Genomic DNA, 72,089 nt, shown 5'->3' on the forward strand with positions numbered 1-72,089 from the left:
AATCTTCAATAGGATGATTGTAGATGGAGGATTTAACCAGACAGAGGAGAGTTTATCAGAGGCATTTCACAGGACTCTGTTCGTCTGTTGTTTTTCATTTAACATTAATATTTGGAAAAAATACAAATATGCGTTTCTATGCAGATGATACGTGCATTTATTACTGCGTTGGAAAGGAAGTTATACAACTCATACTTGATACTTTAGTTGGTTTAAAATGTTGAAAAAATACAAAAAATAATTTTACAGCACCGTCACAAGACTTGAACAACTTTTAATTATCTGGGTTTAATACAATTAATAGAAATTAGCAACACTTTTTGTAACAATAATCAGAACACAAACTTCCCAGCAGCTTGCATAACATTTGTCCTTTGTTACTGTCAAATGTCCTGCAGGGTTTTTCAAAGTTGACTTCCAAAACAGCATCTTATTTTTGTGATTATTATACACAGATTAACAGAATACTTTTCTTTTTTTTCTGAATGTTGCACTTTTAATGAAAAGCCATAAATGAAGAATCAACAACGTCCTCCATCGCAACTTACTCAACTGCTGATCTAAAAACTGGATGTGAAATGGAAAGAACTAAAATAAACCACACATGAAGCCGATGACGGAGGGTAAGATCAGTATGCTTTAATAATAAGATATCAGTGCAGAAACACAAACTTCTTATTGGGTTAAATTCCCCATATAGTAATAACAATGATAACAATATATGATAATAATAAGATCAATATGAATTTTTTAGCATAATAATAATAATAAAAAAATGCAGATTCAGCTAATATAACTGTACTGTATGACATTGACACGAACTGAATACGAGTAGCAGAACATGGATCCCATAAGGAAAAAAAAGAAAAACCCTGTTTACTACAAGAAACACGATGATGATGTTTGTCTTCGAAGACGAAGTGCGACGAATGAAAACATGTGGAAACCCTTCAAGCGGCACAGTTTGTTGAGCGCTAGGACTGGCGATACGTCTTCTAAGGTCTAAATAACTGAAGCCCCGCCCATTTTTGGGTTAGCATCTGTGCTACTAGCATGTGCTAGCAAGAGATGTCTTTCTGAAAAGCTGACAATGGTGATATTTTCTCATTTTAGCAAAGTAAAAACAATGAAAGAACACAAAACCACACCTGGTATGAAGCTTTAAGTCTCACCCAGGTATAGCTCTTGAATGCCAAATGAAATAGTAGCTGTTTTTATCTTGGTTAAAATGACTAAATGTATATATCTGGACAAAGCTAGTGGAGCAGATGCTGTTGTAAAACAAGGGCAGGACTTCCCCTCTGCCTAGATTTATATTTTTAAAATCGACTTCCATCAGGCCAACTCTTTCCACATACATTTACACAATTTAGTTCAAAATCTCAACACTTAACCTGGAACATAATTCAACCCGACTTAAGATTTCATAAGCAGAACACGTCACATTATAGGCTAGCTCAATTTGCAGGATAAAAATTTGAGTTATTGAGTCTTTAAGTGAAGCGAGAATAAAAACCGAGCAGTGATGTGTTGAGCGACGGCGCTGAGAGATCTGCATCAGTGGGCAGGCTGAGCAGGGTGTAGTATCTCTCGTCATCTGTCTCTCCACACATTACTTCTTCTCATATCTACTCTCAATGTTATATTTAGCCTGTTTAACAGGTCAAAATGCATTTAATTCACAACCTGGATGTAAGATTCTTAAACTTGGACCTCATTATAGGCGGTTATAAGAAGATTTCAGCCACCAATTTCGCTGCGAAGACACAGCGACACCGTCAAAGCTTATTAACATGATCACTGATAAACAAATTTGCTTTGCAGTTGGAAGTTAAAGTCTCTTAACGTGTGCGTGAAGCGAATCTGCAAAAACGATGCACTAACGTTGTCGGACACTATGCTATCCGCTCTGACTTGTAGCCCTCCTAGGAAAACTTTTACTTTTGTTCACCAAAATACCCCAAAAAACAACAACCCTTCATCACCAAACAGACTGTCAGGTCGTTTGATGAGTTGGGAGAATCCATTTCCTTTAAAACCTTTTATATTTTGACTCGTCATCACCAGGGGAGCTACGGTACACCGGGTTCTAACAGGGTCGGATCTAGAAAGGGTTCTATTGTGTGAAGGTTATGAGGGAAGCTGCTGACTACAAAAAAGATGGGGGGTAATTATGAAAATCATTCCAACTTTGACAGAGTATTTTCTAAAATCAGACATATATTCATGACGTCATCTGACTGCAAACACTTGGAGAAACGTGTCAGTGTGACGTCAGGATTTGAATCTGTTTTTCCACACGTCATGTTGGGATTTTAGTCGATAATTTCCTCCCCCAAAAAATTGCAGGAAGTCATCTACAGGTTGCAGGGAACAAACTGTGCTGTTGAAGGGCGAACTCGGTATTTGTTGAGACAGACGTTAAAGTCACGATAAGGCACATCATGTGGGTTAAAATGAACTTGTACAGAAAATTTCAGCACGGCATGAAGCAGAGAACACCAAAATATAGTGTTAGTGGATCCAACAGATGTAATAAAAGCTCTAAAAATAACAGACGGTCAATGAAGCACCACTGCTTTTATATACGCAACTGTGATTAATTATGTGGCAAGTTCACCTTCTTAAGAATATTCAAAATGCTACATATCTGAGAAGTGAAACTTAGAAAACTGATCTTTAAATCTGAACTTTTTAATCTTTTTTTTGTTTTGTTTTTTTTATCTTCTTTAAGCAAAGAACATAAACAGAACTGCCCAGCCAACAGATTCAATAGATATTTGAAGATATAAGATACGAAGCATTTTTTTTTTTAAAGGATAAATCTCTGGAAAAAACAAAAAAACGAAAAAAAAAAACACCACAAAGCACGAGAGGAAAACAGCACTGCGAGGGATCTGATCCATCTGCATCTACAGGGGTAGATAAGGACAAAGTACCAGGACACATAAACACTAAAAACACTATCTCCGACATTAGTTATGTCTTTTTTTTCTTTTTTTTTTAAAATACGTAACGTATATGTGTACAAAGCTCTATAACTGATACTCAAAGTGGTCACCACACAAAGACAATGATCTAAAAAAAAAAAAAAGAAAAAAAAGTAGAGTGAGATTAGAAAAAAAATACTTTGAGAGCTCAGGAAAGGAAAAAACAGAGAGAGAAAGAAAAACCTACTGATGATATCGGCTGACACAATTTGGGTGAAATATGTCGAGTTTGAATAATAGAAATTCCGACTTTGCTCTCAGTCAAAGCTTTTCTGATATTTGCAGCCACTCCGTCTTGTTAATTATAAGAAAACACTGGCCTTGTCCTATTCCTAAAGAATAATACATACACTCCACTTTCAAGTCACTTCACAGGCTGTTGTGCTGCACTGAAACCGAGGCTGCTGCTATGTACATACATAAAGTCTGATTAATGTAGTTTGCTGCTGTATCTCATAACTATCTAGTTTGTGCATTGGTGTGCAAAGAGGGTAAAGGAAAGCAACCTCCACTGTCCTTCTTGATCTAATAGCTTACGTAATTTTGTTTCCCCCCCTTCTAATCAGTCAAAAGTGCCCTTGTCATCGCTCCGATTAGCCTCCTGTGATTGGCTCAAATGTCCTTCAAACATCCTCCAGGTAGCTGAGAGGGAGTCACCAGTGATCCTGCAGGTTTTTAGCCCATTTACTACCAAATCTGAAGATACTTTTATGTGGCGGATAATGTCGTTGCTCTGATTCATATGTTTTGTTTTGTTTTTTTTTTCTTTTTTCTCCACACTGTTCCAGACATTCATTGATTTCCATTCATTTCTGCGCTTATGTGAAACTGAATGACAATGCTCTGTTACATTTTAGATAGGAGACAGAAAAAAAAAGAATAAATAAAAATATTATTTCTGAGTTGTTTGTAGCTTTAATCTAAGTGTGAAGCTGAAAAAACACTGACAATAACACAAAGGACTTTTGGAATAAAAGCAAGTTTGTGAATTGTTCCACTACTTTCTTACATTTTACAGGCAATGCAACATTTATCCTGAAAATAATCAACAGCACCAATCAGGTAAAAAGCTGTAACGCTCTTAACTACCGTCTAGTTTCACTTTTGCACGTGAAGTTAGCAACAATTTGTGAAATACAAGGTCCGGTTAGACTTTCAAAATAAAGTGTGCTGACAAACAGTCCACACGTTATAATATATTATGATTGGCTGCAATTTGGTTAAATTTATGCATCAAAACTACTTAATTACATTTCAGAAAATATCAAACTTGAGGTAAAAATAATAACATTCAGTCTTGTAACATAAAGATTTTTTTTTTTTTGTAATTAAATTTACCAAAAAAAGAGACAAAACACACATTTTCACAAAGTTGAATTTGATTTAGAGCATTAAAAAAATAAAATAAATCATCTACACAGAATTGTGACGATATTGTTATTGTGAATTCATTTGTACAATAACTGCGCAGTGAAAATCAGATATCGCGACACTCCTGCGTTAAACTTGTGTGTATTCCACAACTGACACCTCGTAAATGTTCCGACCGATTTTCCTACCGCACAAAAAAAATGAATGGAAATCAACGGTTGCCTGTAACAGCCCATAAAACACATAACAAATCTGTCTGCGCTCGACAGCCTATAACATTCAACGTGTTCGCATTAAGGGCATAAAAATATAAATCGTCAATCTTTAGACAGTAGTTGCACACCACTGATTTTATCCTCTAGTCACGTTAAAAGTGTGTGTGAGCGTAAAATATGTAATCACATGAACTCTTACAGTGTGTCTAAAGTCAGATCCTCTGTACAAGCGGTCAGTAAGGCTAGCTTTTGTTGCTGACTAAACTTTAGCTCCATGAAATAATAATTGCACAATAAGAAAAAAAATAAAAAATAAACCCTGTAGTCACACGAGCTACTTACATGGCTGAGAGAGAGAGAGAGAGGAGCGTGACAGGAAGAGACAAATCAAAGACAGATTCAACGAAAAAGAAAAGAAAAAAAAAAAACAGATAAAAACTTAACATTATTCAACTTACAGTAGAGTACATGTGCTGTAATATATGTGTATTAGTGTGTCCGTGAGTTAGACACAAATAACACAATAATAGAACCTGGTAGGTGGAGTAAGAACGTAAAAAAAATAAAAATAAAATAAATGAGAGAGGAGAAACGAAGCAGTATTGATATGTTAAAGTGTCCCGTTCGATTTGGATTAAACAAAGTGGGGAGGTTTGATAAAAAGCTTAAAGTGTCTCCAATTCAATAACAAGAAAAAAAAAGACTGATTATAAGAAGTCAAATAATGATATAATAGATATGTCTTTAAAACCTGATGAACAGATGTAATGCTACCGTGACTCCTGAAAGACAGAGCAGCACTACTGAAGAAGAAAAAGGCAGCGCGTTTTGAAAAGGCTTGAGCAGAGTTGGGCATCATTTTTTGACTCAGATTATTAAATATATTGAAAATATGATGAAAGAAAAAGGAAAAAAAATCGTAGCTTAGCTACGAATTTACCACTTTTGTAGACAAAAGTAGGTTTTTTTCTGATGATTTTGTCTAATTTTTGCTCGTTTGTGCCTCTAACAACATGACATAATCTAAAAGGTTCATAGGGGAAAATCACCAGTTCATGCAGGTGAACTTTAGTAAAATTTGACTGTCAAAAAACACAAATCGACATTAACGATGTAACGTTAGCTAGTGAGTTAGCTCCCGCGACATTCGCACACTAACTGTTTTACGCTTGTCATAAATAATGCGACTATAACACGTTAATACTTTACCCGATCCCTCTTTAACCCAACAACAATCGGGCGACCCTACCACTTGGCGTGATTGCAAAAGTCATATTTTTTGGGGAGGCAAGTAGAATCAAAGAGTATGTTTTGTAAAAGAGTTCTTGTTTCTTACAGACTTTATTCAGAACCAGCTCATGATACCCAACTCTTACCTCCGGCTTTGACTTAAACAAAAATAAAAATAAAAGAAAAAGTTGTCTAGATCTAACTGCTGGTCAGATACATCAACAGAAAGAGTCTCTGTTAACATGTAGGTAGTATAATATCTTCTCCTCTGAGCTAAATGATGCTAATGCTAATACAGGCAAAGTAGGGCTGGGAGGTGAGCTGCATAGAGTTCATATCAGGGTCTGTGTGACGGAGACCACGCCACCACCTCGCTAAGCCGAAGCAGGAAACAGCTGGTGGTCAGGGTGTATGGCTGTAGGTGTTTGGGCAGAGCTGGCCTTTAAGGAAGGTTGTGTGTTTGAATCCCACGTCACTTATACCACTTTTAACACCACCAGAGACCCGGTTCTGTGTTTCCAACAAACACCGACCTGCGAGAGACGTTTACACCAAACCGGCGACAGATCCCAGTGTCAAGACTTTTTCGGGATGCAGGTCAGACAGACTGCCGCATCATTTTGTACTCTTTGTTAGATAAACTGTCCCGTGTTGACCTTTACTCACCAAGTGACCCGTGTTACTGTATATGTGTGGGTCGTCTATGTGGGTGGGGGGTCAACCTGCATCTGATATGAGTCTGGAGCTCGGGGGTGGGGGTGGGGTGGGGGGGGTGTAAAGTGGCTTGACCCTGATATCGTAGCTTGTTTAGATGGTCTGGATACGAAGCTATATGGGGACAGGGAACAGTGGGTCTGAGCCAAATAAGCTAAATAAGACAGGATGTGGTTATGAATACCATTCCCTATAAGTAGCTTAGCCTCAGGGCTCTTAGAAAGGCCCCGAGGTACGCAGGTAAAGAGGCTGTAAGTCCCGGGCTGGAAGGAAGTCTGGGTCTGTGGCGAGGGGTTTGAATCTGGGGCTCTAGGTGGCCTGGTCCAGGGCTCTCAGCAGGTCACAGCCCTGGAGGAGGTGCAGGGTTCCCTGCAGCGGCACGTTGACCTCACAGTCGTAACGGGTCAGCTCCGGCAGACAGGAGGCCTCAAACGACGGGCCCAGCAGACGACTCGCTATACCTGGAAAAAAAGGCAGAAATTGAGTTAAAATCTATAAAATGATTAAATTAAAGCAGACGAGCAGACAGATGCTGACGCTAGTAATTCTGCTACGGCATCATGAAATAGTCCAGTCGAGTTTCTCGGCAGCTTCACGGTTTAAATCAGCTCCGCTCACCCTCAGTTTTGTTAGATGGCATCAGGTTATACTGTGTGTAGTTGCAGCTCTTTTGGGAAAAGGGCTTCTCACTCGCACCACCTATCCCGTTTCCTGGATACTGAGACTTCCTGTGTTGCTGCAGAGAGCTGAAACATGAAGACATGCTGCCTGGTATTATCCTCCCCATCCCTGGCTCTGAAAACAGAGAGAGATCACAGGTACGGTTCGCTGGCAGGGAGAGAAGAAGATAATGTGAGATATTTTACATACACAAACAAAGAGCTCATACCTGCCAGTGATCCCGCGCTGAGGGAGCGATCCATGACGGCACAGCTGTCGTCCCTCATCTTCTTCCAGAGGATCTCTGACGGCTTATTTTCACTCTGAAACACAACAACACGGTTACCTTACTGGTGCTATGAGCATGTTTAAATCTCTGCCCTATAACTAAACCAAAAGGTTTTTAAATCAGTCGAAACAGGCTGCAACGAGCAGCTGCACAGGTCTCCTAAAAGTGCACAAGTGGACACTTAAACTAGATAATCTGCCGTATTTTCATGCTGTCATCAATGTCAGGTGTAGGAATGAAACTCACCACAGCCATCTGATTGAAGGAGCGCTTGATTCCGTTGGCCATGGCCACTCTGGCCGGACTCATGTCTCTGTAGGCTTGTACGAAGTTGTCCATGGACCTGCGCACACACACAGAGCAACATTCAGATTTGATGACACTTTAATTACATTCCCTCGTCAAACACTGCATCTAAAACGTCTCTTTGTTTTGCATTGATTGTTTCGTCTCGGTCTGAAATGCGATTTGTTGCATCACCTCTGTTTCTGCATCAGCTGTGGCACGCTCTGCTGGCAGGACAGGCGCTCCTCTCCTGACAAAGTGTCCATCAGGTAGGACTTGGTGGCTCGTGGTCGTTGTTGGTATGTTAACAGAGGGTCCGGCGGCCACTGAAGGTTCTGCCTGCCGCCCATGGAGGACAGAGGGGTGCTGGCTGGAGCTCGGTACGGAGGATTCTGCATGTGGCCCATCATGCACGACCCTGTGTGGTCTACGGTCACCTGGCTGGAGCCCCTCTTCTCCCTCGCAGCCCAGGATGCAGCAGCAGCAGACTGGTGCTGGTAGGCGCCTTGGGCCTGAGGAGGGGAGGATAGCGGTTGGAAGAGGCTGGCTATGTTGCTGAAGCTCTGGGGTTTTTGGCCGAGGCTGCTGTTGCTCCCCATGGATCCTGCTTGAATCCTGTCCAGGGGCTCTGACTCTGGGATGATGGGGTTCAGCTGGAAGTCCTCGCCATCCATCGGGATGTAGGGAGCCAAAGTCTCCAGGTCTAAGTCACTCAAGTCCCTCTGGGAAAAGTTGACAGACGACAAGAAGTTTAGCCAAAACAGAAACAGAATAGAAAGTAAAACAGAGCGGCGGTGAAAGTTTGGAGTCGGCGTCTCATAAGAATGGTATTTGCAGAGTTGGGAGAGAGGAATGTTTAGAATAAAAACTGTAGATAAAAACTGATTAATATCTACGAAATGTCCTTCAAGTTGGGAAAATTCCATGCCATGCTAAATTGCCTTTCTAAAATTAGCTTTGCCAAAAAAGGAAGAGCGACAGGGAGAAGCCAAGTTTTTTAATCCGATTCAGTAAACACGGCCTCAAAAGTCAAATCAATGAATGAAAAACAGAGATGGGGGAAAGTTGAAGTGTTCACCTCAGTCTCTATAGGACTGTCTCTTCCATCTGTGTCCAGAGCGAACAGCTTCTCCGTCAGCTCCACCTTCAGGTCGCTCTCCACCGAGCTGTAGTAATCACCTGGGCTGCTGGGCTGCAGGGGTGACAGCCAGAGGAAAGATGGAGGAAAGGAGGAAATAAGAGTAATGGAAGCGGTGGGGGGGGGGGGGATAACGAAGAGGCACATGACGACATGTACAGAGACAAAGGGGACAAAATGCAAGAGAACGAAACAAAGAGCAATGAGTTTTGACAAAGGCACTATTCACTGCCTGCTCCTTCCAAATATCCACCCCCGTTATTCTCACACACTCTGCCCACAGTTAGCGACCTTTAACCCCCCCGGCCTCACTGAACACAGGACGAACAGACCATGAAACAATCACATCCAACAAACTAATTACTCCTTTCAATCTAACATTCGCTCTCTCCGGCCCGTGCTCACCGTGGAGCAGCTGCTGAGGCTCGGAGTGGCGCTGCCCGTCGGCGGATTCTGCTGCACGGTGAATGGGGCCGCCATCTTAGCCGCGGTTTGACCCGACGCCGGAGGGGCAGGCTTGTGGCTCTCGCTGGCCCAGGACGGAGGTCCCGGAGGGGCCATAGCTGTGCCGGACACCTGGCTGTATCCTGCTGGCTGCTGGGGCTCCTCGAACTGAGGGCAACCTGCAAGAAGAAGGAAACAGAGATTACAGTTAAAAAGAGATAAATAAAATATGAAAGGAAAAAGATCAATACAGCTTTTATATCATCAAACAGAGGCCGTAATGTGGGAGTATAAAGGTAATGTACAAGGACTGTGTTAATTGACTAAATGAAGTCAATACAGACCGAAGTCGAGGGTGATGATGGTGTCTCCGGGTGTTGGAGCGAGCTGGGCGAGGTCCTCCGGCTCCTCCTTCAGTTTGGTGAAGAGGGAGTCTCCCGGCTCTCCGGTTGCGCCTGTTCCTCCAGAAGTGAAGAAGCTGCTCATGTGGTGAGGCTTGAACAGGGACTCTGTCTGCTCCAAGGAGAAAATCATCGACTTCTCCTCAATGTCGCTGCGAGATCGAGGGGGAGAAGGAGGAGACACATGAGAACACGTGAACAGCGATTTAAGATTCGACCTGCGTTCACTCGGACGTCAGTGCTCACCTGAGGACGTAGTTGATGCACACGATGCACTGCGGCTGAGAGTTGCGGCTGTTATAAATCACAGTTCCCTGCGTTTCTACCCAGACGTAGCCTCCGTTCTTGGCCAGCATGCGGTACTGACTGCTCACTGCCTGACCCTTGGTACACACTGCAGAGACGGACCAGAGGAAGACAGATTATCTTACGAGCTGTTGTATTCGTGATCCTACTCAGGTTGATGATGGTTTTATGGTTGGTACGAAGGTTCGCGGTATTGAACACCGAACTGGTCACATTCACACAGGATCCTTTTTCTTGAAAACTGAACTGATCTACTATGTACTACTAAATAATCTTCTCAGAAGGAAACTGAGCCCTGATGAGAAAGTCTCTCGAGATCAGAAAGCTATCGTACTTTGGCTCGCTTCAGTCTGATGCAACTCCCAAGTCAAATATTGCATGTGCTGTGTTTTATGTGCCCTAATTTGTATATATATTTTTGTTGTTAAAATGTTTAATTGTTAAATTATTTGTCGAACATCCTTTCATTTATTTTGGGAGGCTGAGAAATCAAGCAAACGTTGGTTAACAGGAGAAAGTGGGATGTTTTGACTTTGAGCTGAGAAGAAGATGAACTGGCCACAGTCCAAAGTTCAGCACTGGCGTGGGAAAGGAGCAGGACTGTGGTCAGAGAGTGTACAGAAGGCCAACGAGTGTGTGTGTGTGTGTGTGTGTGTGTGTGTGTGTGTGTGTGTGTGTGTGTGTGTGTGTGCAGGAAGCTCAGGGCGACATAACATGTAGCAGAGGACGCTGTTAGCATGTGCTGATCGACAGGCCGGTCACGTTGTCCGTGAGAGCTGCTCATCGGCGTGTGTGTGTGTGTGTGGGTGTGTGTGTGTGTGTGTGTGTGTGTGTGTGTGTGTGTATGACACAGAGAGAGACAGATAGAGAGTCCTTTATCTCAGCATCTTTATAAAGATGTATTTTCATTAAAAGGCATCAAAGTCTTATTTCTCTCTTATTTCTCATGCTGATCTGTTTAATCGTACGTGTGTGTGATTGCTGCCTTGTTGTGTTTGTCGTCTTTGTCGAACTTTGTTCTGTGCTGTGCAATTAAACTAAGACACACACACACACACGCACACACACACACACACACAGTCACCATGTTGCAGGGTGGCTTTAAGGAACTAAATTACCACTTTTCCTCTTGTTCTGTTCAGAGCCTCTAATGACATCAGTGGAGAGAAAAGCCATGACACTTCAGAGCCACACACACACACACACACACACACACACACACACACACACACACACACACACACACACACACACACACACACACACACACACACACACACAGAGTGCCATTAGAATGTAATAGAGGCCACCTGGTCTCCTGTCTACTGTGTTTGTGGCAGCAGATGAGAAAAAACCTCATCAGGCCATCAGAGACTACACTTGATTCAATAAAGGAAAGACATCTTAATACCATGCCCCTGCTCTGTACACACACACACACACACACACACACACACACACACACACACACACACACACACACACACAGATATAACACCACACAGGAACCAAACAAATGAAAAGAAACTGCAGGAGAAGAAGAAATTCTCCCTGATGTTAAACATCTTCTTTTCTTACGTGTTCAGCTGTTAATTAACCTACTGTGTGTTCACAAGTGTTGATTAATATGAAGTTAATGAGTGTGTGTCCATGTGAGTTGTGCACGCTTACAGTTGTGGTGGATCTTGGTGACGCTGTCCGAGTCCAGGGCGTGGTAGAAGTCGTAGACCGAACGACCCAGGAGGTCGTCAGGAGTGTAACCCATCAACTCTGTAACCCTGTAACACACACACACACACACACACACACAACACACACAACACACACACATTTAATGATACACTAGATTGGACGTTATTAATTTCCATTCCTACACGCGATGCTCAGAAGACAAATCCTGCAACTCGTACCGAACGTCTGAACTTCAAAAGGCTTCACGGACGATTTGGAAATCGAACAGAGAGGTGAGCAGTCTTCCAAAAATAAGAATAATTCACATTCTCTGTCTCTGATGTGTTTCTGGGAACAGCTAATCTCTTTCCACGGCTTCACTTTGTTAATAAGGATTTTGTTGATGGCTTTGAATTAAAAAAATCCCCCTTTTTTTAAAATTTCCTTTTATTTCCCTCCAGCTCTCTTTTCCCCAGTGACGACCTTCATGTGGCAGACATGCAGGTGCATTAAGTTACGTGAACCTGAATCCAGCTCGTCGTCTCATTTTCCATACACTACATGTCCCAGAATGCAACCTGCGTTTGTCATTTCCACACTGAAGTCAGTAACTTTACAATAACAGCTCACATAGCTGTTTGCAGCAGTGACACTCCAAGCCAACGCGAAATGTCCAACGAAATGAAAAGTGGACGCAGAGGAGAAGCAGTTGGTGTTTAATGGAGACGAGTCGGGATGTCCTCTGTGTAATGAGGCAGCGCCAGAGGAAGAGGAAGAGGATTTATGGTGACGCCAAACCTAAAGCCAAGAATCTGACTTGCAGCGTTGGCGTTGTTCCTAAAACATCATAATCATCGTTGCTGCAGGACTTTTACTTCCACCGAAGAAACATGGACGAAACCATGACCGTGTGCAGGGTTTTTGCCAAATTTGTGATCATTTTAAACCAAAGCCTGATGTTTTCCTGAACCTAACTAAGTAGTTTTAACTCCTTAAACTCACCAAGTAGCTGTTGGTGTCTGAACCAAACCAAACTGAGGCCGTCGCCCAGCGTTAACAACAGTCCAAATGTCGGAATATGTGAACTGACTGTCAGCAGACTGTAGTTTTGAAAGTCCAACCCGACTCTGTGAGTAGTTTTTGTGTCTAACTTGACTTCACAGTCCTCCACATGCAAAACTGATGCTAGACGGGCGTGTTGGGCGTGAGAACGAGTTAGTTTGAGAGATTATATGTGAACAAGTTTGCCCTGACCACAAACAGGCTTTTAACAATGTCCGCTTGTCAGGAAACACAACAGCCGTCAGAGTCAGGGAGCTTATTTAGATACGCTCACAGTATTTAGTCTTTACCGGGATGAAACTGAGTTTGACACCCCTGCTGCAGACGATTAACACTCAGACTCGGTTGTAGGCAGCGTCCAAACATCCTTGAAGTGGTTTACGCTCTTGGTTTTGGTTTGATGGAGTCTCATCTGAGCAAACAGTGCTGTGAGAACATGATCCAAACAGGAAATGACCCCCAAACACAAGGTTTTATGGGTATAAGAAGACCAGAGGGGGTGAACTGGGGATGAAGTATGCGGACGATTCAAAGCCGTTGGTGAGAATGTGACTGTAACGTATGAGACAGACGCAGTTTAGGAGATAAAATCATAACGATCATATTTATTTTCTGTGATTAAAAACATTTTTAACGTCCTGGAGCTCTCACAGCCTTCATGACAAACATGGATATCTGCGAGCTTCCCGGTTATCTCCGTCATCTATCAAACACTGTCGACTTCACCTTCCCAGATCAGAGAATCGAGGGATTACTGTAAATCTGAGAGGATAAATTATCAATAATCCCGTCACAGCAGGATGAAGACTGACGATGTGTGAATGATGATGTGTTGGGTGGATTTGTTGTGAGAACGACACCGGCGGCGTCATCGGAGGAGGAGGAGCGAGGGCAGCGAAAATGAAAGCGAGGCGATCGGACAAGTGGGTGAAACGAGTGAAAAAGGAGACGCAAAAGGAGAGAAAGTGAAGTAAGGAAAGGAGAAAAAGGGGGCAAGATGGAAAAACACGAGGGAGAAAGGAAAGAAAACAAAATCATATCCAAGAGTGGTCACATCTGAAATAGCATCAAATTATAATAATGATGATAATAACGATGATTGCTCTCTCTATAACGACTCGCTCTCACTCCTTCTGTCCTTTCTCTCTTCTTCTCTTGATAATAATCCTTCATCAGGTGATAAACTGAGGATCTGTGACTGAGACTGTAACAGACGGCAGACAGATATTCACATCACATTTCACTTTTTAGGACTTGTGTGAACCTACTGGGCTGGACTTTCTGTGTTTTTGCCATTAATTGATCCATTAAATGTGATATAAATTTATATTAATTGATATAATTTTAAATGATTTAACCTTTGATTAATTCTCTAATTAATTCTTTAATTTAAAATGGAAAATAATACAGTAATAAATTATTTAAATTTAATAAATTAATAAATAAAATAAAAAGGGGAATTAATACAGTGGTAAAATGACACAGAAATATTTCTTTTTGTCACATTTTATAAATTAGTTAGTGTCTCCAACTGTTTTTAATATACTTTTGGGTGCTTCCACATTTGATCAGTCATATATTTATTGTTTTATTTATGTGCCCTGGGACTTGACAGATTAATTATGCACATTGATAATGGAATAACATATAAAAACATGTAAAATCAGACACATTTATATCCATTTATGAATGAGAGGAAATCACTGAAACAGTGGAATTTGTACATCATGTTTCATATGTTGGATTTATTCAACTTGTTGTGCTTTTTGTGGCTGTGACCTTGTAAAAGAGATAAAATAAAGGTGAATTTAATGAATAAAAAATGTAAATATTGGAGTTTGAGTTATACGCTGCCGCACATTGAGAAGTTGGTTTCATTCTCTCTTACTAAGCCTCCCTCCCTCCTTCCTCCCTCCTTCCTCCCTCCTCCCTCCCTCCTTCCTCCCTCCTCCCTCCTTCCTCCCTCCTCCCTCCTTCCTCCCTCCTCCCTCCCTCCTTCCTCCCTCCCTCCCTCCTTCCTCCCTCCTTCCTCCCTCCTTCCCTGCTCGCTCTCTTTGTCACGAGCTAAAGAAACTCCGTGTCCCGTCGCTCTAATGAGTCTAAGTCCCCGCTGAGCCAGGAGGGGTGACGCACCGACAACAAACTCATTTGCGTAATTGGAAGAGAAGATTTGGGCAGCTATTAAATTGCAACCCAAAAAAGAGGGAGGAAATAGACAGAAAGAAAGAAAAAAAGAAAATGGGTCCTTGTTCGCGGCGCCGTCACGCACAGACGTGTGCACGCAAACACACACACACACTGTTCCTGCGAAAGAAACCTTTGTCCTGCATGAGCAACTTGATAAGATTACAGGTCTGAGAGCGTGGGCTTGTGTAACACGAATCACTGTGTGTGTGTGTGTCTGTGTGTGTGTGTGTCTGTGTGTGTGTGTGTGTCGTCACCTCCTGCTGCTAGTTGGAGGGAAATATTTGGGTGCAGATTTCTGGTTTGACGGCTGCTGAGTTCAGGGGAGAATTTACCTGATTTGCACAGAAATATGAACGTTGGATGAAGTTGGTTCATAATTCAGTTTTCATTGTGTTGTTTTGTTAGAGTAAAAAGCTTTTTGCAGCTTTTTATGGCTTCTATAACTTAAAAACACTGTAAAAACATCAATTTTGGTTACAATTTTAGGAATAACAATGACTTTGTATGACATCTGATCAAAAACCTGTCTGCAATGAAACTGGAACGTTTGGTGTCTCTCCATGGAGATTTCTTGCTCCGATTATGAAAATGTTTTGTAAAATTCTGTTTTAAACATAAAATGGTGAATAGAAATAGAAATATAGCCCACAGATTCTAACATGACACTTCCCAAGTTGATTAATTGCAATGAGATGATTATTTTTTGTCGTTCCTCAGCTTGAATGAATGTAAAACAGAAGGCTTTGTCAAGCTTCGGTGCTCGAAGTGTAAATCGTCTCTGTGCTTGTTAAAAAAAATCTGATTTCTAAGAGTTTAATTCGTGACATCACAGACAGTTTGGAGGCCGATCCCGGTGCAACATTCACTCCAAGACTTCTGGTGCACAAACACCGACGATCGAACATCACAGTGAAGTCAGACACGTCTTGTGACCAGCAGCTGAACACATTCACTTTTTCATTAAAGTCTGAAGGAATACGTGACTTTTTAAACATGTTAGTGTCGTACAGATTCTTCCTTTCCGGCAAAACCCACGTCGGACGCACATCACAGAATCTTAAGCTCCGCCTCACACATGTGGACCTTTAAATATGCAAATGAGGCTCATCATAATGTTATGATAGCAAACTGGACCGATATATCAAATACACGCAACTTCCATTTCCATAGTGTCATAATGCTGCTTTTCAGACACATATTAACGATTGTGATACAATCAATGATTAGCGGGAAAGATCATTTTTGCATCACAGTTTTTAAAATCTAAACATTTTCTCTGGTCTGTTTGCACATGAGCTCTGTCGGCTGCGGTCACAAATTAGGCCACGTTGTGATAATATTTTGATTGTTCACGCAGCCCCGAGCAGCAGCAGCAGTGTGTGTGTGTGTGTGTGTGTGTGTGTGTGTGTGTGTGTGTGTGTGTGTGTGTGTGTGTGTTGCGGGCTTGTCTACGCGTGTATCAGCGATCGGGAACACTTTCCACAGTCTGACGGTGTCGTGACAGCATCGTATTAAAGTATTAACGTTTCATCTGCGGATTTAATTTCCCACTGACGTCGCCGCCAAATCAAACTGGTTCAGTCGACACACTGCGATCAGTCAGAAAACACGTCCTTGTGTTGGACTGGACGGATTGTGTTTTAACTGGCGGCGCTCCACAGCGTGACGAAGCGGCTCTATTGAACCCAACTGAGGATCTTTAAAAGGCTTTATTGTTTTCCTTTTTAAGTTTTTGTAGATTTTCTGGTTCCTCGATTGGAGGATTTGTTTTTCCCCCTCTGTTCCGTTGCGCTGCTCTGGTTTCACACGGCTGTAACCCGAGCGCTTCATTTTGTTTTGTTTTCATTTGTCGGAAGAAATAACAAACTTTACGACATAATTTCAGGCTGTTAACTTCTGATTTGTTACACTGCTTGACATTTTAAAGAACTGATTACAGATTCGAGATATTATCTAATAAAGAAAACACTTGCATGAAAGTAAAACAAAGATAATTTCGTCTCATTATTTGCCTTCCTTGGCTTTAGTTCCCTCGCTGGCTTCGCGTCCTCATCGGTTACAAACATCAGCTCTTTTTCCTGCTTGGCTCTCCGTGACGTAACGCCTCCCGTGTCGGTGCCTACCTCTCGTCGCAGTAGGTGAACTTCATGTCCATGCTGTGTCTGCTCAGGAAGGTCTTGCTGTCCATCGGCGTGTCGATGTTGGACGGGTGTGGGATGGGTTCGCACATCAGGACAGCGCAGGTGAGCGGAGGCTCTTTGAAACCACACAGCCCTCGCGGAGGGCAGCTGTTGTACATCTTCAGCTGTCCGGTGCAGTGCAGCACCTGGAGGGAGGAAACGGCAATATATTGTGAAATTGATCCCTGCTACATATTTCAAACAAATGATTGTATGAAGGATGTAACCGTGCGGGTTCGGTAACACTGAACACTTATCGGAAGACATCACAGACATTTCAGGGGCTCTGTGATTACAAACAGGGCAGGAAAGCAGGAAAATACTTCTGCAACATAAAAAACATCAGGCCTATTTCTCAGACTTCGGTGTGATCACTGCCCGGTCTTGTAAATTACTGGATATCTGTATCTCCTCAGGCGTCCACCAGTAAATCAAGTCCGTGTCAGACTCAGACTCTTTCGACTGTGTTCACGTTGTCTTCACATGTTCGACCTCTGACGATGCAGCTGCAAACTGATTCACTGCCTCACAAACAGTTTAAAAAAAACCTGATGATTTATCGTTCTGTCAACAGTGTCTGTGTGGGCGTGCGTGGGGTGTGTTTCCCTCATTTTCATCAACCGAAGACCTGCACGCATGCGATGTGCAGATGTTGCAGATGTTGCAGATGTTGCAGATGTGTTGGCTCGCGGCTGCTGCAGCTCTCTCTCTGTCTCTCACCTTCCAGCTGGCTGACTTGAGGTTGACGGTGCGTCCTCTGTTGGTCACTGTGCATTTCATCCTCATGAAGAAATCTCGCTCGGTGCTCAGCTCTTTGCCTTTTTTACCGAAGCCGCTGCCTGAAACACAGACGATCACAGAAAAGGGGAAATGAAGCACTTCTTGGATTATGTTGTATTTTATTGCAAAATGGAACAATGATATTAATTTGACTTTATTGACTGACTTCTTGCTCAAAGTGCCCGTCTGGCCACCGTACTCGAATAATGAAACATATTAACATGATATTCTATCAGCTCAACCACATAAAACAAAACATTTCTCCCAAAATTGCAGCTGGAAAATCTTTTATATTATTAATCTAAATTCTTATTCCGTCTGGTCTTTAAGTGCATATATTTACTTGAAACTGTGATCACAGGAACTTGTGTTTCCACCAGTGGTTTTGTGAGAAAGCTATAAAAAAAGCAACCCCTGATTGCATGAAATCAAAATTTTTGATTTTGTAACGTGTAGCCACGTGTCTCGGTAGTTTCCACAGTAAATTTTGTGTTTCTGTCTCCAGCAGGAAAATACCTGTGGGGCTTTTCCTTAAACTACTAAACAAAGTCGTGAGTCATGAACTATTACTCAAGTATGCGTGCTTTTATAACACAGTTAACCTTCAGTAAAACCTTTTGTCCTCTAAAATCAGAGCGAGGTCACACCTGCGCTGCGTGAAGAGATAATAAACATATTTCTGATTATTTCCAAGCAGAAAAATGACCAACAACACAAACGGGTTGTTAAATTTTGTCCCGAATCCGCCTTGTTTTTTCCCTTATGTCACTGGGAAAACGGTCAAGGTTTGTACTGCGTGAGAACACACTCACACTCACACACACACTCACACACACACACACACACACGCGCGCGGTCAGAGGACGTGTAAACGAGCCAAGCTGTTACATCACGAGGTCAGAGTTCAGACCTGGCGCTGCAGCCTGCAGAGAGAAGTGGTGGATTGTGCACTTCTGTCAGCCGCCAGGCTCACAAGTGCGTCTTTGAATAGTTGCACTTCACCAAAAAACAAACATACTTTACACTTTTCTCCTCTCGCACTGGAGAAAAATAAGGAAGTCGTGCAGGTTATATGTGTTGGTGCGTTAAAGGGAAACGGGAGCTATAAAAAAATCCAGCGTTGCTCCAGTTGTGTGTTTTGTGGCCGCTGCTGATAAGAGTTATCAACCACAGCTTAGTGAGTGTGATTGTGTCATTATTTTCCCACACAAACCTTCATCAGTTACACACTTATAATTTTCCAGTTGTTACAAAGTTGTCCTGATGTTTCTCCTCAGGAAACATGTTGTATATGTGTGTGTGTGTGTGTGTGTGTGTGTGTTTCTGCTGAGTCTCTATCAGAGACAGATAGCTCCCGGTTCCTCTCTCCGTCTCTCTCTGTGTTTTTTTTCCTCGTCTTGTCGTCCTCACAGCTCTTATCGTTGCCTTTCCCTCGTCTCTGCAAACACCAGCTCCCACACACACACACACACACACACACACACACACACACACACACACACACTCCTCGGCTGTATCTGTCTTTACGTTCCTCTCTATATGGTCCCTGACCTTCTGTTCTCGTGTTTGTTCTGGATACTCGTTCGTGAGATAGACGATGTTATGTAACGCCGTGCATTTACGTCTTTTCTGTCTCGTGTTTCCTCGGATTAATTAATGTCGCGTCAACACGACTCTGTGTACGATTATTCAGGAGCTTCAAAGCTGTACATAGACACTGACCATGTTGATGTTTGTGGTGTGAGAGCCAAGAACTGCAAGAACTTCTCTAGAGAACGTTCTCACCCTCCTGGGTCAAATACAGCAGCCTGGTAAGAAGACTTCACCTCTGAGGTTTGACACAAGACGCTTTTGGACACACAAGACGGCACATCTGCAGCAAGGTAAAGGCTGCAATGTGCCGCCTTGTCTATCTGAAACGGTGGTGTAATATTCCTTCTTCTCCAAAAAGCCGCCACTGGGGTAGTTGTGACGTGATGTGAAGCATGAAGTTGGGCGTGACAGACGGACAAATTGACGGCCACTGAGGGGAGTCGAGTCGCGGGCACCTGGACTGACTTTACCTCCAGAGACGACAATATTTTACCCAAAGTGTGATCTGATTCTAAACCTAACCAAGGAGTTTTGTGACCTAAATGTAACCAAACCATGACTGTGTGTGTGCTCACCGGCTGCCTTCAGGCTGAGATTTTCTCTGATCTCTTCGTGGTCACATGGATGAGTGAAGTCAAAGATGCTGTGACCGGTGAGGTCCACCTGGAAAATACATAACAATTAAAAACACATTATTGGAACATTTTCATACAAACACACACTGGTCCTGTTACTGTCTTTGGTTGTTTTGTTAAATCACATCTTCTTATTTGTGTTCGTGTTAGATTTGTTGTGTTTCTCGTCCCTGGCAGCAGGAACACGAGAGGCAGAACGTGGCGCTGAGCGTGAGTAACGACGGCTAACAGGATCGAAACAAATTACAGAAATCGCTTCGACACAAAACAAACAGAAAAACGTCGGCACGGATCAGCAAATCGACCCAAAACTGAGCCAGCTTCACCTCCTCTGTGATTTTGTTTTTTTAATTTCAGAGCAAGCGGATGAAAAAAAAAAAAAAAGCTGAGTTTGTTTAGAGTTGAACCTCGGTGTCTGGCTGAACTCACACTGCTGGTGCGAGAGGTATTTCACACAAACACAACAGGCTCGTCTGACTGACACTTCACATCCACGTCTCTCGACTCTCACGTCTCGCTGCCGCTCTGGGTTCATGTCTTCCTGTTCGCTCTCTCCCATTTCCAGTTTAAAATAGCAGAAATACATACTAATAACTTTTAAACCAGGCCTCTTCAGCCTTTTTTTTTTCAGGCCAAGGACCTCCGAGCTAATAGAGCGACGCAGCACAGACCCGCAGCTACACATGTTAGATATAAAATTCCGTTGAATATTAAACCGGGCCGACGACGTGGAAACAAGCCAGCAGCTGGTGCAGCACGGAAGAGTTTGTCAGAGTCTCACACTGGATAACTTGCAAGAATGAATCAATACTGTTTGTTCACTGGGGATAATTATACAGATATTATAGAGATAACTGCTCAATATATCTTTGATACTAATACGTTGGATTCATGGTAACTGACATTTTCAGACAACAAGAACAGTGTTGAATGAAAACTATTCACCAGTTAGTAAGAAAGTGATGACGATGAAAAGAAGACTTTTTTATTTGATCGTTTAGGATTCTTTGCTTGATGACATTTTATTTGTCTTGTCATTATTATCTCTTGGAGCCATGAAGGTTCTTTAAAAGTTTTTTTTCCACTTGTTCACAAATCCATCTTAAACCCACTGGGATCGGGCTTTTGTGTGCTACGTGAATGCGATTTAAAACTAACAACGCCTGAGGTTCATCTTCTCGTCTCACTTTTATAAATACGGGACGCTGCGAGTGTGTTTCACATCCTGAGCCCTCACAGCTCCGTCGGCGTGGGACATTAAGAGGCTTGTGTGTGTGTTTCACTGTTTGTTCTTTAACGGTCACGTACCTGCGTGAGCCCCATGAATTTGCTGATGTTCTCGGACAGGAATATCATGTCGCCGTCGGACGTTACCACGGTGATGAAGCCCTCCAGAGACTTCAGGTACAGACTGTCCATCTGTCTGTCCTCATCGCCGTCACCGTCGCTGCTGCAGCCTGCAGGGACGGACAGAAAACAAGGTGGGTAACACAAACCGCTCCTCTCATTCCCTGCTGATTATAAATGGATATCATCTTAAATGTGTGTGTGATTTCTTTGAGTGTGTGTGTGTGTGTGTGTGTGTGTGTGTGTGTGTGTGTGTGTGTGTGTGTGTCAGGCTTGTTTTCCCTCTTTGCAGCTTTGGCTCGGGGCCAAAACAAACCAGTGCAGCTTCTTCCTGCGTCTCAGGCCACTCCTGATCCCTGAGCCCTGACAAATTACACCCGAAACCACACGAGCTTTCATAACAGCGGCCCTGCTTCTCAGAACATAACTCACACACGTTATGTTCAAATATGTGCAGCGCGGCATCCAAACATTTGTACGCAGAGACTCCAGTTGTGTCCGCAATGTCTCGTTTAGGAGCTAACTGATACAAAACAAAGAGACTGGATCCAGATCAAGAGGTAGTATGTGTGTGTGTGTGTGTGTGTGTGTGTGTGTGTGTGGACGGTGGCTTCACACCGAACAAAGCCCAGTAGCCGACGGGGGTGGAGGTGCTTGCAATTCCTCCAGTGTGCTTCCCTGAGATAAGAGAGGCCAGTTCTCAAGGCTCCCGGCGAGGCTCGGGGCTCGAGCTTGGAGCCGGGCCCAGATAGCGTTAACCCCAGCGGGGGGAGCCCGGAGCTTTTCTCATGGGCCCCGGGGAGCTGGGGAGACTCTCGGGTCCCAGTCCAAAGACCAGCGACCACCTTTGGCCTAAATACTGAGCTGTGATTACCAGTCATTTGGACGGAGCTGCACTTTTCTCCTCTGTGTTGTTCTTTGGTTGCGTAACTGCCCTTGTTTTAAAATAATGGAGCGCAGAGGGACAGCTGCTGCTCTGACAATCATTTCTCTGGCTGTCTTGACATTTTTATCTGCTGCACTGGACAGAATGAAGTGACAGGTCGTACGAGGGTTCACCGAGTCACGCTGGGATTCCTTCTTCCTCTTCCACCGCTGTCACAGTTATCCCGGTGCCTGCTCTCTCAGAGCTGTTTCAGACTGAGGACTTGAGAGAGACGAACTTCAGGGCGTGTAGCGCCGAACGAACCCCGTCAGAGGAAACCGTGTTAACGTCATCCGCTCTCTGAAGTGCTCCTCGGTTATTAAAGACTCACATTTCAGGTTTTCTATCTGAGAATTTCACCTCCTTTATCCTCCAGAAAGTTAAAGCTCCACCAACTTGCTAAAGCAGAGGGTTAAAAACTGTGTCGACTCTGGATATTTCAACAGATTGAGGTCATTAAAACACATTATCACATGTATCACACGTACTGTTTTAGCTTCATTACCTGGAGTGCAGTTAAAAGGACAACTGTGTGGTTTTTGAATCATAACAAGTTAATAATACAAACGTAAAACAAGCCATTCTCAGAGAAAAATAAGATCCCAGAACACAGTTTAAAGCTGGAAAAGGTGGCAGGGTCCGCCACATATAAAACAAAGTAGAACAGTATGAAATTGTCCTTTATTCAGCCAGCGAAGATCTTTCTCTTCTCATTAACTAAACAGTGCTTAAAGTGGTGATGTAACAGTGACGTAACACTGAACACACCTGAAACTTTTCCCTCCCTAAAATCACAGCATTGTGTTTTAACCTGGTTTCACTGAACGAGATTAAATCTGTCAATATCCAACATCTTGAGTTTGTCTAGGCTAGAGCTGCATTTCTCTAGTTTCGAGGACACAGATTCAACTGATTTCTCCCTTAAAAATGAGAATAATCGATGTTGTGTGTGAGTCAAGTCAAACTTTGCACCCACCAACCAGAGGAGGGGAGAAAAAAACCACTGGACACATTCCAAATCAGCTTTACTTCCCCATCAGAACATCTCGTTCCTTCTTATGTAACATGACGGGTTTGCATATGTGCCTGCTCGGTGCCTATACAGTACGCTCGTGTCTGTAGGAGTGTGTGTTTGCGAGCGCGCATGCAAACATGTTTGGCGCCACGGCAGACGGGTGTTATGGCTAGCGAGGGGTAAAGCCAGCAGCAGCCCAACGATGGGCAGAGCTCCTCGCTTCCTCTGCAATCTCACGCTGCCATCACAGAGCAATCAGACCCGACTGATAACGCTGGATATCTGCCGCTGGATCTCGTGGATCTCCCTGTCCTCGCCTCCCCTCTCACCACTCGCCTTCCTACCCTCATTACCTCCACTGCTCCTCCCTCCCTCTCCCTCTTGTATCACCCTCCTCCTCCTCCTCCTCCTCCTCACCTCTTTCTCTCTCATTTCCCTCTTCTGTCGTCCTTCCCACTATTTTTATCACTCTAAAATTTCTAGGAAGGGTGAGCTAACCCAGATCACAAACACTGTGGATTATTATTATTATTATAATCATGATTATTACAACCACAACAATAATCTACCTTCACTCTGTGAGGACGACAGCTGAGGCTTATATCTCAAAATGTTGGAACATGAAACTGAAACTATCTGCGTAACAGTTTTTTTGGAATTTGACCCCTTAACTGAAGAAAAAACTTGTGTAATCACATACAGGTGTTCATTTTAAGTTTAAAGTGCAATTTATATGCAATTTTTGTTAATATAAAACAAAATAAACTTTAGGAAAAAAGTTAATAAAAGTCAAATATATGTTCAGGTGAGGTAGAATACCCAAAAATAATAACTCAACATACATATTAATAAGTCAAAAACATTCAGTTACTACAAAAACTTTCTGACAGTTATGTTGAGTCTCATTCTGTTTGTAGACAAAAATAAACAATCAATTAATAAGTACGAGTTTATATGACATAAATTTACTCCTCCATATTTTGATACAGTCCTCCAGATGTGTGTTGGTCGTTAAAGGTTTTTAATTTGTCCGAGAGTTACAAATAAGGAACTTTTATAAACTAAAGAAGAGCGGAGAGGCCGCAGCTCACGACTCATCTGCTCACGTCACTAAATTAATCAATCAACTCATTTATTTGTCGTGAGTTGATCTTCTGCGAGGGAAAAGGAAACGATCCAGCCGTCTTTGCATCCTTGCTTCTTCATTTTACAGTAAATATGAATTTCTATATTGTGTAGCGACACTTTACAACATTCCACATTTCTAATTCTTTGCATCTGTGATTCCTACCAGGCGATTAAGATCTTTCACACATATTATGTAATTTGACAACGTAAGAATGTAAGTAGCTCTGAGGCGCAGACGTTGGCAGGCGAGGTCCTCTGATGTGTTACCTGTAAGGTGTCGCAGCTCCATTAAAACAACAGATTTCTCACTGTTGGAAACAATCGAGATAATTTAAGTTCACGGCTCGACAGACTCTATAAATAAAGTCGGACCGTCGACCTTAACGCGAGCGCTATAAATATAAAGGAGTTATTAAAAGTGATGAATTCTTTTTATGATTGATGACACAGAAATAGGAAGCGGCAGTCGCCACTGTTTAAGGAAGCTTTGGTTGTATACATCACCGCTTCCCCATCAGACAATGCAAAGCAGTTTATAAAAACAGGATAAGTAGGGCCGTTAATAAAAGAATAAAGATTTAGATTTATGGATAAGGTTAAGGTCTCGTATTAGTCACAACGTGCGCCGACTCCGACACAATGGCTTTGTTGTGCGGCTGATTACTGTTCAGCGCCACCGAACCTGATTTTTTTTAAATGTTACGAAAACATTTCCAGTGTTTCTTCACGTTACATGAGGATGAAGTCACACGGACGTATGAGAACAAGTCATAATGTTGTTATAATTGTTTTGCTTTTCATTGTTGTTGGTGTGGAGCCACTTTTTGTGAGAAGCATTAATTCCTGTGACGTTTAAACGTTTCTATCTCAAGATTTTTCAAACCGATTTTATAAAAACCTGAATTGTGACGAGTTTTTGTTGTTGCTGTTCATAATTCTGTAAATAATTAGAATAAAAGAGCTGCAGAGCTGGTTAACCAGTTACAGTTTTGGTTGAACTATGTGTTGATAAAATAAAGTACTTTGAATGAACCGTGACAAAGTTTTCCTTCGTGTAAAATAAATCTACAAACGGTTTCTTTACTCCCTACGTACACACGACTCTCTGCATTTGAAACTCTCCTTTCATGACTGGTTGAGTCCGTCTCTGATCTCACAGCGAGACACAGCGAAGGAATTCCAGAACAATAGGTCTGTCTTTTTTCTTTTTTTTTTTTTGGGTTGTTTTTTTTGTCAAGCTTCCTTCGGGGCTTCTAATTTTAAATCAGACGAAAGGAAGGAGTGAACAGAACCGATCCAACAAATACCTTCCTACTTAACTGGACGATTAGTCACAGGCCTACCTGCCAACACACAAACACACACACAAACACAAACGCACACACATCATGGATCCATCGAGACAACATCTCAGGTGTCCTCCTCACCTGTGGCGAGCAGCTTGCGTGTGCGCAGGAAGCTGATGGCCAGCCTCATGATGGAGGCCTTGTCCAGGTGAGAGCTGACGCTGTGGGGTAACGGCAGCTGGTGGGCGAGGTCGTAGAAGACCTCCGTCTCTTTGCTGCGCCGGCAGCGAGCCGCATCCCGAGACTTCTCCTTCCGACGCTCTGAGCTGCTCCTGCACAGAAACACACCGACAGCAGGACGGTCACACCTTCACCTTCACCAGCTGATTGTTTAATGAGTCATTTCACTTTATGCCTTTATAGGTTGATGTTTTCACTGGAAATCAGTTTTTTAATGTTTCCTGATAAACTCGCTGTCGGTTCACTGGCAGCAGCTGTGTTGATCGTTACACTTCAGATTTCTCCGTTTGTTGTTCGACATTTGTACAAACTGCTGCCGGCAAACTGCAGCGTTCAGATCTCAAGATCATAAATCTTCATGTGACTGTTCGGTTTCACGGGAAGTTCACTCACAAGTCAGAACACAATATGCTTTTTCAGAATAAAGACACAGAAGTCGCTGTTAATTAAGATACTAACTTCAGCGAGACATTTGCCAAATATTCCTGAGAAATATCACATGAAGCACACTCGTATATTCTCGGTCACTAATCTTGAAACATATCTGAGCCTGTTGGCGATATGGAGGCATTCGTTTTATAACGCTGACAAAGTCAAGACGCTGTGGAATAACAACAACACAACACAATCATAAACTTACTTACACGTCTTTTATTTTTTCTGTTTTGGGAGAACAGACTGAATTTGATGCCTGCAAACTAAGAACCACAGCGTCCTAAACTTGAGTTGTATCGTATCAAACAGTAAAATGTATCGTCATGTTTTCTTTAATTCTCTTGCACTTGACGCCAATTTAATTTCCTTTATTGAAGAATAAACTTAAACAAATCATAATCCTTGAAACCTTTTAAGATGCGTGTCAGACTACAGAAACAGCTGCTTCATGTGGACAAACTGTCCTTCGTCTGTCACATTATACTGACAATAAAAAGAATAGTTTTGTTATTATCTTAAAACAAACCCGACACGGACAAGACAGACAGTGAATCAAAAGTTCTGCACATTTTTCTCACAAATAAAGAAAAACAGAAAAAAAAAATTCAAGTGACGATGAAACACAAAATAAGTTGTAAATAAGTTCGTTTTTTGATTTAATCCATTTACTTCAGCCTGGATACGACGTTCAGCCACGTGTGCTGCTGTTTCAGTGACATCTCTACTGTCCAAGCCCTAAAAACAAACCGCTCTGATATCAACATTATCAACATAAAGCCAAAATACTACTAATACATTTTATTCAGGAAACAAAAACATGCTGTTATCCAAATAAAAGTAATTATATTTCAAGGTAATTTCAAGATTATCCTTACTGTTTTTGTATGTAAGCTTTTTGATTGGGCAAAATATAATTAATTTAGCAAACAGAAGAAGAAGCTGCATGTTTGGAGTCCAGGCATCAATCACAGTGTTTCACAGATGCTTCATATGAGGATAATAATTTCTAACAGATGATGATGAACAAGGTGCCCAAAATCAGCTTTGACCGACAGGACGCCCAAATCCAGAACTGTGCATGATCTTCTGAGAATATAATTTATTTTTCTGGCTCGGTGCAACACAACTTGACTAAGTCAGATGTTGAAGCCAAACATCCAACGGACCGGCGGTCCAGAGGTTCGGCCTCGGGTCCAAGAACGCAGCCCAACAAACCATATTAGGACATCGCACATGGACTTCTGGTTTCTCTGTGTTCTGTCTAACACTCACATTTATACCTTCACACCGCTGCGGCCTCTGTGTGCTGTCTGAGGGGGATTCCCGCATAGCAATATTCAGATTTATATGCAGAGAACAGAGAATTAAAGACACCACAGCCTTTTAATCAGAGCAGCAGCAAACAGTGTTGAAGCTGGAGGTGAGTGAACTAGTGTTGTGTTGTTGTATCACCACTTACAGCCTGGCCGGTCTGTCACTGTCTTTCGTATTTACTCTGAGACTTTAAGTTTCTTTTAAAGAAGAGAGTGAAGTTCAGGTGAGCTGAGAATAAATGTGGGCATCAGTGAATCGAAGCTGCTTTTGGGATTCGATGTGCAGGTGACCAAGAGCAGAGTGTGTCGAGAGCAAGACAAACAAAAATGTGTTTCTTCATGATGCAAGTTTACATTTCTTTGTGTTTTTGTTTCCTCAGTTTGTCCTGATGCTTGTGTTGTTGCTCTGGTGAGCGGCGACAAACACTTCACCACAAACTCAGCTGGAGAGACGACTTACAGACCAAAACATCACCAACACATCACTCTTTCTTTACCAGGCGTCCCCAAAGATTCAGTTTGTAGGAGCTCCTAAAAGTTGGTTAAAAGTCTTGACAAGATGCAGTTTTGAGTCGGGAACTGGGGAATAAAAGCTACAGCGCTAAATCTTTTATCAGTGCCAGTTAGAACTAATTCAACTTATCCAGAGGGGGTTTTTCACACAATGTGCAAAACAGCAGCAAGATTTATTATCAGTCCCAAGACGGAAACATTTTGAACATTTCTTCTGTTGTCACATTTTGTTTCCAAGGACCTCAGAAGTAACTTAAGGGCCATTTTTCTGTCACGCAGACGTAAAAACCAAGGACGTGTTAACAGATTGCCAGTTAGCTGAGAGAGCAGCTGCAGCCGTCGTAAAGACTTCACGAGTCCCGCGAGGAGGATTAAAGAGTTTGCAACCCGCCTTTAAACGAACGCCGTCCTTCACAGAGCCAAAGCGAGCATGTCGGGGGGGTTTAACACATGCTGAACATATGAAAGAATAAAACCTTATCAGTTTAATGTCAGAAACATCTGAACAAAGAGCTTCTGATCTGTCTGCAGGCTCTATGACAACGATATCTTCCCAGACCACAACAGATGAAGTGTGGCTCTGCTCTGCTGAACTTCAGATGCCTTCCCTCTGCGGTGACACGATACGGTTTTATCACGGCGCAGCAAACCCGCAACATGCAGGTTTGGAGGAGGAAAAATAACAATAGTGCAAGAAAAACACGGAGTATAACGGAAACAATGTGCAGCAACACGACCAAGGTCAAACCTGTGGCTGCGACTTCAAACCACAAAGATAAGAAAAAAGATTTAAACTGAAGAGACACCGAGGAGAGACAAGAAGACAAATCACTGCTTATATTGTAATAAAATTAGAAATTGTTGGAAGTCGAATGCCAGAAAATGTCACTTCAAGTCCAAGTCACTGCCAGGATATCACGTTAGCAGTCAACGTTTCTTTATTTTTCATTCAATCCAACAAAGTCGTCACGATTATCCTGATGTGTTTCTGTAGGTTTCCTCTGAAAACAGTCTGGACTCACCTTTACAGTCCCGTCAACAACATCAGGTCTCATTAAATAACCTTCAAATCACCAATACAAGTAATATTTTACTAAATATTTTAATATTTTATCAAACAAAATGACTTCAATTTCAGTTTCTAAAACCAGGAAAACAATTAATTTAGTTTTGAAAAGGAAACAAGCTGAAATATTCTCACTGCACGGCAATATTTTTACACATTTTCAGATATTTAGATATTCAAGGACTCAGTTACTTCCCAGAATGAATCACTTAAAAAAAAACCAGGAGAATCTGTGTGTTCCTACATGAAGCTGCTCACAACAAGGTCTGGAGTTCATCTTTTAACAAATGTGTTTTTGGCGCTTTGAGACAAACATCTGCACGTCCGATATCTCCAAAACCCTGCAACTCACACAAAAGCAATCAAGAAGAAAAAAAAAATAAAGATGTGTTTTCTGATTTTGTGAACTGTCCCATAAATGCTCCCACACTTTGTGCCCGGAGCGTCTTGATAATGAAACAGGTGAAAATCATCTGCTTCACATCAACAACAGCATCAGAGTTGGATGTTAAAAATGTAAAATCACTTCTTTTCACCTCCCGTCTGGCTGTGATCCAGACCCAGAGACACAGATAAAAAAAAAAAAAGACACAATCAAACATGCAAACACACATTACGGAGAAGATGGGCCACAGTTAACAGGAAAGGCCGAGCACAGAAGCACCATTATCTTATCTCATCTAGTGGATGTCCCATCAGTTTGTCTCCCTGCTCGTCTCTCTGAGGTTTAAACTCATTAACCTCGACTGAAAATCACCCAAAACCCTCATTACTGATGAGCCAGCGGACAGCCGCTCGCTGACTGCTCCCACTCCATCAAGTCAACTGGAACCTCAACCAGCTTCTATATGTGTGTGTGTGTGTCTGTGTCTGTGTGTGTGTGTTTGCAGTGCCACGCTTTCATTGTCTGGACCCATTGTTGCTGCAGGTCCAAGCCGACTAGTTCAGGATATAAAACAATGGCAGTCGCAGCGCCGATGGACTCGCTGACCTCTCAACACGCCGCAGAGTTCAGAGCTCATCGAGTCCATTTAAGGTGTCCGCGCTCTGCTCTTTTACTTTTTACCTACTTCAATATTTGGTTTCTTTTTTTTTTACTCTCACTCTTTCCTTTTCCTCTACTTACTCAGCTAAGGCTAATTTCCACCTCATTCCTGGTAAATCAGGACACAAATCCTGATCCTCAGAGCGACAAATCCTCCATCACAATGTCAAATAAATGCTGCTAAAACCTGTTAAAGCTGCGCTGCTTCTCGTTAGTCTATCAGGGAAACCATTTCAAGATAAAACCACATCAGCAACGTACAAACAACAAACAAACAAGCCAACAAACAAGTGCTGTGCAAAGTTTTAGACCCATTTCAGTAACGTGTTTAGTCCAAAACGCAGTATTTCACGATGTGAGAAAATGGTGAGAAACAAACGGAGATAGTGGAACATTTTTCATGCTTTTATGTGTCACAGCAGACTCCATCATCCCTCCACATCAGAGATCCTGGGATGGCGGCCGTTTGATTGACAGCTCATTTGAGTTGGAAATCAGCTTCTACGTCCGACCTACATCCTACAACAACCACCGACTGACCCACAGCCTCTTCCGTCTCCTCTCTCCTCAGCCACCTCCGGACTGATGCATCACGATTTTAAATCTAGTGATTGATCAACAATACAAAACACGTCAAAACCAGAATCCATGGGACTCTTGTGATCCTTTTCAGAGGTTAACAACCTTCGTCTCTGAGCAGCGACAGGTCACTGAGGACGTTTGTTTGTTTGCTTGTTTGCTGCACGGCTCTCGGCTTGTCGCTCCCGATCTTTTGGAACAAACTGTTACTCGACTTCAGATCTGCGGACGCCCACGGCCTGCCGTACCTGTTCGGACGTGCCTTTTGTTCAGCCTTTTTGCACTCTTCAGCTGTTTTTATTGTCACACAGATTGTTATGTCTCATAGAAAAGTGCTGCGTGAACAAACTTACATGCAGAAGCGTATTCGGGCGCTGCAGCCTGCAGGCGGAGGGCACCGAGTTCATGCAATCAAGCCATGTGGAAAATACAGTAACTATCTGAGTTCAGCCAATTACCTCTTCTGTCAGTCACTCGACTCATCCTGAGAGGAGTTGGATACGTATCAAACATCCCAAAAAAACACTTGAAAGGCTTTTTTGTCGGATTTGTCATGCGTTTGTTTAAACGGGTCATTTAAGGCCGAGCTGAGGGAGGGAGGGAGGCTGGCGAGCGTGTGATGACGTGACGTGAAGTGATTCAGAGAGTCATTATCGTCACCTGGCGAAGGGCGTTTTGATCGGATTACTGCAGCGAGATCACGAAGGGTTTCACCTTTGTGTGTTCAGTATTTAGGTCAGCACGTGTGAGATGATTCAGCAGCATAATGGGAAGTGTAACATCACAGAGGCAGCAGGTTTTTAAATAAATGGTCAAATGTTTGATTAGACGGAATTATAATAAAGTGCTGTAAAGCTGCAGAGACGCTCAGATGTAAGAAAACAGGTACGAGTGACACGGACGCCAACAAATGTCACGTTTTTGATCAATTTTCTCAGCGAGACTGGAAACTGTGATGCTTGTCATGACTGTTTTTGAACGATATTGCGCAGCCCTACAGGATGACAAGGAAAATCAATCAATCAAGTAAAAAGTCATCATCTATTCAGGTGAAGTTCTGTCGTCCACAAAATATTTCCGGAGCTTCACAGTAAAAACAGAAATTACGTCTTCTCAAATCGATTTATAATCATCGGGGCTCACAGAGACGTAGATTATGCTGGGCGAGCTGTATCCAGAATATTTTATAAGCTATCAATCTGTGACTGACCTGTTTTTAATTATTATCAAAAGGCAAAGGAGGTGAAGACGGAGAGCGATAGAAAACTGAGGTGAAACAAGAGTGAACGGACGACAGGTCTGGTCAGGTCGATGTGTTTCCTCTGATAACCAGGACTTCAAAACCGGCTCTCTTTCAACGAGATCAGCAGCTGACGCCATAGTTATAAATTCAACCGGATTAATAATTGCTCTGCCTTTTCATACTGTAGCAACAAGATCAGTGTTTCTGGGTCAAATTTGGATTCTTGTGGTTGTTTTCAGGTTTCAGACAGAGGCGGAGAAAACACAAGTTTAAAAAAAGTCTGATTCTGTAAATTTGAGCGCCAAGCGAAGTTTTCTGTCTGCCAGCCGAGTCAGTAACGTGCCGCACGTTAGCGCTATAAAAGCAACACTCATTCATAAATAGTTTGCCAATAGTGGGATTAAGTTTCTCACGCACACACACACACACACACACACACACACACACACACACACACACACACACACACACACTCCGGCCTCATGACACAACATTTCAACTGCGGCCAATTACAGATGTGTGACCGACGCACACACACAAACACACAAACACTGCCTGTGACAACAGCATCATGTGATGATGGATGAGGTCACACACACACACACACACACACACACACTTTGTCCCTCGTGTTCTCCGCTGCGATTGGCAGAAAATCCTCCTGGATTCATCCTTTTGCCCTCGAGCTTGAAACTGAGACACATGAAGGAAAAACAAACAAGTCAGAGGTGGAACATACCTCGACGGACAGTTTCTGTCACTGCAGCCTGACACGCCGCTCGCCAGCCAACCGTGTCATTAAAACACAAAGACACACACGCACGCGATGTCAACACGACTGAGTAATATAATTAGAATCCACATACTGACCTACGAGAACTGACGGACATCAAACACCGAAGTGAAATGAAAACATCACATGAATCACGGCCCTGCTTTCTGTCCTCGCCAGCAAATGTTGTAAAAAGCAGAGATAACATTCTTTGTTCTGCTCTGATTCGCTGGCAACATCTCGACGCCGCTTTTAGACGCGTCAGAATAGAAACCTGAGCCGCGGCGATGAGGCCCGCCGGCTATTTTCATCGTCCCGCACTCATCACGCACACATTGCACGCGTAGCCCTAAAAAATGCCGAGGCTCGCTCCACTGCTGGAGGCTCAGACTGAGATATTTATAACCGCTGGATGGACGGCGGCGCTGTGAAGTACTCCAGGGCTGGACTTTTGACAATTCTGAGGTATTTTACTCGAGTGTTTATTGATCTGCTACTTCACACTGCTGTTTTTAATCCACGACATCCCAATGAACACTTCAGTTACAGCCGCTTGTGAATTAAACTGCCGACTGCTCGTGTTTCACAGTTCTGCTGAGTAGACAGTTCTCCTCTTAACCTTTTGTAATGGAACAATTATTATAATAACAGAGGGATGACCGTCAGGTTGGCAGCCATAAAGCTTCCTGTTGACCACCGGGGACAATTTAATCGGCTACATTTTACTTTGTGTTTCTCTACATTTACTCCATCTGCAACTTATTAACGTGTTTTGAGAAACTGTTGATCTGCTGCTGAGGAAGTCGCTGTTCTGGGACTCGACTCATGACATCCCTCGACTGGAGACACAGTAGCTGTTTTTATACTGGGCAGCAAGCCGCCAATCTGGCAGCCGGGGAGTTTTAAAACCAGGAAGCAGCTGATCACAGCAGTCAGTCCATCACTTCACCTGCAGACGTCAAGATGAGCAGCTGGACAGCTGCTGAGATCCAGGAGCTGCAGCGTCTCCTCGGTCTCTGTAGCTGTCTTCACTGTCCGCTTGTTGTTGTAGCAGGAAGCTACTAACGGTCGCTACTTTCAAATTAAAAGCCCCCCGCTAAGAACCCAGCTCTAAACTCCAATGGGGTGCAATGTAAAGTTCTTATTTTGAAGACAAATTCGACCTGCTTCACTGTTCACGCCCAACTTCCTGCTTCACGTCACGTCACATGTTTACACCGACCTCAGTGGCGGCTTTTTGGAAAAGAAAATATTACACCTCCTTTTAGAAAGACAAGGTGGCACATTGCACCTTTACCTTGCTGCAAATGTGCCACTCCTTCTATCTAAAAGGGGCTAATGACTGTTTAATACTGACATGAAAAGAAAGGAGATTAAAAGTTATTTGTTTGCATTACATCTATTCAAATGAATATGTAGTATCTGTGATTTGTCTTGCTGTAACTAAGGACTCGAGTCACTAAACTTCTCTCTGACTCGGGACTTGTTTTAGACTTGAGTCAAGTGTCTGTGAAAGGATTTGAGAACTTCATCCAACGTATAGATGCCAAAAAATGCAGCGTGAATGCTGAAGAGCACGTTGCTGGAGATTCAGCCTGCCTTTCACTGCACAACAATCAGGATTCAAATCACGTTCTCGTGGTCGAGTGTATAAACGGGCTCTGACCGCTCAGCCGCTGAGCACAACAGCGATGTGTGTGTGTCATTACGTGTGGCGGTGGTTTCACTGCTGCCTCACAGAAAGAAAGTCCTGTGTTCGAATCCTGTAGCTTCTCCTCCGGGTAACGAAGAGTACGAGTATCACGATGTGGTCCACTGTATGTGATCAAATAAAGATTCTTCGTCTAGTAGTAAAGGCTTGACATGTCTGTCAAACTGTCACAGAGAGAGAGAGAGAGAGAGAGAGGGAGGCCGACACAGTTTCCTTACGCTGCGCCAGCTCTCACGCGAATAACAAAGATTACAATATCTGGAGTGTGAAAATGCTTCAGCTGATAAACAGACGGACAGGCAGAAAACACATACCTGCATTCTGAGAGCTCCGCGATAGAAATAACGATGTCACTCTAAACCACAGACAGTCACAAAGCCAGTTAGCACACATGAGGTAAGAGGCCACACACACACACACGCAAACACAGGCTGACGCACACAGAATGTGCAGCAGTGTTGACACAAAGGTTTTGGGGTTGAAGATGATACTTAGCGCCGCATAATATTGTCACAGTGAGTCTTTGTTCGCAGACAAGATCAGTGAAACGAACCGACACCGTTACTGAAGACGAGTCAAAACAAGGAACTGACTGATTATCAGCAACAAAGGAGACTGAAAACTGATATTCGATCAACATTCAGAACAAGCAGTGTTGTGAAACCAATCAGACGGCGTCGTCGGCCAAACTCTTCTTATCGGCAATCGGAGAAAAAGAAAAAAACAAAACACTGATGTTAGGAAAAATCAAGCAGGCCAACAACCAGAATTTTTATCTAGTGGCCTTGGACTTTGACGGACAGACAACTCAGTCAGTTTATGTTTTATTTATTTTCTTTACTGTAAACTGCATCATGTCGCTTGTTAACAGTCCTAGATTGGCCTTTGTTGAATTTATGGAAATATTGGATTTGACGTACTGCCGATATTTTCCCCTCGTTAGAAGAAAACTCTTTAAGTCATCTTTTAATCATCACCCCAGAAGACTTCACTTACTGTCGCGTCATCTTAGAAGCAGCGCAGTTAAAGCTGGATACACATTAAACACATTTTCACACTGTACATATAATTAAATCACCATTTGCGGTTCCAGTGTGGTGTTTTTGTGACATTCGCTGAAGTCTAATAATAACAATAACCACCCAGATCCAGAACCACGACCATAAATCAAAACGATGGTCCTAAAACAACCGGCTGCTGCAGATCAGAGAGTTTTTCCTCCCTGCAGCGCTCTTCAATTAGCACCTGGGCAGAAACAAACTGACTTTCCTTTTGTCAGTTTCAGAGTGACGACAGCGTGACAGCAGCTTTCCTCCCGCCCTCGTCGCTCATCCACTTTCACACCCTCCAGCTTTTTCAATCACTGCTCTTTCCTCTCCCTGTGATTAACTTGTCAGCCGGTGCATCCAAACTGGAGCCCGAGGGGGGGAAGCGAGGAGCACACGCTCAGCTCCGAGTTCAAATCTTTAAAACGACCAACCAAACAAAAACAATAAAGGGAGGACAGAGCTGCTGCTCTCAGACATATTGTGTCTGTTCCTCTCTCTGCTGGCAGTAATGAGACTGTTAATACAGATTTCCCCCTGCAGCGCTCTCCGTCTGCGCCGCACAGAGCTTCATCTGTTTCCCATCTGCGTACAAACACAGGAGATGCAGTTTGTGTTGCTCGGGATTATTTAAACTATCTTACTCACGCAAGAAAATTGGCCACATGTTAATCTAAGTCTCAGTTTACAACACATGGTTGTACAGTGAAATGCAAGTTGTAGTTTAGAAGCTGTCCTGTAGTTTGGTGATACAGTAGCAGATATGTTAGGTTTCTTTTTCTTTCTTCTGCAGGATGAAGCGACCGTGGCTGGGGAGAGTGTTGAAAGATGCTCAGTAGATATGGCATCTTTCCTGATCTGCTGGTTCTGAATGCAAACTAAACTATTTATTTTATTTAAATGTGTTAAAACCTACAGTATAGTGTGAAGGTTGATGCTACAGAGGAATGTTAAATATGTGTTAGTGAGCATAACATTTTGAAAACATAAAAAATCTGCCTCATTAAAACTTTTTTCCTTAAATGTTTCAGTCTTTTTGGGACGATCTGGAGAAGCGATCCATATTGTTTACTCATCCTGTAACTTGTTGATTAAATTAAATTAATGGGAAATTGTTTTGGAGGAAAATAAACAGAGTGATTTACTCTGCTCATGTTCTACACTGACTGAACTATACTGCTGCGCCGACACATTTTCAAGTCGGTTAAGTCAGCATGTTGACACCTTCAACTAAACAAGTGCAGGTAGCATGAAGTTGGAGGAGACGCGGTCCTCTTTACACACTTTTGTTATTTTGTGTTCTGTTTAGCTCAGCAGTCGTGTTTTTTTTTTTTTTTTCAATTCTTTCCATTTGCAACATGCATGCACACATAAACACACAGACAGACACAGAAACACAGGCCTCCATTAACCCCGGGTGTCTGTGCGACTGTTGTGATAACAAGCCGAGAGGTGCTTATAGGAAACAGACGCTGAAGCCAGAGCAGGTGATTCACAACGACCCCCCGTGGTTCTGCTCAACAACCGCAAATGTTGTTATCAGCTTCTTGTCTCGCTGACGGACAGACGGATTTACAGATTTGAAGCCTGAACATTATGACCAGGACGTCTTTAGCTCAGCTCAGCACAAAAACTGGAAGGTGCCTGCAAGATCTTACTAAAACAAAAAACTACAATATGTAGAATCAGAAAAAGTAGTGAGTGAAGAGTCACTGCAGCTTCTGTCAGATCACACAGTCATTGTGCAAAAACATGCACATTGATCTATTTCTGTAAATAAAAACTCTCACTTAAATCAAGAAAAAAGTTAATTTTCGCAACAAACAACAAAAAACAAAACATTTTAGAAAATTAAACTGGGTCAGAAAAGGCCGAGGAGTCTGCCCACACCCAACACACACACACACACACACACACACACACACACACACACGACCAAGCAGACACATACAAATGCACACAGACACACACACACACACACACACACACACACACACACACACACACACACACACACACACACACACACCTTTCCTTGCTTACAGTGGGCCTTCCTGTAGTTGTGGCGCCTGGCCGAACACAAACACAGAACACAATACAGTACTGGCTAATCTGTGATCCTGAGGAACATAGAGTTCTGGAAACACAGCCAAACACACACACACACACACACACACACACACACACACACACACACACACACACAGCCCGAACAAACAGCTATCCCAGACGGGGGCCCCGACTTCGACTCAATCAGGGGAAGAACGATGCAGGAGATTGCTGATGATTCTAGATAGTCCATGAAAGAGAACTACACACACACACTAACACACAACACACACATTCTGGCACAAACAAACAAACCCGCCCATGCTGCGCTGATGGTCGGGATAGACTCGCTGATTGAAAGAGGCACAGAGGGGCGAGAGCTACAGAGAGAGGGAGAGAGAGGGAGCACAGGTGGTGTGATGGAGGTCAGCTGACCGGACCGGGACCGTCCACCAGAATACCAAACGGGCCACAACACTGCTCAGATTTAAACACGGGACACACGACCATATGATGGTCCATCTCTTTATCCCATCCCAGCGTGACGGAGGACAGCAGAAGTTTGTTTTCGGTGTTTCTCAGAGAACCAGAAAAATTAACAGTTCAACAGTGAAAAGTCGGTTCAGATGTAATCTTCATTAGAAAATTATATCTCAGTGTTACATGATTAAATGAGCAGCTGATAAATAACCACTGACAGTAAGAGAGGAACCCTTAAACATACACAGGAGCAGAAGTGACTGAAGTGTCGAGCAAAGGTGAGGCGAGCTGGAGGCAGGTGACTCACGGGTTTTTTTAGGGTCGGCTAAAGAAAGCACCTGTGGGTTGAGGTTCCGAAGTGTCAGTGTGGGTGTCGTTTGTTCTGTTTATTAACCGGCTGCGATCTGAGGGAAACTTTGGGCCTTTGGTTAACAGGTCGGCCGCTAAATGTCACGACCTTGGAACACCGAACACGTCACAAAAAAAAAAATAGCAGTAGGTTTTAAAAACAAACGTCTCCGGGGGGAAAATGTGCACTCTTGGTTTTGGTTGCAGGAGCACTGAAGCGCCCGTCCCTGCACACAAAAAAACACGGAAGGAAAGATCCAGTTTGCGTGCTTTCTAGCAATAAAAACAGGTTTGTTTTATCTTCTTTGTACAGCGGAACAGAGCTGAAATGATGTGATGACAGATGTGAAAGCGTGGAGGAGGAGAAAGCCGTCTTTCGTCACTTTTCGTGTCCTGAACTGCGAGGTGAAAACAGGAATGAGTACTGTAAGTGTAATCTGTAGAAAAGGATTACAGAGACTTACAGAGAAAGGAATGTAAGTCTGGTACAGATTTCACTTTGCTTCTCACACAGTCCAGTAAAAAAAAAAAAAAGTTTGACAATGTTGAGTAACTGCTGTGCAAATGCATGGAAATAAAAATTAAAGTTGAGGTTCAGTGTTTACTCTGACGGACAAGACGGATCAGAAGTGTTTACAAGTTTCATCTCGAGCTCTGAGACGAGGTTACATGTGTTTTATTTAACTGCGAGTCGGAGTCAACAAGTTCAAATGTCTGAAAAGGTTGAAAATAAGGCTGAGGAGGGGAAGCTGCTAATGCACAGGTCGGACAAACTGAAAGGAAAACTCGTTGGACAAACAAAAGTCAGAACTCTTGCCACAGTGCTCGGGTTTGTCTAAAGTGAGTTTTTCCTGATGCTCTCGTTAGGTTTAGGCACCAAAAGCACTTGGTCAGGTTCAGGAAAACATCATGTTTTGGCTTAAATTATCTGTTTTTGTTACCAAGAACCAAACTGCTGATGGCCTGAAGTCTCAAAGTCGACTTCCCCTGAAGAATATTGTTTTTTTCTTGCCATTAATGTGACTGGAAATTGTCCTGAGACTTTGAGTAAAAGTTTTACTCAAAGTCAGGAGACTATAAGTCGCGCTGTTTTGTCAGTCTACTTTACTTAAACTCATTTTCAGGAAATCAGTTTCCTTGATTTTTAAAGACTTTTATAGAGTGGCTTGTTGACAGGAAGTCAGTCGTACTTCTATCTTGCTGATTTCTCCCGTCACATCTGTTTTTTCCGTAAAAATATTTTTAAAAAAAAGATAATGGTGTAGTATTCCCACGATATTCCCTGAAATGACTAATACACACATTCTTGTATAGTTCGTCAGCGTTGATGTCAGCTCACTGGATTAAAGCTCATGAATGAAAGGGGTTTCGGCTTGGACGGCTTCACATAGAGGAGCGAGGCGTTCGCGGACCTGGAGCTCGGCCAGGTGACGCTCAGCAGACATGGAACCTGGCCATTCTGGTAGCAGAGGAAGAGGAAGAAGGGGAGCTGGCGGACGGGAAATAGGAAATGGCGAGGAGACAGAGTTCTGAAGGAGGGGAGAAAAAAAGAAAAAAAAAAGGGGAGCCGGGGTTAGGACGGGCGAGATGACCTCAAACGTGGAGAGAAAGAAAAGGGGGGAGGACGACAACGACAACGACAACAACAACAACAACAACAACAACAACAACAACAACAACAAAGCGAGCGGTTAGAGAAGCAAACAGCACAGCTGGCAGCCGAGGACGAACGTGAGAGAAATAATATGAGCGAAGAGAAAAGATGGAAAGCACGAGGGGGAAGACAGGAGGAGGAGGAGGAGGAGGAGGAGGAGGAGGAGGAGGAGGAGGAGGAGTGGGTCGGTGAGAACGAATGAGATAAAAATAACAATGGAAAGATGCAGGAGAGGTTTTCCCAGACCACCTCCTCTCCTCCCCCACCCAGCAGGGGGGCGACGGGGGCCGAATGAGCAGCTGACCGAGGCCTCCGGACGCCACGGGGGCCGCAGGTTTACCAGCAGGTGGTTTAATATCTGCTGCTGTGCACATGAGAGGTCATGTTAGATCTGGGCGGTCAATACCACATTATATCTTTATTGTTATATGAGATTAAACGTAATCTTAGATTTTGTTATGTCACGATGCGTCAGAGGTGTTGTTGTTTCCAGACTGTTCTACTTGTCTTTACTCACTTCGTCATTATATCAACATCACTGATGATTATGTAGGAAAAATCTCACTGAGAGATTAAGATATAAACATGGTGTATCGCTGTATATGTCAAATTTATAGCAATATTGTTCTAATCACCCAGCTCCATTTCTGAGGGTGAGATTTGTGTCATTTAACTGCTGATTTAGAAAGCTGAAAACAATATTTATCCAATTTTATTGTTCTCATTTATTCAAAATACCCAAAATTGTGTGAAATCGAGGATAAATTTGGACAAAAGTACAAACATTTTGACGTACAGTCGACAGATTTTGAGCTTGTTCTTTTATTTTTTGATCTGTGCTTTACTGTGTGTAAATAAATAAGTGAAACATGTTCTGGAAGCAGGAGGACGCAGAATTGAGTCTGTGTTTTGTTTATAAAGTGAGTTACTTTACTTTACATTTCTCTGCACAGACAAAAAACACCTTCAATCAACAATCCTGGACCCGTCCCTTCATCTGGATCAGCACCAAAAGTAAATGTGGTCTATTCTGAGGCCGAGTTTGAAGGAAATCCGCTCAGAATAGTATTTTTTTTTAGTCCAATCCTGCTGACAACACAAACAACAGACACTGTAGAAAACACGACCCAGTTATAAGACTCATCCTACAGCCAGGCAGCGGCGTGTAGCTCAAGTTTCTGTCAGGGGGAAAATCTCACAAAAACAATCTTCTGCTTCCTTTAGCTTGAAAGTGGCAATCACTAAAAAAAAGAAAAAAAAACTCAAACACTTTATCAGCCTTTAAATTCTTCAGTGCTGCCCTCCTCTCTCCACTCTGAGCTCCTTAAGTGCTCTCAGCGATCAGCGATGTGTCAAATATCTGCCGGTCTGAAGCCTCCAGGCAGCAGCAGGATCCGCTAAATCTTTAAGTCTTTTACTCTTGGCACAGCTTCCTGCCGTTCATCCACCTCAGAGATACCACATTAAAACCACAAAAAACATCTGGGAAACATCCTGAATCTGCGTCTGTATCACCTCTCTGCATGACGAGCATCGCCAGTCTCCAGCTAATCTTCGCTCCTCGCTCAACACTCTTTAATCTTTGTTGTGTTCGGCGTCTTTCGTCTGCCCGTTCTGTCTGTCGTCACCTTCCTCTCACTTGTTTACACTCGGGGTAAACCCTTTGAATCAGAGCTGTGAATCCCCAGAACACAAACAGCAGAGGCTCCTCGCACAAAGACAGAGAAGAGGCTCATTCACAACTGACAAACACACTCAAGTGGCTTTTAGTGTTTTGCTACCGATCCACTCGCGATGGAGATTTAACTCTTTTATCTCTGACATTTAACAGGATAACAGGACTCATGATCATTAAAATTACCGATAATGTTTTTTTTTCATGCAGCCATCCTTAAAACAAAATAACTTGAGACTTGAGTTGGACTTAATTCCTCTAAAAAGACTTGCAGACTAGTAATCAGTACCCAAAGCTGCCAGACCGAAGAACACGTTCCAGAGATTCAATGATTAATCGATGAGCTGTAAAGGATTAAAATTAATCTTCTTAAATGTGAGAATTGTCTGATTTCTTCACAAAACAAGAAATCTGAGGATGTCACACAGACAACGAATCTGTCAACTGAGAAAATATTCAACATGTTGGTCAATAAATCTAAATAACAGCTGTAATATTTTTATTGTAAGAACAGAAGAAAAGAGCAAACTGCAGGCCAGAACCTCTCAGCGAGCGGTGCCACGGTGCTCGACTTAATGGACTTAATCACTTCCCATTTCTGAAAATAAAAATAGCTTTTTTTTTTTCTGCCTACGAGAGGCAGTAAATCCACTTCTCTCTCTCTCTCTCTCTCTCTCTCCGCCTCTCCTTGCATTCCTCTTGTCTTTTCGGAGAGGGCAGGTTCAGTCTAAGTGGCGTGATGTTTGGGTAGCGTCGGAGGCCGAGGGGTTAGCACACAAAAGAGGCATGACGGCGCCGTGCCAACCGGGCCTCGGCTCGCTGCAGAGCGCCGCAATGACGATGATGATGTGAACTGCTGAGTTAACAGGCGTGAACGCTCCCGACACCGGAGAGCTGCTTCCTCTGTCTCCGCTTATTGATTTATGTTGGTCTATATCGCCTCTACGTTCAGCTCATTATCACCGCTCTGTCTTCTTTTACAGCTTTCTTGTCCTCCCATTCTGTTCTCTCAGTCTTGTTTCTGGCAGCTTGTTCTCCTCCCCTCTCATGAGTTAGCACAACAGAGTGGGACATTAAAAAGGAGCAGCAAACAGAACAAGAAGAAGAAGAAGAAGAAGAAGAAGAAGAAGAAGATGAAGAAGAAGAAGAAGAAGAAGAAGCAAAACTGAAAATGTTAAAAACCAAAATATCATTTAAGCACTTCAGCTTGTTCCTCATGAAGCAGCTCCATCTGGATCAGTGTTTTCAACTAATAGTTTTGCATCATTTAGATTTGTGTCGTCTGTTGTTTACAGTTTGTGAGAAGTCAATCAGCATGTGTGTTTGTTCTGACACTAAGACATCCTCACAAAGGTGTATACTGTCGTTTTCCAGGTAAGAGGTCACTCATCGGCAGGAATAAATGTCGACACTTACAGTTTCTGCAAACCACAGAAACCTTCATATTCTTACGTGTCACTTTCATAATATATATTCACGAGCAGACTCTCACATCTGGAGGTGGAGGCGATGGAGGCGGAGCCGAAACCGATTTTCAACACTGTGGCGACAAGAAGTTTTTTGGAAATAAAGCCAAAAGAATCAGGACAATATCCAGCCAATGCACGTGATGACGATGTTTTCCGAAAGCTAACCAGGTGGGTTTGGTGCCTGAACGTAACCACGGAATAAAATTGCAACTTAAAGTGACAACGAACGATTTTCAATTTTTGGTACGCGTATTTTAGTTTCGGAAGCGAGTGACACGGGAATCACAAGACTGTTTCAACAGTTCGCTGAAGTCACTTTAACGAAATTATTCAACATATTCGTGGTTTGCAGAAATGTACACAGCACAACATTTAATCTGGTGCCTGGTCTGATTACAGCCTCTAGTGACTCTCAGTGATCTGAAACCAGAAGGAGAACTCAGGACACATCACCGTTTATAACAAGCACTTTGTCTTGATTAAGATAAAGATGATATAACTGATGACACCAGGTCAACGGTCACAAAGGCGACGGTGCAAAAGTTTTATCTTGCACCTACTGAGTCATTATTAAGGGTGTAAGGTTCAGAGTGTTTCTAAATAACTTTCCTTATAAAGCAAAATGTTACGTATGAATATTCATCTTTTAAATCAACTATAAAAGACACTTTCCTTGTTGACTAGAGCCGCAACGATCAGTCGAGAAACAGATCAGCAGACCGAAAGACAAGATGTCAAGAAGAAAAAGTTAAATATTTGCTGGTTTCAGCTTCTGAAGTTTTTAGGATTTGCTGCTTGTCAAGTGAAGATTTGTTGGGCTTTGGATTAAAACAGAGAAATTTAAAGTTGGGTCTCTCCACAGTGATGTAATGTATATCTGCCTGGCAGCCGCTCCGGACTCTGACCTTTGGACATGTTTCCAGAAGAACTGCATGTTGAAAGATGTGAGCGAGGCCTCTGCGTTTTTTTTTTCTCTCTGGTATCAAAATAAAGCTCTTTAAATGTTGACGGTGGCGGACGCGTAACGCGACACCACTGTTGATGGATTACTGTGATAACAGCTGAATAAAACTGTGACAAACCACAACAAAGACCGCAGCGCCGCAGGGTTCGTGATAGAAAAGTGCACGTCAGTCAGTCAGCAGGCTGAGGTTTTCACACCCGACTTGTAATGAATGTTACGCTTATTTCAACTTATTAGATCTCCTCGTGCAGACATGACCTGAGATTCTTAAAGATTCAGTAACCAGAATAAATGCTGGGAGTTTCTGACAAAGTCACAGATAAGTTAAATCTTTCTCTCGTCACCCTGCTCTGCTTACGCTCTCTTGGTTGCCGCCAATTAACGCCCCTCGTTTACAAAAGACGTTCACCGTCACCTGTGAGTTGTGTTGAGACACAAAAAAGCGAGCCGAGTGTTTATTTTTTGATATCTGAGAGCTTCCCGGTTGCTAAAACAAACTGAAAGTTGCAGCGGTTCGTTCGGAGGAAGATTTCATCGTCTCCTCGAGGTTCTGAATACGATGTGACCGACTGCAGAAGGTCAACGACGACACACACCTTCACTTTTCTTTGACAACTTCCTGCTTCGTTTTGACGTCACGTCTACGGTAATGCGTCTGAGTCACAAGATGAATAAGTCTTCCACATAACTGCTGATGACCGACCCGTTAAACGAGAAAGACTCTGAGCTGGGATTTTGTAAACAATTGATCCCTGCGTCAAAGGAAAGACACTTTTTTCTTGTTACAGTATCTCAGATTAGAGGATTTGCTGTTTCTGGTTCACGTCTGAAGTCTTAACAAGCACGTTAAAGACGTCTGATCGGGTTTTAAGACTTATTTTACAGGTTTTATTGGCCAAACAATTAAAGAACTACATGAGGAAGTAATCTGCAAATGATGTTTAGGTTGGAACCCGACAAACCAACACTTTATCTGCTGTCAGTCATTCGTTTTATCTCCTTGACGAGCCAGTCAAAGACGATTGTTCAGCTCTTAAGATGACGTATCATCACTTGCGTAACATATTTGTGCTGGGACAGATTTAGGTGCACAGGAACTACTTCGTTAAGTGGACACGCCGGCCGGTTCGTCCCCCCACACGAGTTCTATCAATACATACATGTGTAAAAAAAGAAACCCAATCATCTGAAATAAACACAGCCGTGTTTGCCGCTCGTGAATCACACAACTTATCAGAGCAATTATGACCTCTGGGGGAAGCAGCAGCGACAGTGTTGCTACTGTGTGACATAAAAAGACAAACACACACTGACAGAGGAAAACACACAACCACACACACACACGCAGCCTGTCAGACACACACACACACACACACTTGCAGGTCTCCTTCCCTAAAATGGCCGATCTCTCTCTCTCTCTCGCTCCTCTCTCTCGGTGGACGAGCTACAGGAAACGCTCATCTTTCTTGTCTCTTAATGTCTCTGCTGCTTTCATCCCCCGACAGACAGACAGACAGTCCAGCGTCTCTCTCTGTTGTCTTATTATCCTAATGTCTTAATACCTGCGCTTGATCTGATAGCTGTTGTTCGGAGGGGAGAGAGAGTCACGAGAGAGAGAGAGGACAGACGAGAAGGCGTCTGCTGACTGAGATTCAAACTTAAATTAAAAAACAAACACGTTTTTTGCGATCTGAGCTGATAAATTGAAGGATTCTCCTCAGGTAAGACGTTAAATCTTCCCCCCTCTCTCCCTCCTTCTCTCTCTCTTTGACAGGTGTGATTAAGCAGCTGTTGTTGGTGACACAAGACCGGGACAAGCTCGGACCAGTTGAAGCATTATTACACAAGATAAGGCCCGTGACCTCAGCACCACAGAGCTCAGAAACCAGGGTGGTGCTTTAAAGAGGACACACATGTGTAAATCAAAATATAAATCCTGGGTGATGAGGATGTCACAGATTCATTTGTTGGCGTCTCACTGCAGAGAGACCAAACTTTACGCTGATGCATCATGAACACATCTGGCAGAACCAACCGGGCCGCAATCTCCTCAACAAGGAGCGCAAGACTACAAGATACCTGCAAGTTCTAGAAACTTCCTGAGTCTCTGCTCCTCGTAATAACCTGATCGTGACGACGTCTCTCAGAGGAGGTCAGAGGTTGAGAACGTCTCAGAGTACGGGGGTTTAACGGGGGGAAAACACAATCACAGGTATTGTTGGAAAGATGCACGACTGTCTGGTTAGCATCCTCTCTGCTGAGGTGTTGTGTGAAACTGTGTCGAAAGTTTGCAGGAAACCACAGCGACCATGAAGAGTGTCACACGTTCATACGTATCCTCAAAAACTACACAGCCGGTAAAGATCACTGTGCTGCTGCTGTGTTACCTGTGAACTTCTCCCACAAGGGAAAGGGGAACATTTCAATCTTAATCTTAATGATAAGGCCTTTAAAAGGAAAATGAATTATGGCTTGACACATAAAATCTGCGTGTTTTCACTCACAAAAAGCAACTTTAAAGGCTTTTAATGTAAAAAAAAAAAAATGACCCCAAAATCTTCAATTAAACAAGAATTAAAACCAGTTTAACCTCATTGACAGACTGAATCAAATCCCCCACTTACCTTTCAAGAGTCTAACCTCAACTCCTGTGCTCGTCATTGCATTATGCACAAATAATAAATAAGTCAATAAATAAAAGCACACATGCAGGCTGACACAGAGCTGTTTCTCATGGAGCTCTCTGGCTGAGGCCGAGTCACATGCAGCGCTGCAGCAACAGGTCCGTCTGAGCCACAGCAGCCGAACTGTCAGGGACGGTTTCCTGTCGCACATTATATTATAACATATAATATAAATATAAAACTCACCTCTTTTTGTCCTTATCGGCCGTCATGGTCTCTATAAAGCGCGATAACAGTGTTGTAATCCCCTGGTAGTCTGAGTTAAGTCCACTTTTCTTTTCTTTTCTTTATTAGAGGCGAGAGAAGTGAAACGTGCTGGTTCTGGTTCTGGAAGCGCTCTGACAGATCATGTCACTACTCAGTCCATAACACCAGCAGCACCAGCAGCAGCAGGCGGACTGGAACTGGACCGGACTGGAGGAGGAGGAGGAGGAGGAGGAGGAGGAGGTGAGGGAGGAGGTGGGGGATCGGGGCCGTACAGTCTCAGAACACTGCCGAGGATCGTACAGCCGCTCACCCGCAAGAATCGACACAACCCCGCACCAGGCTGCCGAGGACTCAGCTGCGCGCACACGCACACTCACGCACACACTCACGCGTCCGCTGCTCCAAAACTTTCCCTCCGTTGTTGATGTGAAAACTCTGGAAACTCCGCTCGGTGTCCGACCTGTTGCTCAGCTGGCAGCCCTGAGAGACGCTGGCCACCGACCGGCCACTGTGATTGGCTGGGAGCCTCGCCGGGAGCCGCCCCCTAAGCCACGCCCCCTTCCCTCCTCCCCATCTCCCTCTCCACCCCCCTCTACCGTCCAGCTCACCTACCTGTCTGCTGGCAACAGGTGTGCGAGCTGTGGAGGAAGTCAGTGTGTTACAAGAAACTCTTGATGACTCTGCGCTTGTTTACCGCTCAAATAATAAAAAAAAAGTTAGGAGCTGATTTAAAAGGAGTTCCCTCCGACAGAAAACACTTCAGCACGTGAGCTCTGGTTTTAAAAGTCACATGAGGAAGAAATTCAATCTAAAACGATAAACTGAATAAACAATCTGTCCTTCTCAGAGGAAGATAAGGTCCAAACAGCACTGTTTGATGCCAGGAAGGTGGCAGGGTCCGCCAAATGTAAACGGACGCTGCTCCTCCACCAAGCTTAGCAGGTAAACACTGTGTTTTTTTTGTTTTTAAACCCACCTCCCACTTCCTGCAGGCAATCTGTCACTTTTCTGAAGTGTGACGCTGCGTTTCACGTCACAAACAGACACAAAACGACAACAGATCAGATAGAATGTGAAACAAGCGCCTGTTAGAAGGTGGACACATGCTTTTGAGCGTCACAACCTCCACGAAATGACTCATTTCACCGTCACAATTTAAGCCATTCCGTCCCAAAACGTTTGGAAAAGTCGAGAAGATCCCCTGTCAAGTTAGCCGGATGATAGCTGGTTTACGATCCAGGTGTTTTCATGCCTGTTTAACTTCAGAGCACCACTGAGCAGCTTTCGTAGGAACGAACATCAAGTAATGAAATATCTTCGAACAGGCCGCATCCCAAATTACTTCTGTCTTTACACATCACCGCTGGAGGTTTATAACCCGTCATCCCTTTTGCAATGTTAAGCCCGTCTCACGTTCAGATCCGAGCCGTGCCGAGGAGACAAAAACTCTGTGAGCACATCGATAATTTCTGGATCTCGGCGGGTTCAAGATGGAAACTGTGTCGTCCTCTCGGGTCAATTTGTTTGATTCTGTTTATTCAGTCGTGAAAACAAAGAGATTTTGTTTATTCTGCTTGTTTATCCGCTCGATGAAAATCTTTCCCTTCTGATTAAAATGTATTCCCCAGAACTACGTAGTGCACCTTTAAGGTTTAGTGGAGAGTAATTGCTTCTGACATCGGGATGAAACGATATCACTCTGCTTGTTTTTAATTATCTTTACTGGTGCAGCGTTTCAACCTGCAAGACCTTCGTCAGCCGAACAAAGACCTCGTTTGTCAGCCGGCAGCACGAGTCCAACAGATTAAAGGTGCAGTGCGCAGAAATGTTAATCAGATCTTCACTGACTTGATTTGTTTTAATGCCTCTCTTCGTTCCTCATGACTGAATAAACTGAATAAACAATCTGACCTTAAAGAACAACACAATTTCAACCTGTTTTACTTGTGTGTTTATATGTGGCGGACCCTGCCACAAAAAAAAAATACATATTTCTGGTGTGCATTATCACTTTATTAATATAGGAAATATTCAAGTTATTATAATATTAAAATTTTCGAGTTAGCTCAGCTAGCTGTCTCTGCTCAGAGCTCCATCGGGGAGCGTCGGTGTTAACCGTCGTGTGTTGGACCGTCGAGAGGAGGAGGAGAGTTTTCAGCTCCGGCAACCAGAACCAGAGCCGGACTCGGGGCAACATGATCATGACAAAGGTGGAGACAGTGAGGAGGAGGACGGTGATGGAGGTCGCTGAGAAGAGAAAACAGACGGGAACAGTGCAAGAGGCTACAGATAAGTTTTGTGTCTTATGTTGTTGCACCCGCTCGATATTTGCCTGAGTTAGCAAACAGGCTAATCAGCCAAGTCGACCCATTTCCACAGAGGTTTAGCCGATAGCATGTGACAGTCAGGAGTCATTGTGTCTGGGTCACGTTACGTTAGCTCGACATCACTGCTCTGCTGTAGTCCAGACGCTTGTGCAAATATTGACAGCTGCACAGAAACAATTCCCGAGAAGGCGTGTTGCTTGAAGGAGACGTTTTTTTCAGATCATAACGATGTTCATGCTGTGGAACATCTGGTCGCCCAGCAGCTGGTTAGCTTAGCATAGGATAACAGCTGGAACCTGAGGAAGCAAAGCCAGCAGCTTCAAACCTTCAGTCATCATTGGCAAGATTTCCTGGTTGTTCTGTGTTTTGTGGTAATTTACTGTCGTCACTGACTGTCAGGTGTCAAATCAAATCTGTGTCACGTTTCGTCAGCACGAGAACAGGCGGCGTATTTAAATACTCTGCCTGACCTGACTGATATAGGACTTTTTCAAGATAAGGTAATGACAAAACCAGACGCTCTTAAGCACCCCAGCCTGCGTCATTATTACCGCTGCTGATCTTCTCACGCGGGCCTCCAGGCGTTCGGTGTGTCTGAGAGCAGGTCTCACCACATTTCTTCAGAAATCAGATGCAGATAAACGCTTCAAGCATCTTCTCCTGTCAACTTCTCGAACATTGTGGATGGAAGAGATTACATTTTCTTTTCCTTGGTGGATGCGTGAACTCCCATAGGTGTGTTCTTCTTTAAAGCATTGCTGAATGGTGATGTCATATGTATTTTATATGTCTTTTTGTGTTTATTCAGGTCGTATTATGCTGAAATTATACGAAATGTTTGATTTAAAGCATTTATGTGACAATGTGACAGGTAATATAAGCCAAACATGATGTTCTCCTCACCCTCACCGAGTGTTTTTGGTGTGTAAACCTATTCGGAGCAAAAGCACAGTGTTGTGACAAGAGAAACATCGTAAACTTGATGCTAAAGACATGTAAAGTTTTAACTTCTCTGCGTTTTTTCACAAACGTGCATTACCAACATTTTCTCCAGCAACACAGTAAAACTACACCAACAAGGAGGAACAGACAAAATCAAATTACAATACACAACACGGAGAGAAACGTCTTTCTGACATCATGATATTTAATTTGTTTCCAAAAATTAAAATACACCTTCACATCCTTTAAAATACAGTACATTTGGCACGCAGCGCAAAAAAAAAAAAAAAGGAGAAATATCAAATATCAACACAAATGAAAAGAACCCTTTGGAGAAAACAAAAGCACAGGTCAGATGACAAAATGTACATACAAAGCTTCACAAATACAGGGACTGCAAAAAAAAAACACCCCAAAACAAAACATGTACATACAGTCACATTCTGTATGCAGAGGAAGATGATGGTAAAATCATAATACTGTCTGAAATCAGCCTCGTGCCACCGTGTGAGGAATTTCACAGCAACTCGACTCCGCGAACTTGAAAAGTAATAAATAGGAGCTTCCTGCACGAAGTTTATTTTCCTTTTCCTCTAGAACAAATATTAAAACTACCGGGTGGAAAATTTGGAAATAGCATTTGGCATCGAGCGTGAAGGACTTCTGGGAGAGAACATCCTTTCTGGGTCGTGGTGGGACAAACAGTTTTAAATTAAAGACTAAACAAAGATGCAACAGGAGACACATTAGGAGAGGAGAGGAGGAAAGAGGAGAGGAGGGGAGGAAAGAGGAGAGGAGGGGAGGAAAGAGGAGATGAGGGGAGGAAAGAGGAGAGGAGGGGAGGAAAGAGGAGATGAGGGGAGGAAAGAGGAGACGAGGGGAGGAAAGAGGAGAGACGGCATGTTGTTTTGGACATTGGTATCTATCTATCTATCTATCTATGTGTGTGTGTGATCAGTGATTGATTGCTTCCGTCAGCTACTGTCTCTAAAACATCTTCTCCTCCTGATCCTGCTGCTACGACACCTGTGAAGTTTCACTGCTACATGTTCAGTTTTTCTGGCTCATGATTGATAAAATAAGTAAATGTAAGTAATTTTAAACGTCCTCTGGTGGAGGGAAAATACTGAAATATGTTTCTAAGAGGGTGTTACATTGAAAATGTTACTCAGGTAAAAGTGTGTGAGTAAAGGAGGGAGTGTTTGTGGAGACAAAAGCGGGATATTTCTGAGGAGACATTTGGACATTATACAGCCGTGTTTGTGGAGATAAAAGGGGAATATTTTTGACAAGAAGTCGGGAAATTTCCAGCTGTGTTTGTGGAGATAAAAGGGGAATATTTTTGACAAGAAGTCGGGAAATTTCCAGCTGTGTTTGTGGAGATAAAACTGTGATATTTCTGACAAGACACTTCAAAACGTGTTTATGGTGAAAAACAAAACAACAAAACAAAACAAGTGTTTTAAGCCAAACCCTTCTTTCCTAAAACTAACCAAACCACTAACACAGCTTATTAAAATGAGACTCTAGAAAAGTAAAGCAGCAACATGAAGAAATACAGAGTTTAAACAGAAACATGCTGTTTGCTGCCAACATTGATTCTGCTGACTGGGTTGAAAACATCAACTTATAATACACGTGAATTTGTTTGTTTTGGATAAATACTTCAATGCAGCTCACTTTGAATTTGTACTTTTGTTATCACTCAGATTTAGGTGACATAAACATGAACTCAGCATTATATTTGCCAAAAACTTTGACATCAATAAAGGTTGCTGCTGCGTGACGATTGCATATAAATGTAACACTGGGTGGACGTGTGAATTAACACTGACTGTTCTGAGGTCTGTGGAAGAGGCGGAAGGGAAGGAAGGTACGAAGAATGAAAGGATGAAAATAGAAAACTCTTCGAAGTATTGCACACAGAGTTTTCTCGAAGATGTTTGAAATCTTTTCAGTTCACTATAAAGTCATAAACCTGACCTGCAACACCTGCAGGAGTTTCCTCTGAAGCCTGTTTTTGGTTTATTTGAAGCTTATTTGACCTCCGTGTACATGAAGAAAGGGGGGCGGGGTCTAAAGTACGACTGTCAGGTGAGTCTCGCTGCGTCAACATTAAATCTAAAGATTTCTAACGTGTCAGTGAAAACAGATCATCCAGTAAAAAAACAACACAACAATGACAAGAAGACATTTTAAATAAACAACAACAAGATGAAGACGACGTCTGTTCACACAGACACCACCGAGCAAATACATTCAGTTTGACACATTCAGTCGACACGTTCACGTCTGTGTACGATCCACCTGCTGCAACACACACACACACACACACACACACACACACACACACACACACACACACACACACACACACACGAGGCATGATCCAATGATCATGGAGCGATTAAAGGAATTGACCCAGAAAGATTTTCAGGAAGAGTTTCAGGAACAAGGACATCACTTAAAAAACGGAATTGTCTTTTTAAAGGAACAGTTCACCAAAATGAAGAAGAAGCTGGGGAAACACAAAACAAAACATAAAATGGCGTTTGTGTTCTGTGACGCTCCAGAAAATGTTTCCGTGGACAAACAAAGCTTCACCTGACTTTCCATCCGGGGGGTAGATAACGACCAGATTTTCATTTCTGGGTGAACTGCTCCTTTAAAGCTTCTCTGACCTCCTCTGGGCAGCTGTCTCATAGTCAGCTTATGTGGAAAACTGCAGAACAACAGACACACTCCACATTTGTGAGCTGCTGTGGGTTCGTTAGCTGGTTCGCTAATGTTACCAATCATTTTTTTTGTTTTTTTTCAAGGAAGAGCAGGAACTAAACAAAAAAGCTTGAATATGGAAGGAGAAGTAAAAACAGCACGGCGTTCTCTTTTGCAATCAGAAAAGAACTGCTGAGATAAAACTAAACTAAACTTCAGAATGCCAGACAGTCACTTTTGTGGTTCATCTTTCAGTTCATATTTAATTTGACTCTTGAATTTTTAAAATCAAGCACTGACAAAACTTCTAAAGTCACCATATATCACCACGATCTCCTTTTTACGACATCTCTTTCTTTCTTTTTATATATATATAATGAAGTACTTTTGAAGACCATTTTCTTTTTCTTTAAATACAATCATTGGTTCAGTATTTTTTTTGTTTTGTTTTGTTTTCCATTCACATACATGTTTAGGGAAGAAAAACATTCTTTAAAACACAGAGACGGACACGGGATACGACACGATCATGAAACAGAAATGACAGTCTTACTCTTTCTAGAGGTATGCAGCTAACACATGCATGCACACTTGTACACACATTATCTCTCTTTGTAACACACACACACACACACACACACACACACTCACACACCCATGCATCTATTTCGCTTCTGAAACACAGAGTTTGGTTTTTGCCCGCCTGCATCAGAAATGCATCCAGACCGAGTTGAGAAGAAGCTTTGTGTCGTTCCTCACAGTCGCTGACCTGCACGTACATGCTGCTCGCGGCGTGGAGTTTGATGGGATATGCACAGATGGACAAACATCAAGAGCACAGAAAACCTTAAAGAGAGATACAGACGGTCTAGTATAATTCCTGGAGTGGGCAGAATCTGGAAGAGTTCAGTCTGTCTTTTTAAATACTGTGTCTTCACTCGGTTGTGGCGATGGAGGCGCGTACGCGTGTTGCTAATCGTATGTATATGCGTGTCAGTGCGAGCGCGCGTCTAGGCCGCCGCCTCGTCTCCGAAGTAGGAGAATCCTTTGAACTCGTCTTGGTTGATCTGCTTGATGATGCTGCTGTCCGTCGGCGTCAGGACGGGCTCTTCACGCGTGAAGTCCTGGTCAAAGTTATTCACGTCCCTTTTGGTTTTCTGGAGACACAAAATGAGACGAGTACGATTAAATGTTGGGTAATCATTAAAAGAGGCACTGAAATGATAGTAGTTTGAATATGTTCCTTCAGTTCCTGGTACAGGATTATTTTACCAGGAACTGGTGAAAAATACAGTAAGTGCTTCTCTTCAACAGTCATAAAGTTAATATTTAGCCTCTTCCCCTGCAGGCACGATCCATTTTTCACAGATATGTATCTCTGGTGTGTGTGTGTGTGTGTGTGTGTGAGTGAACTCACAATGCGTGGTTTGAATGGAGGTCTGACTTTCCTCTGCTCCAGCAGCGTCCAGTCGATCTCTCTGAAGAAAGGATGGAGCTTAATGGCCTCCTCCAGACCCTGAGCCACCACGCAGCCCAGACGCTTGTTAGGACTCTTAGTCATGAACTGAGAAGTGACAGGAAATAAGACAGAAATGGAGAGAAAGGAAGAGTATTGTGGTTAAAATAAAGAAAAGATGTTTTCATTTTTAAATACAACGACATACAGGACTAAGATTTTACACGTGGAGGATCTTTTAAATTGGCTTCATGAGAAACGTGACGCAAATATCAGTTTTGTTTAAAAAGCCGATTCGTGTTCTGGTCAAGAGAACAAACATCATCATTTTGTTCTGCTGAAAATAGATGTTTTGTTTTGTTATATTACTGTTCTGTAGAGGATGACGGGCCGGTTTTACCTGTTCACAACAGCAGACGGCTCAGACGACGAGGAAAAAGACAATTTCACACAATCACCGCAAGAGACTAAAAATAAATCAAATGATGAGCGTCCGCAGGGGCTCCAAAGATAATAAACAAAATATCTACCTTCAAGTGCCGAGGGGTAAAGTAAACACACAGCGTACGACAGAAACTAACATATATATTATCTTGTATACAGGCTCAAACTCTGCTGCATGTCAGAATACACCGCTGTCGTATTTCTAAATGTTGAATCAACAAGCAGCAGATCCTAGACTTTGATCTGCAGGCTGGAAATTGAGCTCTAAGTAACCAAAAACCCAGAGATTGGATTTGGATTTGTACATATTTTTTGTCCGAGAGTGGTTTTAAATGGTGTTTTTTGAATCTGCATATGTTGATAAAACGTCAAAACAACACAAGTTGCCGAATAAATAAAATGTTGATTAAAAAAACGTCTCACACACAGAAATAACAGCTCCAAATATTCAGGATTTTCTCAGTTCTTTAGAGAGTGGATGAGCGGTGAACAGGCTGCTGAGCTTGCTAGAGAGTCTGACATGTGACCCGGAGTCCTTCAGCTGGACAACATGTCCAATCAGGGCCCGGAGTGCTGGTCCAGTGACTGGTCAGAGTCCAAGACACTGTCTAACATAAACACACACACTTTCCCACAAGGCTTTGCAGCTAAACCAGCCAAGGTAAACTAAAGGCTTGTGATGGAAAAACTTGGACGTACAAATAAATGAGCAGAAGACGGGTGGCACTACTTCCACACACACACACACACACACACACACACACACACACACACACACACACACACACACACACACACACATGCGCGCACACACAAAACCAATAAACTGAAAAAAAAAACCTCATAGAATCAGAAATAGAGGGAATTATCCGACGTCCCTTCTGCTGAGCATCAGGAAACATGGATCAACATGTCACACTAAGCAAAAAGCCGCATCCTCAATAAAAAAAAGACACATGTAGACAAAAAAGATCATCATCATCATCTTCTTCATCATCATCATCTTCGCCTTGTGGTTGTGTGACAGAACTAAAATGAGAGTATGGAGCTCGTTTCACGTCGTCGTCTAACTGACCGCTTTAAGAATGGACACAGCCTCCTTGCTAAGCCAGACCGGATAGAGGACGTCGTCGTGGAGGATGGACTCGAAAAGATCGTCTTCGTTATCGGCTTCAAATGGCGGCTGGCCTGCCATCATCTCGTACATCAGGACCCCCAGAGCCCACCAGTCCACTGACGGGCCATAATCCAGCTCCTGGAGGATCTGATCACACAAAAGAAGAAGATTCTTACTAACTACTACAAGGCATAAATTCCTTCTTTCGCTTCAACTTAGCATGTCCATAGAAAGTAGGGTATCATCAGCAAACAGTCGAACGTTGACCTCATCTTTACAAATACACTACAAGGATGTGGACGTCATTTGTGTGTGTGTGTGTGTGTGTGTCTCGGGTCACCTCAGGTGCGATGTAATCAGGTGTCCCACAGAAGGTGGTGGTGGTGACTCCGTTGAGGATTCCCTCTTTGCACATCCCAAAGTCTGCCAGCTTACAGTGGCCCTCGGCGTCCAGCAGGATGTTGTCCAGCTTCAGGTCTCTGCAGAGCAGGAGGGATGTACAGGTGGAGAGAGGAATTAGCAAAGGGAGATTATTTGCACATCAACACACAACAGTTTTCAATTTGGTTGCTTCTAGCGTGGGCTTTTTTTCAATTTTATATGTTTAAGTTTATTCCATTGACATCTCTCTCACTCTTGTTTAATGTATGCTGCTAATAATTCATCACACATTTAAGGAAAAGGTTTTCACAGCTCCACTTTCTTTTTCTATTTTAAGATCTCGGGAGAAGAGGAATATAAAGGAGAAGCATGGAAAGGGGAACTGACCTGGGAAAATCCGAGGGTTGAATAAGAGATGGAGGGAGGGAGAGAAGTGTGAGAGATAAAAGCAGCAGTGTTGAGAGATGACAGGGTCGGTCATGAATGCAGCCGCTCTGAGCTTGATGGTTGATTGCTACAAAAATGTCAACATCTCCTCCATGTAGCCAACGCAACCATTCAGCTCAAGGTGTTTTCAGAAAATACAGCCGCCCCGACAAGCCGGGGAGGAGATGGAGCATGTTGTTGTGCCGTTCTGAAGAGAGCTTATGCAACTGTTCTGTAAGACCCCGAAATAAAAAAGAAAAAGAAAAAAAAAGGGCAGCATAACGATCCTGTTTGAGAGCTGCTGTGATTTACTGTTGAGAAGTTTGTACTTTCGTTTGTCCCATCATGCCTTGCTCTGACAGATTATTGATTGCACTGCTGAGTGTTGTGAGAAAAAATGAACAAAAAATGCGACAGAGCTGCTGATTACGCAACGCCACTATTTATAGTCCCACTATCTCAGTATATCTTGAATTCTTTTGCGCTCTCAACTCAACTTTTGAGAGTTCAGTTAAAGCGAAACTCTCGCCGAAATGCAACCTGGTTCTAAAACTTTTCTTTTTTAGTAAACTCTGTGTAACAATGTTCTCAATGCTCATGCTCATGTGTAGAGACCCTGGTGACACTGCGAGTAAAGTTTCATGTTGTGTCGAGACTTCTCAGTGTTTTAAAAATAGAGATTTTGATGCTATTGGTAATTTGCCTGTAGCACTCCCACTGAAAATGAGATGGACTCAAAAATGGAAATACGGTAAATCTTTAAAGTGCCTCTTTCGTCATAATTATGCTTTTACACGAAGGTTTGACTTTCACAAAAAAAAGCCTCGGTTGCATTTTGCTGAGAGTTTCACGTTAAACTTGAGCTAAGAACTCAACATAGAATTGAAACTGAATATAAAAAAATGTGAAGTTTCAACAATTTCAGGGTTTGAAGAAATGTTGAAGAAACATTGCCAACATTTATTCTGGTAAAAAGGGTTTTGGTGGTTTCGCTATCAATGTTTCACCTGTTTTAAAATTAATATAAAAATCCCTAATTACTTTGTTTGAACTGATTAATAATAAATGGTTTGACTCTAGATTTTTACATCCCTAACAGAGATTTCTTCAGTTCCAAAACTGAAACTCTCTAAAATCAACATAATGTAATTTCAACAATACAATTTCTCTTTGCACAATTGTACAAATGGCATCCACATGTTTGTATGGTTATCAAAAACATGTAATTTACTCGTGTGAGTGACGGTGAACAGTTACGGCAGGATCTCTGGATCTCGTGCTCGGTGAAACCATGACTGGTATGCAGATGTGCCTCAAGTCTCAAGGAGAAATAACACGACATGTCAGACGCAGTGGAGCTTGACAGTTGGCTTTCGAACAAATTTTTACTTCATGGTTCAGGTTTGGGTCAGACTGTGATGAGTAACATGGCGAACACTCCTGCGTTGGCTCCAATTTTTCACTCGAGACGTTGGCAGCGTTTTTCATCGAGTTATGTCTTTCCAACAAATCCATTTCCAGCATGTTTGTTTTCCTTCCTGGGTAATTTCTTGGGTACGTTTGTTTGAATGTATTTTGAACTCCGCATGAAAACCAAAACCTTCATCGCTCTTAGCTCCCAAAAACAAACACTGTTCTGTGCTGGGTTGCAGGTGGAGTCTGTGCCTCGCTGAAATTGCACATTGATGGCGTCGCGCTGAGGCAGGAAAGAGCTGCACTTGTTCTCCATTTCCCCCAGACGAAAAATTAAACCGGCGACCCTGTGGCTGCCCGTTTGCATGTCTCACCTCCAGGCAACTCTTACGACATTAGATGTGAATTGAAACGCCTGCAGCGGGGCAGAAAAATAGCATATGAATTTAATTCATTTTTTGTGAATGGATTTAACTGGCTGCTGACGTTAATCTGTGTATTACACATCACCTCGCTGCAGGAAAATCCAATATTAAGTGGCTGCAGGTGTTCAGCTGCACTAATGGAATGATATTTATTTATGTGAAGATGTTCTGTAGTACTGAAAGCTAATCTATGGTGCAAAGCAGATAATTAGATAATCTTTCATTTTTTTGTGTCAGTTTGTGCAGTTTTATTCAATTATTTTGTTTTTTGTTACAATGTTCTGAGTTTCAAGTCTTTTGAATGATAATAAATGAACCTAAGTGCTTGAATAAATAAAGAAAAAAGGTTCCTGTGCTCTGAAAAAATGACTTTTCTGTCTGGTTTATTGAGATGAATGATCGGTGAGGTAAATTCTTTTATTAGTTTTTTTTATTTCCAGGCACAATTCTGCTTCTCTCTCATTTCATCAACTCGTGGTACGACTTTCTCTTTTGTTCTTATGTTGCATTTGTCTGACTTGTTGTTAATTAAAAGCAAAATAACTCAATAACTGGTGTCATAAAGATTCAGGATCACAGGAACTTGGACACAAAAATGATCAAGGACATGTTTTAGCTTTGCAGAAGGCAATTAAAGAACATTTTGATGAGATAATGAACATCTGTCGTGCTTCTTTTGGACGGGACGAGCTGCGATTGACAGCTGAGATAAGATGGGCAACCGGTCCGTGGCGTCCCTCGTCCTCACTCGCAGCAGTTTCATGCCTAAACTGGAAAAAGTGGTTCAGCATGTTGCAGTAAAGAACTCAGTGAACCCGGATGGAACGAGCTGATAAAGAATCCAGTCGGTGAAGCGCAAGATGATTTTAACAACTTTAACCTGAAGTTAAATGCTCAATAACAATAGAGTGAAATAACATTTTAAAGGGATTAAAAAAAGAAAGTGGTTTGTTTAATCCATGATCAAACTGAATAAGGAACGTAAAGGACCGACTTAACCAAGCAAATGCAAACAAAAATGTGAACTCTTTATTATCACAATCAGTTGAAGTTTTGGCTGGCTGGTGCTGATCTGCTGCGCTTGTGTAACTGCAACGACGTCAATCAAACATCGGCTCTTCATGTCCGATCAGCAGAAGATTGACGGAGATTTTCTTTGTTTTGTTTGCATATGACAGAGACCTCTGGGGGTGGAATTTTCTGGGAACTGTGACTGATTTAATTTTAGTTCGACACGACTGTAACACCGTGTTCCTACAGTCAGTCAGTAACATCATCGGCATCAAGATGTTTTCATTTTCCCATAAAAGCTGCAATACCGCTTAACGAAATCCTGTCAATAAACAGGAGCTGCTCTGTCAGCACTGTCAGAAGCTTCACACACACACACACACACACACACACACACACACACACACACACACGAGGCAATCAGGCTCAATTGAGAGCATTTCCTGTGTTTCATGTTAATCTTGAGTGATTTTTCCATTACGTCCTCAGCGGCAACCCCTGTGCACTGAGCTAACCTCTCTCTCTCTCTTTCTCTCAATGACACACACACACACACACACACACACACACACACACACACACACACACACACACACACACACACACGCACGCACGCACGCACACACACACACACGGGTTTCGGTGAGGAATCACATGAGAGGGCAGATCAGGCTGGAGGAACAGAAGTGCTGATAAACTGGGAGATAAAATGAAAATCAGGGCTGAAACTCCTTCATGTCCGTCATGTTTGGATTTCTCAGGTTGTCCAGCTCACCTGGCCTCGGACCTACAGCTTCATTTAGAGCAAATCATCATGTAGTGTTGCATGTCCAGACCCGTCTACACGGGGCTGTGGCAGCGCTGAAGAGAAAGTCTGATTATCATTCAGCTTCAGGTGGAGAAAAAAATAACTTGATGGCTCCAAGAATACGGCGACGGTGCCCTTGTGAAACAGTGTCGAAGGGGGACTCTTGTTTTGCACATAATGAGGAAAAATTGGAAATTTAGAATAGTTAAATTCCTGTAAAAGAAACAGTCACAGCTGCTCACTTCTTTTGCACGAGTTCTCTCGGATGTGACTTATTAACTTACACGCTGTGAGTCCTGACCATCATGTGTCTGTAGAAACCCTGCTGGCATCACTCGCTTCCTACTTTTAACAGTGTTTTCATTTTAATTTTAGTTCTTGAACACCTGCTTGTTTCCAGACATTAAACACTGATGCAGTGGGCGTGAAAAAATATCACTTTATCTTTATTCTTAGTATCTCGACATGCATCAGAGCTGCTGATGTTGAGTAAAGTCTTGATGACTCACTTGTGCATGTGTGTGTGTTTATCCAGACGTGTATCTGCCCGGCAACCAGTCCGAACCTGCTCTGTCAACACTATCACATCCAAACATTTCCTTTATTTGGTCTCGAAGAGTTCAATTTGTAAAGAAGCGAAAGACAGGTACTTGAGCTACTGTCTCTGTTTTTGGAAGGGAGAGCTGTCGGGATGAGAGTGTCGTCGTCGGGGGCTGATGGCAGAAAAGACGAGCATCCGAAGCCTGACGGAGGGAGGATGGGGTGGCGAGGTGAGGGAGGGGAGAGGAAGAGGTTTGTTGGAGGAGGAGAAAAGAGAGTCGGGACATCATGTTCCCACAAATCTTGTTGTTCATATTCCTCTGATCAACAAAGTGGGTCAGGGACGAGAGACAGCGAGGGTGAAGAGACAGAGAGAGAGAGAGGATCAGGTAGCTCGACTAAGCTATTGGGAATTAACAGCAATGTTCGTGCGTGTTTGTTTCTCGCTGCCTGCCAACATCTGACAGAGTCAATATTCACTATCAAAACAGCGTGACTGAGAAAACAATGTTGAAAGACTGAACCATTAATCTTAATTTCAGTAAATGCCCTCAGGCCTGACACTGGTGATGAAAACATTGCTTTTTCATGCACATGTTAATTAACCGTGTTTGGGGCTTTTCTGCTTCCAAAACCTTTGCACACCTGTGAGTCGACAAGAAAACTCCCCACACACTTTCCTCTTCACTTACAGTCAGGCAAATGTTTTTAACTTAGATCCTTGGAAAACATCTTCAAATTCTCATTGAACTTTTAGTACAAGGACCCTTTATGATGAAGGCACCTGTACTTCATGGAAACAAGTTCTTTATTTACATCATCAGGAATGATCCGACGATGTCACACGAGCTTTAAAAAAAATCCTCCTGCAGCTGCAATATTTGTTTTTTATATAAACCGACTGGAAACTAACTATGCTTTCTGAATTATTCACCATCAGAGGTGGAAGAAAAATGTATATCCTTAATATATTATGCTTTTTTTTGTGCATGTAAAATGTCTGCAGAGTGAGAAAGCCCAAAGTCCAAGAGAAGCCAAAGGGAGTTACTGTTGCACATGTGCAGAAAGCCTGAAACGCCTGGATCAGAATGGAGCGTTACACCCGTGACATCACTATGTAACAGGCTTTATATCAATGTATCTGTATTTTTATATATTTTATAAAATATAAACACTCCAGTCAGTCAGCAGAAAAACAGTTGCTGTAGCCGCGTTATTTTAGATCACACTACCTTGCTTGACATGACTACTCTGCCTCTGATTGGCTACATCCTGCCATAAAACTAAGTTTTAAATATTCAATATACTGTTGAATCTACAGCCATGCATCATATTCGATAAGATCATCATATGTTTGTAGCGTGGCTGTCCTGTGAGAACCACAGTGGTCGATTAAATGTGTATAAAAGTACAATATTTGTCTGGATAAAGTAGCAGAACATCTAAATATGCACATGGAATTTGCCGTTAATGTACTTTATTAACATTCTCCCACTCATTGTCATTTATGGCATGAACACAAGCAGACTCTTGTTTTCAAGTGGTAATAATCTCTCCTTTGTTACTAAAATCACAGCTCCAGGTCTGCTGGAGGCAAAACTGGTAATTGGAGACTTTTAACAGCCAACTTCCACATTTCTTCATGAGGTGAGTGTTTGCCACACACAGACTTTGGGTGGAGGATTTTTCTTTTTTTCTTTTTTTAAATGCTTTGTTATGGAGCCAACACAAACTGAAAACAAGCACAGAACAATAACTCTCTGAGCTTTTGGCCTCAACCTCCACGACTGATTTGGATTGAGGTCAACTTGCGCCATCCTAAAGAAACATTCACACCGCTGTAATTTAATGACCGTAACCTCCTTCATTAATAAAAGCATTGTAGCGCAACAATAAGTGGTGGTCCAGCAGGCACCAGCAGGACTGGACATCCGTCTCTGTGAGCTCATGAAGCCAAAATAACTAAATAATGAGACAGGATGGTGGAAGAACTCTATGTCATTTCACATCCTCTGTTTACAAACTGTGAGAGTGGGTTATGTAATGTTGTAGGGATTTTAACCTGTGTCATGCTCAGTGGCGTACAAGCGCTGTGGCCTCAACTGGTCACCATGATTTGACATGACTACAATGCCTTTCTTTTTATTTCTGATGGATTCCTTGGTTTGATTTGGTCTTTTTCTGTATCTGCAACCCCTCTTTTTGAAATCAAAATCAAATATTGGTCAGAAAAAGTGCCAGTTGTCTGCTGTCTTGTCAGCTTCCGTGGCTTTCTGACGCTGAGGAATATCATCAACGACTCGCTAATGCTTTCATATGTTTCAGTTTCACTCTGGACCCTTATATACGAGTCTTTTCAAAGGTTTCAGGTTAATGGGGGTCTGTTCAAAACAAGGGGGATGTTTGAGATTTCCCAGTCTGACTCAGCGGATGTACAGTAGGCCGCCATCGGACGCCGCTTCCAGTCCTACGTTCTGCAAAATCGGAGTCACCCTAACACCAAACTGGTTGCTAATGGCGCTAACACAAGCTAGCAGCTATTACCTTTTCTTTTTGCTAGGGTTTTAGTCAATTTAATGCCAGGAGTCACATCCCAACGAACAGAACATGTTCTCCTGGCGCTGGGTTATTCGATTGTGATTAAAAGAAATACCAACAAGTCAGAACATTTTTTATTTCCCCCTTCACCGGAATGTGGATGGGCGCAACTGTCATACCAATTAAAAGCTAAATTGCAAAGCACAGTTTGGTTTCTTTCCACCTGCTTGCTAGACGCTGAGTTTGACAGTTTTTTTTTTTTGATTGATTGAAGTTGTAATTGGTTCTGAGTTCAAAAGCAGAAACACATACCTGGCAATATTCTGCCCGGGACTTTATTAAACCCTCTGGGGGAAAAATAAAAGGGTGCGGACAAATTGGATCCAAATGAAGTTTGTGTAAATTTGTGTTAACTGTTGAGAAACAAAACAGAACCAGCTTTCAGGCTTCAGTAACAATACACTACTCATGTTGGATCACTCCCCAGCCTGTGTCCTCGACCTGGGGTTAGTGCGTGATGATTTTATGCCATCATTTTGTATATTCATGACTGCTGATGATGATCCACCACACTCACACATCCAAAAACAACCACATCTCACGTCCTGGCACGCACATACACAGATTGCACGAGGACAGAATCTAAACACCGAATCAGAAACTCGGATTCACGAAGAGGAAACGGCGGAAAGAACAACTCACTTTTTTCTTCCATCCCAGTTATTTCTGGGAACAAACAGGCTGAACCTGCACTGAGCCTCCATCCGTCACAATGGTGTTATGATTCGAGCAGCGCGTTGCTTTTGTGGGACCAGCTGTGTGTTTGCTGCTGGTTGACAATGATATTATGACTGAGGAGTCCACACAGACAGATAATAGTACCTGAAGCAGATGGACTGTTGGGTAATCTCGAACACAGAGCTTCCCGGGTCAATGATCTCAAGTTTCATAACTCTTGAAAATATTCAATGTGTTTCTCAGTGTGACTGAGCAGCAGAACAATCCACGAACGTCCGACAACAAACATCACTTGTGTTCGAATTAGCTGTTTCTGTGTCACCCAATTTCCTGAAGGATTCAAACCAACAACAGCCATTCTCCTACAACCTGACCTCTCCAACCTCAGCATGACGAGGTCTTACTAACCCAGTCACCTGGACGAAGTGGTGATTTCCACGTTGCATCACAGAAAAGGCAACAAACTCTCCCTGCTGAGTGGTGGATGATGGACCAGTCCATCCATCAGTACCCACCAAGTCTGACAGATGGTCTTCTACTGTTCACATGCATGTTATGTTAGTTTCAGGCCTGATCTCTTTCTCACACTAACACCCAAGAACATCTGGCATCTGGTGGAAGATACAATCAGCATTCATCTACATGTCAAATGACTCTGATTGGCGTTAATGGAAACATGACACCTGAGTAAAAAAACCACTTACGTTCAGGGTTTTTCCTGCAAACAATATACTGTTGAGTCATCATTAGCTCACGAAAGAGTAAATAACGAATCACCGCTTCCGTGGTAATATCAGATCCCTGCCAGCTGCAAATGATCACCGCACATGTGCAACTTTCAACAGAGACGATAAAAAAGCAAGATGACTCACTCCATCTACAGATTTTGTTTTAAAAACAAGATTTAACTTTTTTTTTTTCAATGTTGTCTGATGAGATTTATAATCGGCTGCTTTCTACTGCTCCTTGTCTTCGCAGGGTTTCGTGACATCATACATAAAATGCAATGGGAAGGGAGTCAACTGGCGATCTGCGCTAACACATTAATACACCTTGGTACTAGCTAGAAAAAGAATAAGAGAGGACAAGAGACAAAGACTGGGCGAGCACCAACATGAAACCAAATTGAAATGATTTCCTTTGTCTTCCCTCCTGCAGACGTCATAAAACTTAATGTCCTGATGATGAGTCTACAGCCACGCAGCGATTCACGCCCACGGCGGCTCTAGATGAAGAGTCAGAGTATCACAGCGTTCAGCAGGACTCGGAAACTAGGAAGGACTAGGAAATATTTCAGCCTCCAATCATGTACGTTGTTGTCAGGGGCCAGAAAAATAAACTAGGCTGTTAAAGTTTTGAATAATTCAAGTTAGTTGTTGCAGAACCTGGTGGTTTCCCTGCAGCCTGGTTTCTGTTCCATGGTCAAGAGATTTTCTGGTGTTTGTAAATCAATCAACATGCAAAAGTTTGGATGATTATGATTCTCGCATCTGCTGCACGGATCACTGGCATTGGTTTTGTTTTTGTTCTGGTTGAAGACTTCATGACACAATAACTCCGCTGCAGCTAACGACGACTGAGAAGCTGTCAGGCGAGTTCAGGGTTGAGCAGAACATCTCTGAGGCCTGAGCACACTCGACTGGCTTGACATACAAGTTAGAATAGACATGAGAGGACACATATATATATATATTTTTTTTTTTAAAACCGCATTAAGTCTCAGGAGAGGAGGGAGATGTTCCACAACCACAAGACCCCATGAGAGCTTCTGATTCAAGATGTTGGGAACATTTAAAATTGTGAAAAAATGTGTTTGTCAGCTGGAGGATTTAGGACATTCATGCCCTTGAGTATTTCAAAGAATGAGGAATGAGTTCAAGTTCTGTGCTTAATCCTAAAAAGAGCCCTTCGTTAACGCTGGGAGTTTCAGTTCATGTTTATTTGTATTTTTCTTCCAGGAATTCTCCTATATGCCCTGTAATGGAGACACATATCTCAGCTGGACGCACTAAATCAAACAAGCAGAACGTTCATGCTCCACATATCCAACGATTAAAGGAATAGTGCTCGAGTCAAAAGTTCTGCAAATGTGCAAAGAACCGAAAGAGTTCAAGGGTGCATGAGAACGATGTCACGCACACTGTGATGTGATAACTCAGGATAAATCTTAAAAAAAGGAATAATCAAGTAAACCTGTAAACCTGTTACCTGTATATGACTCCGTGCCGGTGCAGGAACATCAGAGCCGACGTGACCTCGGCCGCGTAAAAACGAGATCGCGCCTCGTCGAACTTCCGCGAACGCTGAATCTGAAACATCAGGTCGCCTCCGTTCACGTACTCCATCACGAAGAACAGCCGGTCCTGAAGAGACAGAGGACGAGAGAGTTGAATATCATTAAATAGAGTTAAGTCAGTTCTTTGTTTTCTGAGGTAGGCATGGTGCACTAATCCTTTACAGGGTGTTTGTCTTGTCTTTAGGTTCAGGTAAATTATGACGGACATTTTTCATCTTTTCAAACATTTTCAAACCTTAAATTGATGAACTTGTATCCAAAATTCCTAATTTCTTAAACTGTATTTGACCAAAACCTTGTCCCGAGAACTTAAACACTAATGAATATGTACATTTTATTTGTCTGATTCAGGAGTCTCATGAGTTTTGACTGTAACACCCTGATATTTCTCTAGTGTGACATTAATCTGACACACGTGAAGGAAAACTGAATCTGAAAGTTCGATGTTGAAATGGAAAAACTACATGACTGTGTGACTAACACTGAGTGTCTGTTCTCCCTTCCTGTAACACACACACACACACACACACACACACACACACACACACACACACACACACACGCTATACCTCGCCCTCTGAGCTCTATTCTCTTGGTACTGAAAATGGCCCCCTTCCTGAATTCCAGCTCCCTTTCTTCATATAGGAAATAAGAGAGAGAGAGAGAGAGAGAGAGAGAGAGAGAGAGAGAGAGAGGATGTGTGTGTGTGTGTGTGTGTGTGTGTGTGTGTGTGTGTGTGTGTAATTGTTGGGGGGTTGTGATATAAACAGCTCCGTATATAAGAAACCAGGATCAGTCCCTCCCGGTCATTGTGTGAGCCCTCAAACTTCACACTGTGAGCAGTTAAGAGGACACACACACACACACACACACACACACACACACACACGGACTATATATATTGTACATGTGTATGTATGTTATACTGTGTCAGATCTGAAGACCCCCTGCTGTAACTGTGGACCTTCACAAAGACTGGACCTCAGATACAGGAAGGGCAGAAACATAGATTCAGTGTGGGTGGAGTCATGGCTTCATGAAGGTCACGTACACGCTTCTGTTTCGTAAATGTCAACCGCTGTGACACTGCACATGCACAACACACACACACACGCGCGCGCTCTTCGTCACCAATAGCAACGAGAGCAACTTCATCTACCGACATCTCCGACAGGACGGGACACCGCTCATCATCACTTCATCGCGTAACAGAAATGAGCTCATGTCACGTTCACATTAAAACGCTTATCAGCCACCTTTCACATCAGAGGGCGGAGATAACACAGGTGACTTTATCACACCTGTGGGGATTGTCAACGAGACGTCGGGACACTTCTGGCAGTTTTTCGTGGTGTCAGAACCGGTAATTTTCTTCACGGGATATCAGACCGTTTTCATCTGTAATCGTGGTGACTGAAATACGTATCTTAAGTTCGAACCGTTCGACTGAGTATTGTTTGTGCCTCATCCTACGCAGAACATTAATTCATTCATCCTAAATAAGCAAAAAGAAACGTCCAATGTTGATACATATCTGTGGTTTTGCAGAAACGTACTTGGCTGATGATTATTATGGCGATTAGGTCGTTATTTCACTTCTACCGAGTGATATTTTATGAGGATATCTTCACTAACTTCACCTTTTGGTACCTTACTTCACTGCAGAGACGAACATCAAGTTTTATGTTTTACTTTTTAATTTACTATATTTGGGTCATCTGATAATGAGAGGAGTGGGCAGTGATTCAAACGTCTGGAACAATCGGTTTTATCACTCGGCGTCGCTGAATGAACTTTCAGAGATTCAGATTTTCAGTCTTGTTCCACTTTAGTGAGTTTCTGACATTATCTGGAAAGTTCAAGAGAGCTTTTGTCGGGATAACAAACACACATAATCCTTCATCTGACCTGAGCGCAAAACATTGGGGAATAATAAGAGGTTTATCTCAACTCAGTTTTCCCAACACAGACACACACACACCCTTCCCTATTCTTTCCTCCATGTACCTGTAAGTGTCGTTTTATACACACTAATCCAAAAAACATAATTCACAATATGTTAAGAAATCCGGTGACTGGATCTCCTGTTTTCGTCAGAAATTACACAGAACTGCAAGGAAACATGTAATTTCCCAATCCGGCATAATTCCAGTCAACCAAATGCTATTTACAAAGAAACCCCTCTGATTTCTACGGAGTTTCTTCACATTATCAGGGGATTATTCCTGTAAACCTGCACTTTCTTCCTGCTTCTCTCTGAGGAAAACAATCATAACGGAGGCGACTGGTGACAAAAACCACAGGATCTGCTCAGCAGTGACCCGGACTTCCTCTGGTCGCTTTGACCTAAATCTTTAAAAAAAACACATCTTAATCTTAGCTGCTAAAGTGTCATTTTCATTTATCAGTGCTGCTCTGCTTACTCCTCTTAAATCACACATAAGGCTGATCTCTATAATCACCTCATGTATCACCTGTAGCCTTTAACGTGTTCCTGATAAACCCACACGGCTTCTTCTTCTGTAACAATGACGCTCGCGGGGCCGTCGACTCGTGTGATGATCTGCAGGGAGGTTTCAGCTTGTGTGTGTGTGTGTGCGTCTGCTCATCGCTGAGTCATAGAAAGGCCCATGTAAAAACACAATCACAAACAGCAGGTGACGTCATTTTAACAGCTTATGAGTGTGTTTTCTTGCGTGAGTCACTCGTGTCACACACAAGACAACTTCTGTTCCCCACCTTGTCTTTAACGTGGACTGGCAGCCACAGTAACTAAGTATGTTTCTGCAAAACCACAGATAACTTCAAACTTTACGTCTCTTTGGGTTCAATGTTCAATTGACAGTGTAATGATGCACAAAAATTATCTAATTCGGGGAAGAAGTCACAATTCCTGCAGCTAATGAGCTAATGCTAAAGAGATTAGTCTTCTGGAAGTCCTAACTTTGATACAATATCCTCAGAAATATCAATATTCTCCATACAACAGGGAAAAACTGATGCTAACAAGTTAATTTTGAGGGTTAGAGCTGTGGGCACAAAAGCGCTGTGATCTTCAGCTTGCTGTTGAAGAGAAAATCTAAAAAATGGTGATAAAAAAGTAACTCCACCTTCCAGCATTAAGGTCAGATACTAAACATGTGAACATGACACATTATGTGGAAATGTCAATACGGTACGTGGCTTAAAATTTAAAGAAACATTCCAGAAACATCAACTGAGACGTTAACTTTTTTTCTGCTGGGCTGGTTGGTCATGTTAAGCCGTTTGTTGCTGTTTAATAGAGTTTTTTCTGCACTAGTCCTTTAAGTGGCCCTGTTAAATCTGTGTCACGCTCTTATCTCTGCTTGCATTGGCTGCGACATTGATTCTTACCGATTAGTTCGACCTGAACTGATCAAAGTTAGCTGAACCACAGCAGCTGCCGACTCATCTCGCCTACGTTCACACTCTGTGTTTTGAAGGCCGACCTCAGGCTTCATTCTTCGTCTCCAGTGTCAGTTTGAAGGGGCCTCAGGATCGACTCTTACGTAAGTCACCGTGGGTCCACCTCGGCTAGAGTTTCTCTCTCTCTCTCTCTCTCTCTCTCTCTCTCTCGCTTGCTCGCTCGCCCGCTCTCGACTTTAAACAGGATGTCGAAATAGTTTGTTTAAATGTACGCTGAGTCCCGGCTGGTCCCACCCAATCAAACATGAATAAACATTTCCTGAGTGTAATTACAAATGTACAGATACTGACTTCCCACTGCTGACACACACACACACACACACACACACACACAGTACACGCATACACAAATACATACATACAATGGTCAGATAACATCAAGTCGTTATGTTCTGTGCAGGCAGGAGATCATCTGGGTGTGTGCGTGTGTGCGTGTGTGTGTGTGTGTGTGTGTGGGTGTGCGTGTGGGTGTGTGTGTGTAAACATGCCCCCTACATGCCACCCCTCTGAAATGTATGTCGAACAAGTCTAAACATGCATCTTATGTAACCTCCAAACCGATTAACTCATACTTTCTCCTTCACACACACACACACACACACACACACACACACACACACACACACACACACACACACACACACACACACACACACACATACATACAATAGTCAGATAACATCAAGATGTTATTGTCTGAGTCTGGCAGGAGATCATCTGGGTGTGTGTGACATAGAATGAATGAATGAGTGTGTGTGTGTGTGTGTGTGTGTGTGTGTGTGTGTGTGATTAAACATGCCCCCTATATGCCACCGTGCTGAAATGTATGTCGAACAAGTCTAAACATGCGTCTTATGTAACCTACGATTAACACACACACACACACACACACACACACACACACACACACACACACACACACACACACCTAAAAACAATAAAAACTAAATTCAGAAGTGTGACGAGAACATTTCTTCTTCCCAGAGGAAATAAAAGTATCAATGCCACATGAGAGGAACAGAAGACGTGACTGCAGCAGTTCTTCATGTGGACGAGCAGAATTTAGTTTTGCTGTTGTTTGATATGAAAAAACCTCAAATCTTAATTTTTTGATAATTTTCTGCTTCAACATCAGTCAAAGAATAAAAGAAGGAGGGAAGAAAAGAAATTAGGAGGGAACGAACAAATGAAGAAAACAAGGAAGCATTTCTAAGTTGTGTCGGGAAGGACAATAAAAAAGTAATAAAAGAAGAAGAGAAGAAGAAGTAATAAGGAAAGAATTAACCAAACGAGAAGGAGAAGAGAGAGAGAGACGGAGAGGAACATTAATCTGACTGGTTATGGTGTTGAATAATAAGAAAGCTGTCTTTACATCACAAGCAGTCACTCATTACTCAGTAATATATTTGGGGAACATTATTACCCTCCTGGTTGCGAGTAGTGTAAAAGATTACAGATTGCAGAGGTGGATGTGGAATCAGGTCAGTTCGTTCGCGTTAAAGAGTCGTTCCTTCGAACTGATTCGTTCGCAAACGATCCATCTTTACAGGACAGGACAAGAAGCTGAAGGATGGAGGATGATGGAGTGAAGCGAGTTTGTCGTCTGCTGCATCTGATACGGCAGCACAGCAACACAAAACTTGTTGAAACCATCGTCAGAGAAAGACAAGTACTATAGTAACAGAATGAGTAATGTAATTAGCTACTTTTGATACCGAGT

General features: G+C 42.8%; 2 protein-coding genes across 2 annotated transcripts in view; both read right to left on the bottom strand.

Moving 5' to 3' along the window:
* Positions 1 to 619: 619 nt before the first annotated feature.
* Positions 620 to 47,910, bottom strand: epas1b (endothelial PAS domain protein 1b). Its single transcript, XM_037122938.1, has 16 exons — positions 47,325 to 47,910; positions 25,994 to 26,184; positions 21,460 to 21,608; positions 20,092 to 20,179; positions 17,864 to 17,982; positions 17,087 to 17,289; positions 11,715 to 11,821; positions 9,984 to 10,131; positions 9,681 to 9,889; positions 9,298 to 9,515; positions 8,833 to 8,946; positions 7,950 to 8,476; positions 7,716 to 7,812; positions 7,410 to 7,503; positions 7,139 to 7,315; positions 620 to 6,981 (listed from the first exon to the last, which is right to left on the bottom strand). Exons 1-16 carry the CDS (start codon positions 47,348 to 47,350, stop codon positions 6,830 to 6,832), a joined length of 2,619 nt encoding a protein of 872 aa, XP_036978833.1. The 5' UTR covers positions 47,351 to 47,910; the 3' UTR covers positions 620 to 6,829.
* A 5,511-nt stretch (positions 47,911 to 53,421) lies between these two features.
* LOC119033782 (protein kinase C epsilon type-like) overlaps positions 53,422 to 72,089 on the bottom strand; it is a 58,340-nt gene continuing 39,672 nt past the window's right edge. The window contains exons 11-15 of the mRNA XM_037124317.1: positions 66,835 to 66,989; positions 56,687 to 56,825; positions 56,305 to 56,493; positions 54,747 to 54,893; positions 53,422 to 54,486 (exon numbers count right to left, since the gene is read on the bottom strand). Of these exons, the coding sequence (XP_036980212.1) occupies positions 54,340 to 54,486; positions 54,747 to 54,893; positions 56,305 to 56,493; positions 56,687 to 56,825; positions 66,835 to 66,989 (777 nt within the window). The 3' untranslated portion in view covers positions 53,422 to 54,339. The remainder of the gene's footprint in view (positions 54,487 to 54,746; positions 54,894 to 56,304; positions 56,494 to 56,686; positions 56,826 to 66,834; positions 66,990 to 72,089) is intronic.

Source organism: Acanthopagrus latus, chromosome 15, assembly GCF_904848185.1.
Source record: "Acanthopagrus latus isolate v.2019 chromosome 15, fAcaLat1.1, whole genome shotgun sequence".
Classification (NCBI taxonomy): domain Eukaryota; kingdom Metazoa; phylum Chordata; class Actinopteri; order Spariformes; family Sparidae; genus Acanthopagrus; species Acanthopagrus latus.

Excerpts from the sequence above, each read along its gene's own strand:
- epas1b (XM_037122938.1), bottom strand. The coding sequence starts at position 47,350 with ATGACGGCCGATAAGGACAAAAAGAG. Across the intron at positions 11,822-17,086 it reads TTCACCTACTGCGACGAGAG|GGTTACAGAGTTGATGGGTT; the intron begins GTAGGCACCGAC and ends TGTGTGTTACAG. Across the intron at positions 7,504-7,715 it reads CCTTCAATCAGATGGCTGTG|AGTGAAAATAAGCCGTCAGA; the intron begins GTGAGTTTCATT and ends GTTGTGTTTCAG.